The sequence below is a fragment of the Drosophila biarmipes genome, unplaced genomic scaffold (genome assembly GCF_025231255.1).
Source record: "Drosophila biarmipes strain raj3 unplaced genomic scaffold, RU_DBia_V1.1 ptg000023l, whole genome shotgun sequence".
Lineage (NCBI taxonomy): Eukaryota > Metazoa > Arthropoda > Insecta > Diptera > Drosophilidae > Drosophila > Drosophila biarmipes.
In genome coordinates, this window is record NW_026114540.1 from 159,792 (window position 1) to 231,880 (window position 72,089).

The 72,089-nt window shown below is 40.4% G+C and overlaps 1 protein-coding gene and 1 long non-coding RNA gene across 6 annotated transcripts; one reads left to right on the plus strand and one right to left on the minus strand.

The window, feature by feature from the left end:
- Positions 1 to 1,967: 1,967 nt before the first annotated feature.
- On the minus strand, positions 1,968 to 11,372 carry LOC108027345 (protein gustavus). Of its 2 annotated transcripts, none has more exons than XM_017098766.3 (3): positions 11,225 to 11,372; positions 6,453 to 7,342; positions 1,968 to 2,380 (listed from the first exon to the last, which is right to left on the minus strand). In XM_017098766.3, exons 1-3 carry the CDS (start codon positions 11,323 to 11,325, stop codon positions 2,241 to 2,243), a joined length of 1,131 nt encoding a protein of 376 aa, XP_016954255.3. In that variant the 5' UTR covers positions 11,326 to 11,372; the 3' UTR covers positions 1,968 to 2,240. The 2 variants fall into 2 exon arrangements, with proteins under 2 accessions (XP_016954255.3, XP_016954264.1); XM_017098775.3 differs by lacking the exon at positions 11,225 to 11,372 and adding an exon at positions 7,666 to 7,919.
- Positions 8,216 to 37,037, plus strand: LOC122818067 (uncharacterized). Of its 4 annotated transcripts, none has more exons than XR_006367567.2 (5): positions 8,216 to 8,469; positions 23,104 to 23,457; positions 23,519 to 23,935; positions 23,995 to 24,212; positions 24,271 to 24,861. It is a non-coding gene; the product is annotated as an uncharacterized LOC122818067 (long non-coding RNA). The 4 variants fall into 4 exon arrangements; XR_007765664.1 differs by lacking the exon at positions 24,271 to 24,861 and adding an exon at positions 36,695 to 37,037 and having other exon boundaries at positions 8,222 to 8,469; XR_007765666.1 differs by having other exon boundaries at positions 8,222 to 8,304.
- The last annotated feature ends 35,052 nt before the right edge of the window (positions 37,038 to 72,089 follow it).

Consider the following 72,089-nt stretch of genomic DNA (forward strand, 5'->3'; position numbering starts at 1 on the left):
ATATATCTCCTGAAACAAAGTACTCCTTAATAACATAATTCAATCAGAGCAGAATAGTTGACAACTTAAGAAACTTCCTTTTTAATGTATTATGTAAGTCAGTTAGTTTTACATAAGATTAAAGCATACCTTTTCTTCAGCACACAGTGGGCCAAGAGCTTAAAAGAAACAAACAAAATTAAAGTCCATAATTTTTTTTACAAAAATCCGAACATCTGATATACTTAATAATTATAAAATGTTCCTATCCTAATTTGTTCCTAGTCAGATTTCTTTTCTTTACTTCTAAAAAAAAATTTCAAATTATTTTCTGTTGGCAAAATACTCTTAATTCGAATTTGTGGCCACAGCCACTGTATGAACCAATGAATTTGGCAATGGCTAAATGAAGCATATGACACATGCAAGGATTCCATTTTGGCTGCAGGAGAGCCTCTTTACTATTTATAGAAGTAAACAACATTTTCGAGTTTCTCTCCAGCCCTCTGCGCTTCTGCTGCTGCTTTCTAGTGTGGAATAGTCATTCTTCCTTTTTTATTTTTAGCCAGTGTTACGTACGTGCTCCATATAGAAATATAGAAAGTCCGAGGAAGGGGTGCATTTGACTAACCACACGGAGGAAAACAAAGTCAAAAGAAATTGAAATTCGGCAACTTACTGGTGTCGCGTGGCCAGAACAACGGCCGATCGACCTACTGGTAACCATACAACGGTAGCTGGCAAAGTGCAACAGCCCTCCGTTGACTCCAAAGATATTAGATTCCGAGAGATAATAACCCTAGTTGGGAACGATTAGTTTATCCGATCCAAACTGGCAGCTAAATAAAAACTCTTCTAGGGTGTAAAAGACCTTAGGCGATTAAAAGAGGGGGAGAATCCATTCTGGTGTCTTGTTGACGGAAGCCGCCGGCTCCGAGGAAAGGCGACCTTTCCAGGGGCAGTCGTCCACGGAGTCCTCTCCTCCAGGATCAGCCACCAGAATCCAGCAGCCCTTCAGCAGGACATTAATAGCTCACAAGATTATCATGTGTCGGACTATCGTCGCCATTAAAATCCAAGATGGACGACATTCGACATACTGGGATGCTTGTAGCCGCAGTACTCAAAATCGTCATGCTTTCGAAGATTGTTAAGCTGTAGGAGACACCCGATCAGAGGCTTAGTGACCAACAGCATTATTCGAAAAAGTGGTGGTGCAATGTAAATGTGTCCATCGAATCAATCTAAGCTAAACTGAACTTCCGCATAACCAAAGGCAAATAGCCTCATATCACGCCATGTTCTGACCCCTATAACTCCGGAAAAACTCAAAACTGTTAAAATTTTGATTTTATTTTGTTATGTTAAAAAACACCGAAGCTATAATTTGTTTCATATTATTTTCCCACCCATTTTCGGATCTTTCCTTTATGATATAATTGTCCGCCTTTGATCAAATTTAATTTAAAAGTCCGAACCAATTAAAAAATGTCATTTCCAAGCGTAGGAGGTTATATGTTAAATAACACCAAAGATAAATTTTTTTTATGTTTTTCCCCTATAGTTCCTATGGGAGCTATAAGATATAATTGTCTGATCCGGCTGGTTCCGACTTATATACTACTTGCAAGAGATAGACTTTCGGAGTTTCAGCCCGATAGCTTTAAAACTGAGAGACTAGTTTGCGTAGAAACGGACAGACAGACGGACATGTCTAGATCGGCTCGTCTAGTGATGCTGATCAAGAATATATATACTTTATGGGGTCAGAAACGTCTCCTTCACTCCGTTGCAAACTTCCGACTGAAATCATTATATCAAGGGTATTACAATTGATAATCAAGAAGACGTAGCCCGCGAAATTTAAAAAGACACCAACTTGTTGGACACACTTCTTAAATAACTTAAGCCTTAGCTGCTAGTGTGCTAACCATAAGCAAGCTAATAGGTTACACTGTAAGTTAGCTTTATATAAATTAATAATAAAATAATGTTACGTGAAGAAACATGTTTCTCCAATTTATTGCAAAATGAGATGTCACATTGTATACATACTATTACTTTAATGCTTCTTAATATACAATAAACCTTTATAGGTAAAATAAAGTATTATAAAGAATTGTATACCTATGCTTCTCCTGTTAAAGGACAGACAAACTAACATTGATCTAATACTATTATAAGCTAACACAATTAGTTCTTACTGCTTTCATCACATGCAGAAAAAATTTCAATTGGTTTTTTCTTACAAATTAAAAATATTATCTACGGTTTTTATACAGTAAATATGTTTTCATTGATTGAGGAAGTTGCAGTTCTTGTATACGCTCCTCCATGTTCACCCGGCCAATTTTTTGTCTAATTGATCTTCGACAAAGATCCATTAAGGGCAAGGGCTCGGCTGAAATGAAAAAAAATTAACAAATCTTTATAAATGTTAAATAAATAATGTCTTTTGACCCAAAACTCAAGAAAAGTTATCCCCAGTGGACCGCGGTTAATTAAGAATTAATATTCAAGTGCCTTAGTGCGAAATGTCGCGGTTCTCTTGTAATTGCTTTAAAAATTTGCGTGTTTTACTATAAAAACGATGCAATAATAAGTAAAATGTTTTTTTTACAGCTCCTTATTAACCTTTTGAATTTTAAAGCTTTCTTGCCCTTTGCGTTTGTGCAGCGGCATGGTGTTTTTCCTATGAAGAAGCACAGTTCATACTGCAATTAGCCCGCCATATGACTATTTGAGATGATGATTAATAATGCTCGACAAAAACAAAAACATAGTTGCAATGCATGTTTAAAGTATGAATTGTTTTATTTTACCGCACTTTTATTTAATATTTAATACGCAAAGAAACCGCCCTGAAACGAACCTTCATCAGAAAATCTCACCAGCATTATTTCCTATTTAAGGAAGGCTTATTATGATCGTATTATGGCGTAGTCTCAAAAAGAATATTCCTTATTAAGGCCGGAAAAAGGAGAAGTACCAGGGATACCCGGCCTTTGCTTGGTTGAAAAGACACCTCAATCAAACTTTAAGAAATAGCCGTTGGTAAACAAAAGTTCATAAATATTTCTGGCAATTTTGAAGAATTAGGATTTGTTTCGAAATATTAAAAATGTGTTTTTTTATAATAAATGGAAAATTTATAATTTTTTTTAGGACATTAAAGTCCTAAGGAAAAAGTACTTTGTTTTAATAGCAAAACATTTCCAAAAAATCGAGGTCGATCAAATCCATCAATCAATTTAGATATGGTGGAAATACGTTCTCCAACGGTATCCAGAATTCCAAAAAAAAATTGTTTTTTAATCTAAACTAAACTCTCCCCCATTTCGGGAGAAAATGATCATCGATGGACCGCAATTCTTACGAATTTACATGATTTAAATGATTTTCTTGTAATCAAATTTCAAAATGTTTCGCTATACAATTAAAGATGAGTTAAAAAAAAACTTTATAACATAATTTATATATAAGTGTTACACGGAATTTCCATTACACTTTCTTAATTAATTTTGAGGTCTGCCATAGTTCTTTTGTAATTAAGGGTGGTTTTCTCAATCTATCTATAAAAATAGACTTGTCCCTGAAGTTTCTGAGATATTTTAATTTGTATCAACACCCAAAAATTAAGTGTCTGTGGAAGCACCTTAAAGATAGCATTCTTCAATATGGTAAAAATACGGAACGCTATGATGAGTATTTGTCGCGCTTTTTAAAAAGGCAGAACCTCCACACCGTGTGCCCTCATTTATCTTTGCAGCCCTGGCAAATATGTACAGCCCGAAGAGCAAGTCATGTGATGTCCTTTAAGTACAAATTAAACGATAAGTGCAAAGAATCAGAAGATTTTTATGAAAACTTTTTTGAAACCCTAAATATTTTTATAGAAACTCTTTTGAAAATTAATTTATTTTATATGAATTCATGTTAATGTAGTTGCTTTGATTAAAAATATGGAAAAAGCAAGACTTGTTCTTCCCTTGCAGACGCTATTACGGTAAGGTATTATTACGCAAACAGGTCTCAGTTTTATTTATCAGGTAGTATATAAGTCGGACCCAGCCAGATCGGACAATTATATATAAAAAATATATATATAAAATTTTCAAGGATTGTTGCTGGATTATTATATGTTAGAGCCGTTTGATTTTTAGTAAATTTAATTCGAAATTCTTAAAAGTCCATAAATATATATATACATTATATAAAATAAGTATATATATATATATATATATAATTCGAAATTCTTAAAAGTCCAAATATATATATATATATTTATTTATTTTAGGACTTTTAAGAATTATTAATTAAGAATTAAGAAAATAAATATAAAAATAAATAAAAAATATAAATATAAAAATATATATATATAAATATATATATATAAATATATATATATATATATATATATAAATATATATATATATATATATATTTATTTTAGGACTTTTAAGAATTTCGAATTATTTGCATGTAAATTCTTAAGAAATTGCAGTCCATCGAGGATAATTTTTTTTCGCGAATTTCCGGGGCGAGTTTCCTATTCTAAAGTATTACCTTTCTTGTAAACTAAATTTGGTTCAGCTTTAGATATCGTGAATACCAAATAAAAAAACAAGTTTTCGATAAAGGCAATTTTAAAAGTTTGTTATTAATCGCTCTACCTGGAATTAATTCTCAGTGCCTTAAATTTTTTCTGATATTTCATAAAAAGTAAATTCAATAAATGCAACAAGAAAATTCTTTTATTTTTAAAAGCGTCACGTACCCAATGTCTCGGTTAAACAATCATAATCTTTTTCAATTTATTAAAGATACATAGGTATATCGAGTGAATCCAAAAGTTCGAGCAACATTTAGCAAATCGGGTTCTTCGAACCGTTTTGACTGGGCAAAACAAATAAACTTTTATATGTCAATCATTAAATCATATAACTTTGGTTTGAATTGCATAGTGAAAATACGTATTGATGATAGACAAATATAGCTTATTTTTGATCACAGCAATGTTCAATGCAATAGAGGAAAGCGGCTGCAACGAACCTATTTGTCCATATCTATGGAGGAAATTTAATTTTAATGATGTTTTAAATAGCATACAAAACAAACAACATTATTCACTAGGCCGGGTCGAATATTGCAACATTGACAGAAAAACGTATGGTCTAATTGTATTAATCACTTCACGAAAATTCATAGGTAAAAATATAACAGAAAAGAACAGAAAGTCCTAGATGGCAAGAAAATTCTAATTTCGCATATATTAGATATAAGACCAAAAAATTAAGCTGGTTGCTTAAAGTTGTATGACATTCATAGAAAAGCCCGTTTCAGTTATTACACCGACTAAAATATTATCGAAATTTGTATACCCTTGCAGAGTGTATAATGATTTCATTCAGAAGTTTGCCACGCAGTAAAGGAGACGTTTCCGACCCCATAAAATATATTCTTGATCAGCAGCAGCTAGGCGAGCCGATCTAGCCATGTCCGTCTGTCCGTCCGTCTGGCCGTCTATCCATCCGTTTATACGCAAACTAGTCTCTCAGTTTTTAAGCTATCAGGCTGAAACATTCCCAAAAGTTCTTTCTATTGCAAGTAGTATATAAGTCGGAACCAGCTGGATCAGACAACTATATCTTATAGCTCCCATAGGAACTATCGGGGAAAAAATTTAAAAAAAAAGTATATCTTCGGAGTTTTTTAACATATAACCTTGTAAGCTCGAAAATAACATTTTTTAGTTAATTCTGAATTTCGAATAAAATTTTATCAAAATCGGACGACTATATCATATAGCTGCCATAGGAACGATCGACTAATTAGTGGTAAAATAATATAAACAAATTATATCTTTGGTGTTTTTTTTACATATTATATTAGAAGATTTCTAACTTGGAAATACCATTTTTTATATTTTTAAGAATTTTTAATTAAAATTAATAAAAAATCGGTCGACTCTAACATATAGCTGTCAACAAAACGGTCAGAGAAATATCAAATACATTTTTTACATCACTGAAGCCAGCAACAATCCTTAAAAATTTCACATGGTGTTACTGACGTTGATTATTTCTTATAACTGCAAGGGTATAAAAACTTCAGCTTGCCGAAGTTAACTTTCTTTCATGTTTTATGTAGTGAAACTTATGTTTCACAAAATATAAAATTGATTCAAGCTTATTTTCAGATGTATCTTACTTTAACAAATTTCTGTGTATAACAAAAGAAACAAAGGATGGATGAATATGGAAAGATTCGGATATTGATTAAGATAAAATAAAAGTATCAAATCTGTAAAATAAAAAAAATTAAGAGTATTTAGACGACTTCAGCGTTAATTTTCAAACGTGCGAATATAAAAGTTGTAATTTAGAAGGGGTGTGGAATTTTGGATATTGAAAATTTAATATATTTAATAAATTTTGAAAACTAGTTAAATAATACAATTTGTATGTACTTACGATCTAATCCACCAATATAGCGCATGGTTATTTCGCAGTGACCCCAAACCGCCGAAACAACTGGATATAATTTTTTTCCTCGCAACCCTCTAAATGCAATACCAAGATACTGCTGATCAACAATGAAGCTTAGTGTTCCTTCGTCCATATCTAAAGCTACTAAGAACTTGTCTGGAACTAAAAATGCTTCATCGTTTTTTAATATTGCTGGATATGTGACACCAGCACAGTTTTTTGAATCATGGTACAATTTATTTCTTCCTAAGTCCCAGCCCCAACTTTGTTCAGTTGATCCGACTAAGCTTTGATATCCAACTGAATGTAAGGGCGCATCTGCAGTAGAAACACCAACAACAGCGTGTGTTCCTCTTTGCCTTGTTGGCCAATAGATTTCCCAAATATGCAATCCTTTTGTGAGTCCGACTTTTCCACGTATACAGTCAGTACTTTGAGCGACTGGGTGCCTATGAAACGTCAACTTGTCATCTTCCTTCACAAAAATGTTTAACGACCTGTCTTCATGGTTCCATGAATGCTTCAGTTGAAGTTCTCGAGACGCTGGTGGCATATCAAGTAAAATATCGATTCGCGCTGGTTTGACAAAATCAGCTTGTAACTCCCTTGGTATTATTGGTTTAAAGGTAGACTGTGAATCATTTCGACTAACTGTTTTAACTCCACCACTAATTTTTTGACCCATGTTCATGCCACGGCAGCTTCTGGATCTTCTTTGGTCGATTGCAATTTTGTAAGATAATCGAAGACGTTCAAACTCCCTGGGTTCCAATCTTGACAACACAACTCTCGGCGATAGTGTGGATATAGATGAAACACTTTGAGGACGTCGCCTTTCACTGGACCTAATAGAAGGTGTCCGACCACCCTTATACCTGCAAAAGTTCAAATATAACGATTTTAAGATAATCTCAAAATGTAAACTCGTAATTACAAGCATATTAAATCATACATACACATATGGATACATGTACATATGCAGTTAACGTATGAAGTATACAACAGCAAATATGTGCATAAATATATACGGGGTGCCACATAAATAGCTTTCCGCTGGAGGTGGTTTTCATAAGTATTTATTTATTATTTTATTTATTATTTTAAAAACTATGTCGTCCAATTTCTAACTTACGTTAGACTTCTCTTAATTAAAAATAATGTTTTTCGTTAAATCGGCTGCTATTTCACGAACACTTACCTTTTCTTTCCTAATTCCATTTATAAAAGCAGAAAAATATAAATTGAACAAAATGGCGTCACCGAGGAATATTTAATTCCTTTTTTTAGTTAATTGCGAATTGACAAAGGTCATTATTCTTTAATGATTAAAGTTAACACGCAAGTATGTTAAAAATAAAGTTTGCAAATGTGTCTTAACTTGACTAATTAATGTTATTGTTAGATATTGCTAAAGGAAGTCCCAATTACGTTTACAAGCACAATACCACAAGATATAGTTAGCTCGCAAATAGGGTGCTTATGGCAATAAAGTTAAATATTTTCGTAGGCCCGGCACACGAAACAATTTTAACTTCATAAGATAAGTGCAACGGAATCGTAAGGCGGTGAAAGGCGGTAATATAAATTTTGGTTGGTTTTACCCGGTTTTGTAAATTATTTTTGCATAGGCAACTTAGGTGGGTAAAAAAATGCTCGTGGTTGGGTTTAATATATTTAGTATTTCTATCGTATGTCAACAACCTATCAGTAGAGAATTTTCGTCTATAAGTACAAAATCCATATATGTACTTTAGAAAAAAAACGCTTGTATACGCTTTATGGTTTAATGAATATCAAGTCGTGATATTTTGTGTGAATTTCAACACGAGCTAAATCAGTAATCACTCTTGTTCACTGAAGCAAATCACGAAAACCCAATAAATAAACACAGCTTGCAAAATTACTAAATATACATTTTGAAATACTGCATTGCTTTGTTAAATTGAAAAGTTCTTGGAATTAAAGCACAATTTTTATAGATGACGACTAAGCAATAAATCTAGTGAGTTCGAGAAGTTTCATATTTACTCCTGTTCCCTGAGCAATCATTAACGCCCCCGAGTGGGCTTACAGGTTCCTTACCGTCATTCAGACTGCGGATTGTGAAAAGTTCGCAAATAACCAAGAGTTTCATAACACGTGTAAGCGTTCAGCCAGTGCAACTTTAACTTTATCTTTCTTCGTCCCATATAGCGGTAAGCCCACGCTTTCGTCTCGTCGTCGGAGCCTAATTATAGTAAAATGGCATTAGCAGTATCACGACCTACCAAAGAATTCAAATTCATTTGTCAGAGCATGTAGTCTCAACCTCAAACATATCATTGTCGAATTTTTACACAATTGGTATACCACGACCACCCAATCATCTTTTCGCAATTTATTGCCGTAGCCCATTTACAATCAGGTTGATAACCTTTACCTCAAAGAATCGAAGTCAGTCACGAGTGCCCTACAATTTTGTTAGACTCGGAGTCAGAGGTTAATTTTATTACAGTTTATGTATAGCATGTACAGCTAACTTTGCAGTCCCGATGACTATTGGGCCTCGACTGAACTCCTTTAAAAAGGATTATTCGGCCAGAAGCAACTGCAATCGCTCCTAATTAGATTCCAAATGGTATTTCCTAGCAGACCCTAACTGTTTCAATCCTTAACGAATCGACTTGCTGATCGGCGCTGAGTTCTTTTTTGTCTTGAAGAAAATCCGCTTGCATGGTCTACATCATATTCCACTTTAATAGCTACGGAAAATTACGATTTGGATCCGACTCTTCGGAAATTACACTTGTCTACCCCTGATCAAATGTTGTGCGAGGAATCATTTGCAAATAACAACTCGCATGACTACGGGACAAATCATGTCTTTCTCTCGAATCCCCGTATAAAACACCGGGAAGACATGAGTTAAATGACAAAAAAAAGGATTCTATCAAATCACTCCCTGTATACCCCGCTTATAATAAATTATTTAGCTTTTGGTCATATAAAGGCTACACATAATAGGATACCCTAAGAGACTCTTTATTTTATGCGATATTAATATGTTTTCCGACCAGAAACCTCTTCGCATTCGACGCGTCGTGCAGAATCCCTTCTTTAATTTCGTTAAATGATAACGCGTGCTAGGGCGAACTATACAGCCAAAATTAAGACTCCAAAAACTCTCAAAATCGGCAAAAATTTATAGACATGTAGTATTTAATTGGGCACATGGAACTTTTAAGTTAATCATTTCGCGTAAATTCCCTCAAGACCCTCTACAAATTTGTCGTCTAGCCATCCCAACGTGCGGTACGGTCAAAGACCCCAATCGCCGACTTAGATCGAAGGCTCACCGTTTTTGTCTATGGACATAACCCACTTCACTTAGAACTTACATCCATTTCGTGGTCTCAAAAGATGTGTTGAGTGGCGCGGCCTTTATATCGCGGGACTGCATCAAAGGGTCAATTGCAAAAGAAATCAGAAAATCTTCAACAAGGAACAATTGTCATTAGGGGAAAAAAAGCAGCGAAAGCACAGCTCACATCGCTGTTAATTCACTAAAAAACACAAAATACTCAAATTACCAATTTACTATATTGAAGATTACTATGTTGAAGATGTAAAATGATTAAAAAGTTAAGAAATGTTTTTAATAAATCCAGTGTGTTTGCGAAGTTGCATATTCCCTCCTGCTCCCTGAGCAATAAACGCCAATCGGATAAGTGCAGCCGGAGACTTCAAACAGAGCAACTTTTTTAAAGTTGTAAAGTTTCCCAAGTTTAAAAAATATACAAAACTTAATTTTTCGGACAAATCTTGTGTTTACTTATTTACCAAATACTACTATTAGTTTCAGGCAGATCATAAATGTAGATTTTAATCAATATTGTCAAATATTCATATTTCTTTAATAACACGTGTTTTATGAAAAAAAGTACTTAAAAAATCCAAAAACGTATAGGCGAAAAACTGTAAGATATTAAAAATTGTTTAGGTAGTATCTTGACTTGTATTAGTTTTTATTTTATTAGATAACACTTTTAACTAAATACAAAGACATTTATTGACTTTTCTTATGTCACATCTTATTTAGTGTAAACCCTGTATCCCTACATAACACTTAGAAGGCGTTATCCCTTTTGGACCACAAGTTTGTTGGCAATATTACGTTGCCTCATCCAATTTTTAGGCTCGCAAATTCACCCGCCCTAATGTATGTACATACATACATGGGCTGCTACAGAAAATTCTTTAGCTCTATGACGTGTAAAATCTAACTTGATGAACAATGTTTATTGTACATATGTACATACTTATAAAAACTTATGATAATGACGATTTGAACTTTCTGTTGCATTCCCGCTAATACATATGTAGTATCAATATAATTTAACAAGACTTAGCGTTGATGTAATTTCTTTAGCACTACTGTTTACATGTATGAACATACATAGATACATAGTTACAACTGTACACAATGGAATGATTTATTGTTTTACAATTATAGCATGTTAACGTTAGAATTTAAACTACGTTTGTACAAAAAATTATCTTTAAAGAAACTGATAAAGATTATAGCCAATAAACATTATAATACAACCACATAGGCAGACTGAGTAATTATGTATTGTATATACAAACTTGTGCATGTATATATCATTAATATTTTTTTAATTCTAACATGTCTATGCATAAACATAAACAAATACATAAATATATATTTATATAAACCAACAAAAAAAAATGATGATATAAATACCTAGTAAACTTACATTACTTCTTTCTTGTTGATATTACCAGAATAAAAACAAAACACAAAGCAAAATATCACGGACAAAATGTTTGAATCGTACAACGTACATTTTACATACATCGGCGATGTTCTGATATGTAACGATTTTCGTCTTGAACGGTTAGCCCACAAACCTTTTCGCAGAGAAACGAATAACATTTTTAATGATATTATTATACCTCTCAGGGGCGCCACAGAAATCACTTGAGCAATACATCACGAAAAAGCTATACTTAAGCTTTTATTCGGTTTGTAGGCGTGGCTGCTTGCACTGCTTAGATAAGTAAAGTCATCAACACTTTTGCTGACACAGGATCTATACATTTTTAAAGTAAAATTAGGTCTGATTTAAGAAACATTTTTTACCCTCGCAGAGGGTATAATAATTTCAGTCAGAAGTTTGCAACGCAGTGAAGGAGATGTTTCCGACCCCATAAAGTATATATACATATTCTTGCAAAGTATAAATATTCAGCATCACAAGACGAGTCGATCTAGTCATGTCCGTCTGTTTGTCTGGCCGTCTGTCCGTCCGTATGTCTGTCCCTTTCTACGCAAACTAGTCTCTCAGTATTGAAGCTATCGGGCTGAAAATAATATGAAACAAATTATAGCTTTGGGGCTTTTTGACATATTATCTTATAATAATAAAAAATGGACTACTCAACATATAGATGTAATAAAAATGGTCTTAATATTACTGAACTCAGGAACAATCCTTAAAAATTTCACATGGTGTTACTGAAGTTGATTATTTCTTTTAACTGCAATGGTATCCAAACTTCGGCTTGCTAAAGTTGCATTTTGTCTAATTATTTTTGAACCGGTTTCTTTGACAGTGAGTTTTTCTTTAACTTGATTTGGCGAGTGATTTTCGATGAGCGCCGTTAGCTGCGTCCCAAAAAATAAAGGTCTGCGCACACTGGGGCGGTGCGGTGCGGCGCGGCTCCTCGCTGTTTTTCCCGCGTAGAGAAATTTAAAAGACCGCACACTGACGCGGCGCGTCTCGGTCTAAGAATTACGCCCGACATTGGGAGGCTTTCTACAGCTGCTACCTGCCTACAGCTGCCTTAGCCTTCTCCAGGCAATGTCTGTGCATTTTGGGCTTTAACTCCTGGGCTACGGAGTGGGGCTCCTTCCAAAAAAAGGCGAGGGGAAGGGCGCTACTGGAGAGCTTCGCTGCACTTAAAGTACTGCCGAACTCTGAAACAAAACCGACTTTTTCTAGAGCCTGCACCAGTTCCATCATTTACCTTACATTTTTGGGCGCTGTATTGGCGTTGGGCTCCAGCTGGGAGGTTAGTGACACCTACATGAGTAGTAACCACGCAGCAATAATTTGCACGACTTAGTCTACAAATGGCTCACCACGCGTTCCACCGTTTAAGGGTGTAAAATAGAAACGCTAGACCTGGAAATGGTGCAAATGTTGTTTGAGTACCTCTGTACAAGCGGATCAGCTAAAGAAAGGGCAAGCCGGCCTACAGATTACATCAAGGTTGCCGGTGATGCATCTATGCAGAGGATGGGGAAAACCAATCCATTGCGGAAGCCAGGAAAGAATGCCATAGAGCAAGACGCACATACCAACGCTCAAGAGGAAGACTCGAATTCAGGGCACTCCAAAAAAGAAGAGCCATGGAAAAAGCCATAAAAGAGAAAAATTGGCTATCTACCATCGATGCCGTCGGTTAACTGTACAATATCGCAGACAAAGCCATTCCATTGAGAGAAAAAGGTATTGCATGGCGGCATCATTGGATGATAAAAATGGCACCACACACTAAATTCATTGAGCAAACTAAATGTCCCAATGTACATAAAGCGAGTAATAGCGAGCTACTTCGAAGGCAGCCTGCTTTTGTACGAAACTGAATCCGGGCAATCAATTCAATGTCATATACGACGAGATCCTTAGGATCACTATACCCGAAGGGGCACTCATTGTTTTCGCGGATGACGTAGCCATAGTTGTTACGGCCAAGAAACTCCCAGACGCGGAAAGAATCTGCAACGAAGCTGGGAAACGAGAAAACGCATGGCCGCCTTGGCAGCGCATAAGACCGAAGCAGTCCGATAAGTGGCAGGCAAAAAGTAGAGAAGGCTACTATCAAAATTGGAGAAGCCACAATTAAATCTCGCCTAAGCCTTAAATACTTGGGTATGATCGCACTGGCTTTCTTTCAAAGAACATCTAACGTTCGCTAGTGTCAAGGCAGGTAGAACCGTGGCCGCAAGTTCACGAATTAGGGCAAACACTCGGGGACCGAGGCAACCAGGACGTAGATTACTCGTTAGCGTTGTCCCATCGACGCTGATGTACGCTGGTCCCATATGGGCCCGAGCCACAAAAAATGAATGTTATTTGCAGGATGGCGACCCTGTACTGAGATTGTGTGCCCTGGTGGTCTGCTGTACGTTCCGCACGGTATCCCATGACGCGGCGCTGGTCGTACCGATGATCCTGTTAGCAGTGGAGTCAGCGGATATCCGCGCAGGTAGCACAGGGGTCGCAACTGTCGAATCCCAACGGAAAAGGTGCAGACAACTTACCATTGCAAAGTGGCAGGAGAGGTGGGAAAATAGTAGAAACGGAAGATGGACGTAAAAGCTTCTTCCAGAGCTGCAGGAATGGCTGGGGCGGAAGCATGGACATGTGTTCTTTAAATACTATCTGAATAGATTTTAGCATGAACGTTATCCGACCTGCCCACTCTGCGAGTCGGATAATTTTTTGTCTCTCTGAGACTTGAAGGTGAACGACGAGATTTGGGCATAAGAGTTGGGAGGACGCCAGCCGTTTGTAACCTGGGGGAAATTATGCTTGAATCAGAAGTTAATTGGTCCGCTGTATGCAACATGGCCACAATAGTTCTCAAAAAACTGCGCATCACAGAATGACTGCAAAATTCCAATAGGATAGAATCCTAGAGAGCCCTAAAGGCATTCCGTCGGGGAAGAGGGGAGGGGCTGCAGTTTTTACTGGGTAAGAGTCCCAGACTTCAGAAAGCTTGCACAGCTCCGAGTTGGCTTTCAAGCCACCACTACCCAAAAAAAACGCTGCGTCCCACCGAGACGCGCTGCGTCAGTGTGTGGGCTTTCATTAAATTACATACAAACTTCTCTGTCGCGCCGCGCCGTGCCGCTCCAGAGAGCGCGCACCTTAAGAAATTTTATCTTTGGCTGTGTAGAGCCGCGAGAAGAACAAAATTTTAAATCGGAAGGCAAATTGTAAGAACTAAGCCAAAAACACTTTTAGGAGGTCAGTGCATATTAAAAAGGACGCCAAGATGTTGGCTCATATTATGGGACTTGACCCACAGACGCCACAATATGGCGAATCTGTCAACCTGGTAGCCTAGTCTGTTTTTCAGTTTTAAAGCTACCGCAATAAAACCTTCCCAAAACTCGTATTTATTTCGCAGATAGTTAGACTGTAGCGCCTGTATCTATAATGCTAAAAACAAAATCGTTTGGACCACGTCCGTCTGTCCGTCCGTCTGACCGTCTTTCCGTCTGTCTGTCCGTTTCTACGCGAACTAGTCCTTCAGCTATCGGGCTGTAACTTTCCCAAAAGTCTTCTTTCTATTGCAGGTACTGTATAAGTCGGAACCAGCCGGGTCGGACAACTATATCTTATAGCTCCAATAGGAACTATCGGGGAAACTATTAAAATAAATTATATCTTCGCTGTTTTTAAACATATAACCTTCTAAACTTGGAACTAACATTTTTTAATTAGTTCTGAATTTCGAATTAAATTTTATCAAAATCGGGTATATCATCTAGCTGCCATAGGAACGATCGGAAAATTAGTGGTAAAATAATATGAAAAAATTATATATTCGGTGTCTTTTAAGATATAACCTCCTACGCTTGGAAATAACATTTTTTAATTAGTTTTGAATTTCGAATTAAATTTTATCAAAATCGGACGACTATATAATATAGCTGCCATAGAAACGATCGAGAAATTAGTCGGAAAATATGAAAAAATTATATCTTTGATGTTTCTTACATATAACCTTCTAAGCTTGGAAATAACATTTTTTATATATTTAAGAATTTCAAATTGAATTTAATAAAAATCAAAATACTCTAACATATAGATGTCAAAAATGGTCTAAAAATAAGCATGAAATAATTTTTGTTTAATATCACTGAAGTCATCCACAATCCTTAAAAATGTTACATGGTGCTACTAAAGTTGATTATTTCTTATAACTGCAAGTGTATACAAACATTGTTTTTACTAAAACGGATTATTCATATCAATACCTATCGATTGACTTTAAAAAAATTTGCCACGCCTATTCTAACGCCCACAAAAAGCCAAAACGTTTAAATCAGTCTGCCGCCCACATTACCATATATTGAAATAGCTGGTAGGTGGTGCTTTTCAATATCGCTTTGCTGCTTATATATCTTCATTTCTCTTTTGCTCTTTTAACGGGTATCTGTTAGTCGAGGCATTCGACTATAGCATTCTAACGTGTTTTGACATATTGACTTCTACTCTTGGGTGATGTTCCCTTTTATTATTTCAAAATTTGTAATACACTTTTTAAAGAATGAGAAGACCATATCATATAGCTGCCATAGAAGCGATCGGGTAATTAATGTCAAAATAATACAAAATCGGGAAGCTCCCGACGTACCATGCTCTTAGGGAAACGACCTGCTGAAGTTGGTTTCCTTTCTTATATTAAAAATCAATTATAAAATAGGAGTTCCATTCACCTTTACTGTAATATTCATATTTGAGGTTTGAGATTAGCATAACCTCAAGGGTGGTCAAATAAAAAATATCTATTAGGAAATTTGTTTCGTCAAATTAATGTTGAATAGTTTTAGCCATCCCCTGCAAGCAAAAAGGCTATAATTCTATCGCCTGTCCTCCAGAAGTTACTTTGAAAGAAAGACGATAGTACACATTTTTCAAAAACAAAAAGGGTCGCGATTGCGAAGAAGTAACTTCTGAGACACTTCTGGACGATAGTTAGACGATAGCACACATTTTACAAAAACAAAAAGGGTCGCGATCTCGAAGAAGTATCTTCTGAGACACTTCTGGACGATAGATAGATGATACAAAAACAAAGTCACTGAGAAAAAAGAAGACACGATATTTGCCGTTACCCTTTTATTCTGAAAATTCCAGAGAAATAAGCACTCAAAGATTTTCCACCTAATTGTAAAAGGTAATTCCTCCAAATTTATTTTTATTTTAAATATAAAAAATGTTGCTTCTGTTTATTTTAAAAATGGAACGGAGCTGGACCGCGTCTACACGGGCAAAGGCCTTAAAAAAATTCAGAATTTTGCCGAACATGTATAAAACAAGTTTTTTATTCAAGAAAGGCCTTTCTGGTATCTTCTACAAGCATCTGGTATGTTACTTCTAAGTAAATTCCAGAAGCCACTTCGGCGATATCGCATTCGGATCGCTGAAGTCACTCCCGTCGGAAAGAAATGTGCCACTTCGGCGGAACTTCTCAGAGTCACTTCGGCGGCACTTCTAGAAGTTACTTCGGCGACACTTCCAGAAGTCACTTCGGCGATATCGCATTCGGATCGCAGAAGTCACTCCCGTCGTGAAGAAATGTGCCACTTCGGCGACCCTTCTTTGAGTCACTTAGGCGTGAAGTGGATATCAAAAGCACCGTTTTGCAGGGACAGTTCTATCAAATCCAACAGTCTTGTTTAGTAAAAACTTACTTAGGTAATTTTGGAATAACTTTCTACGGATTCTTTTTCCCAAACTAGCGTTCGAGAGTCTGTGACTCTTAACGTGATTCTGTTAAAAATGGTTTCACGTACCATTACAAACATTATATCTGCTCCGATTGCCTCTCTCCTCTAATATACCTCATTAAGTCCAAGAATCTCTTCTAATATCCCTTAACCACACGCAATAAAACAAAGAAAGGTAAATTCTCCCTTGCCTACACCCCATACACACATATTACACTTCTTAAAAAGTTACATAAAATCCTAACAATCTGACTTGCACTTTAAAATATCTAATTGAAACTCCCATCAACCCTCATCCAAACCCAACTAACATCAACACAAAAGAAAACTGTCTTGAAATAAAAAACGACGTGTTATCAAAAATGTTCTTTTCAAATTTCGCGGGCTACGTATTTTTGATTCCCTATAAATGAAACGTCCAGGTGAAATCTCTTCGGAAATTCAGAATTTTTCAATGACTTTCAAAAATTAAAATACACACTGATTTGTTTAAATTTTACTTCATTTTATTTAAATTGTATTATTTTTGCTATTCTGTTAAATTACAGTTATTGTTAGACAATTTTTTTGTTTTATTAATTTTTTGTAAAGGTCCGTTACCGCCTTCCTTAAACATTCGTCCGGGTAATCCAAATCCCTGTCCAACGCTCTAAAACAAAAATATGGGCACGTTTTTAAAGAAATGTGTTTCTCTAGTATATTTGTATATTTACCTTTTCAACTGTGTAAAATCGTTTGGGGGATTTTAAAACATTTCATCATCCCACCTTCGAGTAACGGAACCAGAATTTTCTAGTTTATGTTGTAAGACCTATAAAACATCTTAGAAAGGGACGTTCTTTAAACTTTACTTTATTATTTTCACTTTTAGAAAGAAAATATTTAAATCTTTGAATCTGAAATTTGATTAGCTGAGCACAATTCAAAAGACTTGCGTTGAATAACAGTATGCACGAAGTCTTCCCTTTACTGATTTCTTATACCCTTTCTTAAGCAAAACACATCCGACTAAGTAACGGTTCTGACTATGTTTTAAACATTTAAATAAAGTGTAACGGAATAAATTTATATAACAAAACAAAAAAATTGTTAAGTGGAACAATCATATAATTTAAGTACATTCAATTAAAACAATTTTACGGTGATTTCAAAATTTTAGTTTTATAAAACAATATTTATTTATTTTTTAATACAATAGTTATTTCAAATTACAAGGGCATTAACATACATGCTGCTGCTACGCAAAAAGTGCTTCCGCCAAAGTGCTAGCTGAACATAACGGAGGAAAACAAAAAAAAACAAGTAAGAACGCTATAGTCAAGTGCTTTGATTATCAGATACCCGTTACTCAACTTAATGGAGCAAAAGGGGAATGGATATATATAAGCAGCAAAGCGATATTTTAGGGCACCACCTACTGGCTATTTCAGTAGATGTTATGTGGTCGGCAGAAAAAAAAATTTTTATTTTTGTTTCTATCATAAAAGCTGTAGGCGGTACAGATTTTAACGGATTGTGGGCGTGGCACCCCGCTAAAACAAACCTTCGCCGCTCACGAGGAAGCCCAGGAATCTGCATGTTTGACTGTTCTAGCTTTTATAGTTTCCGTGATCCCAGCGTTCATACGAACAGACAGGACATGGCTCGATCGACTCGGCTAGTGATCCTGATCAAGAATATAATTTAATATATGTCAATATATTTAGATATTTAATAATTGTTATGTGGAGCGGAGCTGCCACAGAGAAACAAAGTTGAGTTGAGTTTAATTGTATTTATTACGACCGCTCGCTCGCTTCATAAAATCAGAACTGAATACAGGAGTATAAACTTAAAGCTAACAACAGGTTTTCTCACAGCGGCTACGCAAATATGCTGAGTTCGCCGTCTGTGCGGATGCAAACAGTCCAATGCTGGGTCAGCAAAGAATCCGATGCATGGTCGCCGACCTATTGTCCGCTAAACTTAGTTAACTACTCCACCTTCAAGATTTCTTTGCGTTAATGACTCGCTGGCAGGTAAGCAAAATACAGATCAGAGCACAGCATACCGCTACTGAGATAAGCGCTACCTGATAGGTTTGGGTGTTTGTAACGAACTGATTTCTTTGCTTTCTGCTCGCTACGGTATTGTAGTAGTCAGTAGATTGTGTGTGTTCGTCCCACCAAATTTATATAAACGTGACCGCCCAGTAGTTCAGTGAAAAAGCACAGAATTCACGGGTTCGGAGTGGGTTTATTGCGGGTATAACTGTAGTCGGCTTTATAATTTTCTTGTCTCGCAGTCTCCGACGGTGTGGGTTGTCTCGATGTTCGCTCGCCTCGTTGACACGGTGTTCCCGTTTTGTCGCTCCTTGAAGATCCTTGACCGCTGCTTGCTCCTGACGCGATTGGCTCGGTGACTGCTCGGCCACGATTCAGACTCGCTATAGGGTCAGCCGTGCGGGCTTAGGGAAGCGTCACCGTTCTCAGACTATTGTGAACAAACTGACGAGCTCTCCAGGATCACTCTTCTCGATACCCGACCGCCTTTCCCTTGCTCTGTCCCAGATGGTCCCACGGGCTTCCGCTTAGATCGTGCGGACAGTCAAAGCGGAACGCCAGGAAACTGCCTCGCTCTTCACTTCGCTTCTGTGCCTCGTGTAAACGAACGTTCCACCCTAGGCTCACCCTTCGCTTACTGTCCGTGCCGTTCCTGCGGGCTCGATTCTCCTTGCGTGCCTGTTGCGGTGTGGTGTCCTGCTTGCTGGTGGCGATGTCCTGCGAACTGCTCCTGACAGGGTGGCTGTACGTCGTGACTTCTGTGCAGGGCTCGTGGGCATACGCCGATCCGGGACTTCTCTCCCTTCTGGCTCGTGACTCTCGGGGCTCTGTTACGCCGCTCCGGGACTTCTCTCCCTTCTGGCTCGCTATTCTCGGGTTTCTGTTGCGCCGCTCCGGGACTTCTCTCCCTTCTGGCTCGCTACTCTCGGGGTTCTTTCGCGCCGCTCCGGGACTTCTCTCACTTCTGGCTGATGGCGGCAGGACCTGCTGAACTCCACTTGGCGCACTGGGCTCACGCCGGGATACGTCCGCGTAGTGCTTGGGCGAGGTACACGGGGCTCGACAGGCTTACCCCCGAGCTCACGATTTCAAGTCGCCGGCTTTTAGTGTTCTAAGTCTAGTAGACCCTCCAGGCGTAACGCCAGGACTGCGTTGGCAGGAATAAGCAGACCGCCTTGACTTAGCCGTGTGGTGCCTCCTTAGACCTCAGCCTCCTGTGTCTCAGATTCGGAGATTCCTAGTAATCCCAATCCCGAACGGCTCGACGTGACAATCTTGCTTCTTGTAGGCTCCCACTGCGCTGCTTCCGACGACTCGCCCTGGTGTGGCTGCCTCGCAGTTTGCTTGGTTGGTGCTCGTTCGACTGCTTGTCTTAACTCTTGATGATCGTACTCGACTGATGCTCTCGACTGACTGCTCGCTCTTCACTGACTGCTCTCGACTGAATGATCCCTCTTGCCTCCGCCCTGCGGGTTTATATAGGGCCATTGGGAACCGTTACTTCCCTTTTGCACACGGCCCGCCAAAACTCTTCACACCGGGTCCAAAGCCCATGGCTCCTGTTTGACCCTCTTGTTCTTGACGCACTGCTTCCCGCCGCCGTCCAGCCTGATGCTGCCGTCCCGCTGATCCCGGAGACGCATGCGGCATGTTTGTGTGCCGCACCGCTGCCGAGATGTCTTTCTCGGTCCAAAGTTCACGGCTGCGTCCAAAGTCCGGCGGCGTCCCGTTACTCCCTTTTGCACGCGGCACTCTCGCTTCGCCCGCCAAGTCTCCGCTCTCTCTTTCTCCATTCTTTTCTTTTCATTCCAAACTCTCTTGTTCTCCGAACCCTCTTGCTCTCCAAATTCCCTTGTCTCCAAACTCTCTTGCTCTCGAAACTCTCACGTTCTCCAAACTCTCACTTTCTCCAAACTCTCACGTTCTCCGTCCTCGATCTCCAAACTCTCTCGTTCTCCGTCCTCGATCTCCAAACTCTCTCGTTCTTCCTTCTCCGTCCTCGCTCTTCGCCTCGCCGCCACTACGAGAATTTGCCGCGTACCTGGTGAGCGGCCGGCCAGCTGCTGCTGGGATTTGTGTGGAGTTATTCAACTCCTCACATTCACCCTTACTTCGGGAAAGATTAAGAAAAAAATTCAGCGCTCCCACTCTCCGGCGTTCCCTTGTATATCCTAGCCCTTGAGTCATGACGCATCTCGTTCCGGTTCCCTCGGCGCGCCTTCGGCGCTCCCTCGGCGCTCCCTCGTCGCTCCCTCGACGTTCCCTCGACGCTTTCAATCTTGTTTCGTTTCCACAGCGCCGGCCGTTCTCCGCAATTTCAAATCTCCCGCGCCGACCCTTCATCTGTTTCCACTGGGCACCGATACTAATCGGCTATCGATATCCAGAGGGCCTGATCACGATATCGATATCGCAGGTGCGGCGTTGCCACTTGCTAGCCGCGATGTTCATCATCACCGATATTTCCATATTGCTCGTGCCCATCGATGGGGTAACGACATATCTCCGCGCGACATATCTCCGCAGAACAAACGTTTTAACGCGACTTAACTCCGCGCGGAGATATGTCGCCTTGTAACGTCATATCTCCGCGCGGAGATATGTCGTTTTTTGTTCAGCGGAGATGTGTCGTTTTAAAAGCGACATAACTCCGCGCGGAGATTTGACGTTTTGAAAACGACATTTCTTCGACGATTTATTAGAGACTCATCTTACACTTGAATGAATAATGTATTATGTATAATATATAATATATACGTACATATACATGCATATACGTTTGTTATTAACATATGTAACTATATGTATTTGAACTTACGTATGAACATACACATGTATAATTATGTCAACATAAATATATTTGTATACGCAGCAAAATAATATTCCCCATTGAGGGTTTTCGACGCTCAAATTGAACAGCAGAGACAGCGACCTTAACAGAAATCTGTTCAAATAACAAGCGCGCTATAACCACTTGGCTAGTTTCCAAGCACGATTACCGATATACGTTCTGATTTCGCCTCTTGTTGTTGAGTATAGCCTATTTCCACTGCCACTCAGATCTTTTACGTTCAAACCGACTTTTTTTCTTATGGGTTTTTACATTGGGCGAACGTAACATTCGACCTGAACGAAAAAAACCGAGGTTTTTTGGTGCAGTGGAAATAGGCGATACTATTATTGCTTAATCTGGTCACACCTGATGACAGCACTGATAAGTATGTACCCACTCATATGTATGAGTGGGAACGCGCCAGAATGGCAAAGTTCTTGGTATCCCATTTTTTGCTAGTATGTTAAGTACACTTTTAAAAAATTTGGGAAATTATATATATATGTATATATATATAAATATATATATATGCATTTGTAAAGCGAAGATCAGCGAGAATTTTTCGCATACGCCAATTCCGGTATTTCTATTATATTGAACAAATTTCTATAACACTAAATAAACATGGATTTTTTAGTGTCATAGAAATTTTTTTCAATGAATAATACTATAATAGAAATAACGGAATTAGCGTGTGCGAAAAATTTTCGTTGATCTTCGCTTGCAACGGCAATCAATCGATTCCGGGCTTTCAATAAGTGTGCGTTGTTGGTTTTATAAGAGCGAGTAAAATGGATTTGGACAATATCAAATTTGAGTTTTAAGGAAGGAAGCCGTGCTGGTTGCTCTCAATTATTATATAATCCAAGTGACCAACAAATTTACATAAAAAATAAACAATTAAAATCGAATGATATTGCACATCTGTGTTGTTCAAAGGATTGCAGAGCACGGGTTTATTTAAGTGCAGATAGGGCTCGCGTCTTTTCCAATCCTGAAAAATTAAATTATAGTGTCAAACCAATTCCGACGATACCAAAAAAATATTTAATGATGTTCTCGCGAGGTAAATACACATACATGCACGCATACATACAAGAGTTAGTATACATATATATGGTACATATGTATATTTATTCAAAAACATGACGGTGTGTGTGTATGTATTATTCAGAAATTGATATACATAATTTAATTTAATATTTTTTGTTTCGTTTTATAATAATTTAGAAAAACAAATGGAGAAGAGGAAATAAAAATAAACGCATTCTACAGCGAAAAAGACAACCCTTTCTTCCAAAATCTCCAATTACTCCCGAGGACGTGCGCGATGCTTTCAATGATGAAAATATCATGAACCGTTTTGGCATGACAAAAGGAAACTTTCCGAAAGTTTTTTTTAAGAAATTATATGCATCAAGTTCATTTGCCTATTGTGTATTTGCGTCTGACAAGGTCATCACTTTGATGCAAGCCAATATTGAGGAGCAGTATAGGCATTTTTTAATAGATGCTACATTTAAAGTTTGACCTTTCGGGGACTTTAAGCAACTGCTTCTTATTTATGTTAAACACATGCAAAAGGTGATTATTTTATTGTTTGTTTAATTTTATTTTTTCTTTGACATTATTATTTATTTCTTAGATAACACCGTTCCTATTTGTTTTGATGACTCGTAAAACAGAGTTTTGTTACCAACACCTCTTTACATATGTTGACTCAAATATTTGCTGTCTTAATGGTGCATCATTTATATCGGATTATGAGAAGGCGATGTGCAACGCTTTGAAAAATTTGCATCCAAATATGAATTTCTTTGCTTGCTGTTCCATTTTACCCAAGCATGTAAAAGAAATGCAATCAAAACTATTGGTTTTGGAGAAAATGCTTTGGTGCAATAAACATGCGTATGTGCTGTTTATGAAATTTCTATATTTACCTCTTTTACCGGAATGCAAGATTGTTGAATCATTTAGTCTTCTTAAAGCTCAAGCCACAGCCTTAGATAAGAAGATGTTTTCGCCCTTTTTAAAATATTTTAAGAAGCACTGGCTTAAGAAGGTAATTATTTCATCATTTTAAATGTATGCTCTTATTCATTCATCTTTTAATTTTAATAGGTGGACCTAAAAATATATCGGTATACAAACGATCCACAAGAACCACGGGCTCTGTTGAAGCATACAATTTAAACCTGGGCAATAAAATTCGAGCAAAGGGACACTTTTTTAAATTTGTGGAATGTATCATTGATGCGGAGTATGAAAAAAGTCGAGAATTCGCTCTTCTTTTTCAATATGGTGGGATAGGTAATTCAACACAACCAAAACCTATACGTGTAAGTATATACGAAATAAAATTAAAGCCATTAAAATATAATAAAAGTTTAATTTCAGGATCGCGCTCAAAAAATTATGGATGCAATGGATTTGTTTGACGAGGGAGAAATTGACATACAGGGTTTTTTGACACGAACTGTTTCGCTAAATGACCGTTTTAAAAAACAGGACCTGTTCGACAGTGTGCATATGGGCTCCAATTTGTCGGGAATGTCATCTGAAATGAAGGTATCATCATCGCTTTCGTCGAGTGACTCAAAATCTAGTCAAATATCCGATTCATCTATATTTCAAATGAATCCCTGCAATGTATGTCTCATCGAACCAAAATCGATTTTATTGCGCCCATATAATCATGTGAATATTTGTGCAGCATGTTTGGATCAAATTCTCGCTCATAATCAAGAACAGAACGATGATCCTAACGATCCTGACAGAGGTGAACCAAAATGTCCAACGTGTCAACAAGTTGTCAAAGAAGCTATCCATAATGTTTATATATTTAATTCAAAAATTAAAATAATAAACTAAGTTTCACGCACATTAAATAAATGTATGTAATATGGGCAATTCTCTGACAGAATTTGTGCGACCGTCTTTACAGTGAAAAAAACATAAACTAAACCAATTTGAAAATAAGTGAGTTATTCTTACTAATCTAGAGCTATGAGAATAACCTTTCCTTATTTTCAAAATGTGTATAGTTTATGTTTTTTTCAATGTAATGACGTTCACACAAATCCGGTCAGAGAATTGTTCATATGTATAATATATAAGTTGAACTGATTTATGTAAAAATTAATTAAAATAATACATATACTTAATAAAGACTTGTGGGAAACTGCGTTTTTTAAGGGATTGATATTATCGTTAAATTATTAAGATTTTCTATTCAACTTTCTGTATGAAATTAATTAAAAAAAAACATTAAATTTATTCTATTGGAAGATGAGTTGCTAATAAATCGGCGGAGATGTATTTTTTCATAGCGACATAACTTCGCGCGGAGCCCGGCTCCCTTCGAGAGCGGGAGCGGAGAGGACTCAGCATTCGCTTCGCAGCGGGTAAGTAAGCTGGAGTTTTGTCTTTGCCTCCGCCCTAACCCTTCCCCTTCGTTTCAGGTTGCTGCCATGTATGCCCCCTTCTTCGTTATGCTTTCAACCGCGTTCCCGCCCCCTCCGGTCCTTAGCTTCTGAGTGTTAAATTTTCAACATTTTATTTCACGGACTCATCTCGGTCTGCTCCACAAAAACCCTCATGCCCGCGAGCCCCAGCTTCACGCGATACGTGCGTCCGCCACTCCTGATCTGCAAGCTGCGCCTGCTGCCCAGGTTGCGAGCCTCGCGTACCGCCGGTTCCTCCGCGATTCCTGCGGGCCACTCCTGCTCCGGGACTCCAAGCCATCGCTGGCCTTCCGTCGCCGACATCGTCCGCGCCAACTTAGGACGCGCCGCCGATTCGGACACCACGGGCGCCGAATGTTGCTGCTTCAAACTTGGCCTTCCAGCTCCCGTCGGTTCCGGCCATTTCCACGGCCCCCTCTCCTGAGGCTCCGCCGCTTCCGCCTCGTTTCGCGTCGCTGCCGGTGTCGTTGGCCCAGTACCTGGAGTCGATGGCCGCGTACTCGGTGTCGGCGGGGTCCATACGTCCGGTCGTCCACGGGTCCTGGGATCCATCGGGCTCACCCGAGGTCCCGTCTCCTCCCAAATTCGGCGACCCCTCGTACCGGCACCCACGGTTCGGCGACATACCTCGGAGTGGGTGGGTGTGGGTTCCTCCCACAACTGCTGCTCCTCCTCCTCGGCCCGTCACAAACGGGCCTGCCATTCCGGGTCCTCCTCCATCTCTCGCAGTTGAGTTTCCTCCGTCTTCCGCCGCGCCTCCAGGTTCAGCCGAAACTCCAGCGTGGCGGCTGCCACCTGCTCCTCGTGGCTGCGGGGAGTCCGTCGCTCCGCAGGTGGCTCCTCGCTGGCCCACTCGACATGGGTTGTGCCGGTTGGGATGCGGCCGTCGGTGTCGCTGGTGGCCTTCTGAAGCCGCCACCTCCTCTGCTCCAACCGCGGATCCTCGACCAGCTCGACGTCGCTGTCGGAGCTGATCACCGGATCGGGCTTCCCTCGCCTCGAGATCAGCCGCGAGGTTCGGATAGGCCGTGTGGTTGACCACTCTTGCCCCGGGCAAGATCTCTCGGCCGGCTGGCGGGCAGCCATCGCTTTCCTTGCGTCGCTCCATGCTACTCGGGTGCTCATGGTGGTGTTCTCGCTAAATGACCGTCTGCCGCCGGCCGTTCCGTCCTCGACACCTCGGTTCTAAGCCTTACACTTTGCTCGGTACCGCTATTTCTCACAGCCTCCCTCCTTTTCCACTTCGTTTTTACGGTACAGCTCTCTGACCTGTACCTTCGGCGGACTATCGCTGGACATTTTCCTTTCAGTCATCATCGAGCGTTTGGACGTTCCGGTCTACTGTTTGTGTCTTTTCTGCCCTCCAGTTGGAACATTTTTTTTTTTCCCCCTCGAGATATTCCTTATTCCTGAGCATCCTTGAAAGTATCCTCGGGCTTTTTCCTTATGTCCTTCGGGTATCCTTGGAGGTATCCTTGGACCCCTTTCCTCGTGTCCTTCGGGTATCCTTGGAGCTCTCCTTGGACCCCATTCCTTGTGTCCTTCGGGTATCCTTGGAGCTATTCATTGGCCTGCTTTCCTTCTGTCCTTCGGGTATCCTTGGAGCTATCCTTGGACCCCTTTCCTTGTGTCCTTCGGGTATCCTTTGAAACTTTACTGTTGCCTTTTGTCTACCGTATCTGCTTGTAGCTGCTCGCTGGTGTTCTGTGTTTTTTGTTGTTTCAGCTCGCTCACGTGGATGGTCCTCTCTTTTTTGTGTTCACGTGCCGAATTTTGCACATTACTGCTGACGCAAAATCCGTGACCTGGTAAGGTCCGTCGTATCTGGGGGCCAACTTTGCTGCGAACCCCTCGGCCGCCTTGGACAAATGATGTTCCTTGGCCCACACGACGTCTCCCACCGCTGGTGTCCATTGTCTCCTCCTCAGGTTGTAATGCCTAGCCTGATCCTGGGAGGCTCTCTCCAGATTCCGCCTTACAATCTCAAAGATTTCCCCGAGTTTGTTTGCCTTCTCCCCTGGGGTCTCAGTGAGTCGTCCTGTTCCCAAGGTCTCTCTGTCGTATAAGGCGCTCGGCAGTCTCGGCTCTCTGCCTTGAGTAATAAACGCTGGCGTGTATCCTGGATTCTGAAACACTCGTGGATTCCGAAACACTCGTATTTACTGCCAGCATGATCTCAGGCCAATTCTCGTCCCAGTTTCTCTGATCCTGCCCTGTGAACTGCGCTATCATTGTCTTTAGGATCCTGTTTGCTCTTTCTGTCGGGTTCTCTTGCGGGGTATATGGAGCCGTGAGCTGTTGCTTGGCTCCCATCTCGGCCAGGAAACTCTTGAAGATTTTGCTGTTGAACTGTACTCCGTTGTCCGTTATGACTATCTTCGGGACCCCAAACCTTGCGATGATGCGCTCCCTGAACGCTTTCTTTAGGGACTCGGCCGTCGTGCTCCGCAGCGGCACCAATTCAGTCCACTTGGAGAGCCTGTCTATCAGCACCAGCAGCATTTGGTTGCCGTGTTTTGAACGCGGCAGGGGTCCGATGTAGTCTGCGCATACTGTAGCCCACGGTTCCTCTGGCACCTGCGTTAGCATTTTCCCAGCTGCCTGCATCTGATTCGGCTTGAATCTGATACATGTCTCGCACCTTCTTACGTGGGCTTGAGCGTCTCGGTGCATGCCTGGGCTGCCAGACGTGCTATTGTCCTTCTGCTTCCTACATGGTCAGCTGTTGTTGAGTCGTGGTTCTCTTTCAGCACCGCTTCTCGTAGAGCTCTCGGGACGCACATCTTCCACGTCGCGACATCCTCACTGCTTGCTCTGTGTGGAATGTTCCTGTACAAGGTGTCTCCCTCCATTACGTAGTCCGGGTACTTTTAGGTAGGTGGTGCTTTTCAATATCGCTTTGCTGCTTATATATCTTCATTTCTCTTTTGCTCTTTTAACGGGTATCTGTTAGTCGAGGCATTCGACTATAGCATTCTAACGTGTTTTGACATATTGACTTCTACTCTTGGGTGATGTTCCCTTTTATTATTTCAAAATTTGTAATACACTTTTTAAAGAATGAGAAGACCATATCATATAGCTGCCATAGAAGCGATCGGGTAATTAATGTCAAAATAATACAAAATCGGGAAGCTCCCGACGTACCATGCTCTTAGGGAAACGACCTGCTGAAGTTGGTTTCCTTTCTTATATTAAAAATCAATTATAAAATAGGAGTTCCATTCACCTTTACTGTAATATTCATATTTGAGGTTTGAGATTAGCATAACCTCAAGGGTGGTCAAATAAAAAATATCTATTAGGAAATTTGTTTCGTCAAATTAATGTTGAATAGTTTTAGCCATCCCCTGCAAGCAAAAAGGCTATAATTCTATCGCCTGTCCTCCAGAAGTTACTTTGAAAGAAAGACGATAGTACACATTTTTCAAAAACAAAAAGGGTCGCGATTGCGAAGAAGTAACTTCTGAGACACTTCTGGACGATAGTTAGACGATAGCACACATTTTACAAAAACAAAAAGGGTCGCGATCTCGAAGAAGTATCTTCTGAGACACTTCTGGACGATAGATAGATGATACAAAAACAAAGTCACTGAGAAAAAAGAAGACACGATATTTGCCGTTACCCTTTTATTCTGAAAATTCCAGAGAAATAAGCACTCAAAGATTTTCCACCTAATTGTAAAAGGTAATTCCTCCAAATTTATTTTTATTTTAAATATAAAAAATGTTGCTTCTGTTTATTTTAAAAATGGAACGGAGCTGGACCGCGTCTACACGGGCAAAGGCCTTAAAAAAATTCAGAATTTTGCCGAACATGTATAAAACAAGTTTTTTATTCAAGAAGGGCCTTTCTGGTATCTTCTACAAGCATCTGGTATGTCACTTCTAAGTAAATTCCAGAAGCCACTTCGGCGATATCGCATTCGGATCGCTGAAGTCACTCCCGTCGGAAAGAAATGTGCCACTTCGGCGGAACTTCTCAGAGTCACTTCGGCGGCACTTCTAGAAGTTACTTCGGCGACACTTCCAGAAGTCACTTCGGCGATATCGCATTCGGATCGCAGAAGTCACTCCCGTCGTGAAGAAATGTGCCACTTCGGCGACCCTTCTTGGAGTCACTTCGGCGTGAAGTGGATATCAAAAGCACCGTTTTGCAGGGACAGTTCTATCAAATCCAACAGTCTTGTTTAGTAAAAACTTACTTAGGTAATTTTGGAATAACTTTCTACGGATTCTTTTTCCCAAACTAGCGTTCGAGAGTCTGTGACTCTTAACGTGATTCTGTTAAAAATGGTTTCACGTACCATTACAAACATTATATCTGCTCCGATTGCCTCTCTCCTCTAATATACCTCATTAAGTCCAAGAATCTCTTCTAATATCCCTTAACCACACGCAATAAAACAAAGAAAGGTAAATTCTCCCTTGCCTACACCCCATACACACATATTACACTTCTTAAAAAGTTACATAAAATCCTAACAATCTGACTTGCACTTTAAAATATCTAATTGAAACTCCCATCAACCCTCATCCAAACCCAACTAACATCAACACAAAAGAAAACTGTCTTGAAATAAAAAACGACGTGTTATCAAAAATGTTCTTTTCAAATTTCGCGGGCTACGTATTTTTGATTCCCTATAAATGAAACGTCCAGGTGAAATCTCTTCGGAAATTCAGAATTTTTCAATGACTTTCAAAAATTAAAATACACACTGATTTGTTTAAATTTTACTTCATTTTATTTAAATTGTATTATTTTTGCTATTCTGTTAAATTACAGTTATTGTTAGACAATTTTTTTGTTTTATTAATTTTTTGTAAAGGTCCGTTACCGCCTTCCTTAAACATTCGTCCGGGTAATCCAAATCCCTGTCCAACGCTCTAAAACAAAAATATGGGCACGTTTTTAAAGAAATGTGTTTCTCTAGTATATTTTTATATTTACCTTTTCAACTGTGTAAAATCGTTTGGGGGATTTTAAAACATTTCATCATCCCACCTTCGAGTAACGGAACCAGAATTTTCTAGTTTATGTTGTAAGACCTATAAAACATCTTAGAAAGGGACGTTCTTTAAACTTTACTTTATTATTTTCACTTTTAGAAAGAAAATATTTAAATCTTTGAATCTGAAATTTGATTAGCTGAGCACAATTCAAAAGACTTGCGTTGAATAACAGTATGCACGAAGTCTTCCCTTTACTGATTTCTTATACCCTTTCTTAAGCAAAACACATCCGACTAAGTAACGGTTCTGACTATGTTTTAAACATTTAAATAAAGTGTAACGGAATAAATTTATATAACAAAACAAAAAAATTGTTAAGTGGAACAATCATATAATTTAAGTACATTCAATTAAAACAATTTTACGGTGATTTCAAAATTTTAGTTTTATAAAACAATATTTATTTATTTTTTAATACAATAGTTATTTCAAAATACAAGGGCATTAACATACATGCTGCTGCTACGCAAAAAGTGCTTCCGCCAAAGTGCTAGCTGAACATAACGGAGGAAAACAAAAAAAAACAAGTAAGAACGCTATAGTCAAGTGCTTTGATTATCAGATACCCGTTACTCAACTTAATGGAGCAAAAGGGGAATGGATATATATAAGCAGCAAAGCGATATTTTAGGGCACCACCTACTGGCTATTTCAGTAGATGTTATGTGGTCGGCAGAAAAAAAAATTTTTATTTTTGTTTCTATCATAAAAGCTGTAGGCGGTACAGATTTTAACGGATTGTGGGCGTGGCACCCCGCTAAAACAAACCTTCGCCGCTCACGAGGAAGCCCAGGAATCTGCATGTTTGACTGTTCTAGCTTTTATAGTTTCCGTGATCCCAGCGTTCATACGAACAGACAGGACATGGCTCGATCGACTCGGCTAGTGATCCTGATCAAGAATATAATTTAATATATGTCAATATATTTAGATATTTAATAATTGTTATGTGGAGCGGAGCTGCCACAGAGAAACAAAGTTGAGTTGAGTTTAATTGTATTTATTACGACCGCTCGCTCGCTTCATAAAATCAGAACTGAATACAGGAGTATAAACTTAAAGCTAACAACAGGTTTTCTCACAGCGGCTACGCAAATATGCTGGGTCAGCAAAGAATCCGATGCATGGTCGCCGACCTATTGTCCGCTAAACTTAGTTAACTACTCCACCTTCAAGATTTCTTTGCGTTAATGACTCGCTGGCAGGTAAGCAAAATACAGATCAGAGCACAGCATACCGCTACTGAGATAAGCGCTACCTGATAGGTTTGGGTGTTTGTAACGAACTGATTTCTTTGCTTTCTGCTCGCTACGGTATTGTAGTAGTCAGTAGATTGTGTGTGTTCGTCCCACCAAATTTATATAAACGTGACCGCCCAGTAGTTCAGTGAAAAAGCACAGAATTCACGGGTTCGGAGTGGGTTTATTGCGGGTATAACTGTAGTCGGCTTTATAATTTTCTTGTCTCGCAGTCTCCGACGGTGTGGGTTGTCTCGATGTTCGCTCGCCTCGTTGACACGGTGTTCCCGTTTTGTCGCTCCTTGAAGATCCTTGACCGCTGCTTGCTCCTGACGCGATTGGCTCGGTGACTGCTCGGCCACGATTCAGACTCGCTATAGGGTCAGCCGTGCGGGCTTAGGGAAGCGTCACCGTTCTCAGACTATTGTGAACAAACTGACGAGCTCTCCAGGATCACTCTTCTCGATACCCGACCGCCTTTCCCTTGCTCTGTCCCAGATGGTCCCACGGGCTTCCGCTTAGATCGTGCGGACAGTCAAAGCGGAACGCCAGGAAACTGCCTCGCTCTTCACTTCGCTTCTGTGCCTCGTGTAAACGAACGTTCCACCCTAGGCTCACCCTTCGCTTACTGTCCGTGCCGTTCCTGCGGGCTCGATTCTCCTTGCGTGCCTGTTGCGGTGTGGTGTCCTGCTTGCTGGTGGCGATGTCCTGCGAACTGCTCCTGACAGGGTGGCTGTACGTCGTGACTTCTGTGCAGGGCTCGTGGGCATACGCCGATCCGGGACTTCTCTCCCTTCTGGCTCGTGACTCTCGGGGCTCTGTTACGCCGCTCCGGGACTTCTCTCCCTTCTGGCTCGCTATTCTCGGGTTTCTGTTGCGCCGCTCCGGGACTTCTCTCCCTTCTGGCTCGCTACTCTCGGGGTTCTTTCGCGCCGCTCCGGGACTTCTCTCACTTCTGGCTGATGGCGGCAGGACCTGCTGAACTCCACTTGGCGCACTGGGCTCACGCCGGGATACGTCCGCGTAGTGCTTGGGCGAGGTACACGGGGCTCGACAGGCTTACCCCCGAGCTCACGATTTCAAGTCGCCGGCTTTTAGTGTTCTAAGTCTAGTAGACCCTCCAGGCGTAACGCCAGGACTGCGTTGGCAGGAATAAGCAGACCGCCTTGACTTAGCCGTGTGGTGCCTCCTTAGACCTCAGCCTCCTGTGTCTCAGATTCGGAGATTCCTAGTAATCCCAATCCCGAACGGCTCGACGTGACAATCTTGCTTCTTGTAGGCTCCCACTGCGCTGCTTCCGACGACTCGCCCTGGTGTGGCTGCCTCGCAGTTTGCTTGGTTGGTGCTCGTTCGACTGCTTGTCTTAACTCTTGATGATCGTACTCGACTGATGCTCTCGACTGACTGCTCGCTCTTCACTGACTGCTCTCGACTGAATGATCCCTCTTGCCTCCGCCCTGCGGGTTTATATAGGGCCATTGGGAACCGTTACTTCCCTTTTGCACACGGCCCGCCAAAACTCTTCACACCGGGTCCAAAGCCCATGGCTCCTGTTTGACCCTCTTGTTCTTGACGCACTGCTTCCCGCCGCCGTCCAGCCTGATGCTGCCGTCCCGCTGATCCCGGAGACGCATGCGGCATGTTTGTGTGCCGCACCGCTGCCGAGATGTCTTTCTCGGTCCAAAGTTCACGGCTGCGTCCAAAGTCCGGCGGCGTCCCGTTACTCCCTTTTGCACGCGGCACTCTCGCTTCGCCCGCCAAGTCTCCGCTCTCTCTTTCTCCATTCTTTTCTTTTCATTCCAAACTCTCTTGGTCTCCGAACCCTCTTGCTCTCCAAATTCCCTTGTCTCCAAACTCTCTTGCTCTCGAAACTCTCACGTTCTCCAAACTCTCACTTTCTCCAAACTCTCACGTTCTCCGTCCTCGATCTCCAAACTCTCTCGTTCTCCGTCCTCGATCTCCAAACTCTCTCGTTCTTCCTTCTCCGTCCTCGCTCTTCGCCTCGCCGCCACTACGAGAATTCGCCGCGTACCTGGTGAGCGGCCGGCCATCTGCTGCTGGGATTTGTGTGGAGTTATTCAACTCCTCACATTCACCCTTACTTCGGGAAAGATTAAGAAAAAAATTCAGCGCTCCCACTCTCCGGCGTTCCCTTGTATATCCTAGCCCTTGAGTCATGACGCATCTCGTTCCGGTTCCCTCGGCGCGCCTTCGGCGCTCCCTCGGCGCTCCCTCGTCGCTCCCTCGACGTTCCCTCGACGCTTTCAATCTTGTTTCGTTTCCACAGCGCCGGCCGTTCTCCGCAATTTCAAATCTCCCGCGCCGACCCTTCATCTGTTTCCACTGGGCACCGATACTAATCGGCTATCGATATCCAGAGGGCCTGCTCACGATATCGATATCGCAGGTGCGGCGTTGCCACTTGCTAGCCGCGATGTTCATCATCACCGATATTTCCATATTGCTCGTGCCCATCGATGGGGTAACGACATATCTCCGCGCGACATATCTCCGCAGAACAAACGTTTTAACGCGACTTAACTCCGCGCGGAGATATGTCGCCTTGTAACGTCATATCTCCGCGCGGAGATATGTCGTTTTTTGTTCAGCGGAGATGTGTCGTTTTAAAAGCGACATAACTCCGCGCGGAGATTTGACGTTTTGAAAACGACATTTCTTCGACGATTTATTAGAGACTCATCTTACACTTGAATGAATAATGTATTATGTATAATATATAATATATACGTACATATACATGCATATACGTTTGTTATTAACATATGTAACTATATGTATTTGAACTTACGTATGAACATACACATGTATAATTATGTCAACATAAATATATTTGTATACGCAGCGATTACCGATATACGTTCTGATTTCGCCTCTTGTTGTTGAGTATAGCCTATTTCCACTGCCACTCAGATCTTTTACGTTCAAACCGACTTTTTTTCTTATGGGTTTTTACATTGGGCGAACGTAACATTCGACCTGAACGAAAAAAACCGAGGTTTTTTGGTGCAGTGGAAATAGGCGATACTATTATTGCTTAATCTGGTCACACCTGATGACAGCACTGATAAGTATGTACCCACTCATATGTATGAGTGGGAACGCGCCAGAATGGCAAAGTTCTTGGTATCCCATTTTTTGCTAGTATGTTAAGTACACTTTTAAAAAATTTGGGAAATTATATATATATGTATATATATATAAATATATATATATGCATTTGCAAAGCGAAGATCAGCGAGAATTTTTCGCATACGCCAATTCCGGTATTTCTATTATATTGAACAAATTTCTATAACACTAAATAAACATGGATTTTTTAGTGTCATAGAAATTTTTTTCAATGAATAATACTATAATAGAAATAACGGAATTAGCGTGTGCGAAAAATTTTCGTTGATCTTCGCTTGCAACGGCAATCAATCGATTCCGGGCTTTCAATAAGTGTGCGTTGTTGGTTTTATAAGAGCGAGTAAAATGGATTTGGACAATATCAAATTTGAGTTTTAAGGAAGGAAGCCGTGCTGGTTGCTCTCAATTATTATATAATCCAAGTGACCAACAAATTTACATAAAAAATAAACAATTAAAATCGAATGATATTGCACATCTGTGTTGTTCAAAGGATTGCAGAGCACGGGTTTATTTAAGTGCAGATAGGGCTCACGTCTTTTCCAATCCTGAAAAATTAAATTATAGTGTCAAACCAATTCCGACGATACCAAAAAAATATTTAATGATGTTCTCGCGAGGTAAATACACATACATGCACGCATACATACAAGAGTTAGTATACATATATATGGTACATATGTATATTTATTCAAAAACATGACGGTGTGTGTGTATGTATTATTCAGAAATTGATATACATAATTTAATTTAATATTTTTTGTTTCGTTTTATAATAATTTAGAAAAACAAATGGAGAAGAGGAAATAAAAATAAACGCATTCTACAGCGAAAAAGACAACCCTTTCTTCCAAAATCTCCAATTACTCCCGAGGACGTGCGCGATGCTTTCAATGATGAAAATATCATGAACCGTTTTGGCATGACAAAAGGAAACTTTCCGAAAGTTTTTTTTAAGAAATTATATGCATCAAGTTCATTTGCCTATTGTGTATTTGCGTCTGACAAGGTCATCACTTTGATGCAAGCCATTATTGAGGAGCAGTATAGGCATTTTTTAATAGATGCTACATTTAAAGTTTGACCTTTCGGGGACTTTAAGCAACTGCTTCTTATTTATGTTAAACACATGCAAAAGGTGATTATTTTATTGTTTGTTTAATTTTATTTTTTCTTTGACATTATTATTTATTTCTTAGATAACACCGTTCCTATTTGTTTTGATGACTCGTAAAACAGAGTTTTGTTACCAACACCTTTTTACATATGTTGACTCAAATATTTGCTGTCTTAATGGTGCATCATTTATATCGGATTATGAGAAGGCGATGTGCAACGCTTTGAAAAATTTGCATCCAAATATGAATTTCTTTGCTTGCTGTTCCATTTTACCCAAGCATGTAAAAGAAATGCAATCAAAACTATTGGTTTTGGAGAAAATGCTTTGGTGCAATAAACATGCGTATGTGCTGTTTATGAAATTTCTATATTTACCTCTTTTACCGGAATGCAAGATTGTTGAATCATTTAGTCTTCTTAAAGCTCAAGCCACAGCCTTAGATAAGAAGATGTTTTCGCCCTTTTTAAAATATTTTAAGAAGCACTGGCTTGAGAAGGTAATTATTTCATCATTTTAAATGTATGCTCTTATTCATTCATCTTTTAATTTTAATAGGTGGACCTAAAAATATATCGGTTTACAAACGATCCACAAGAACCACGGGCTCTGTTGAAGCATACAATTTAAACCTGGGCAATAAAATTCGAGCAAAGGGACACTTTTTTAAATTTGTGGAATGTATCATTGATGCGGAGTATGAAAAAAGTCGAGAATTCGCTCTTCTTTTTCAATATGGTGGGATAGGTAATTCAACACAACCAAAACCTATACGTGTAAGTATATACGAAATAAAATTAAAGCCATTAAAATATAATAAAAGTTTAATTTCAGGATCGCGCTCAAAAAATTATGGATGCAATGGATTTGTTTGACAAGGGAGAAATTGACATACAGGGTTTTTTGACACGAACTGTTTCGCTAAATGACCGTTTTAAAAAACAGGACCTGTTCGACAGTGTGCATATGGGCTCCAATTTGTCGGGAATGTCATCTGAAATGAAGGTATCATCATCGCTTTCGTCGAGTGACTCAAAATCTAGTCAAATATCCGATTCATCTATATTTCAAATGAATCCCTGCAATGTATGTCTCATCGAACCAAAATCGATTTTATTGCGCCCATACAATAATGAGAATATTTGTGCAGCATGTTGGGATCAAATTCTCGCTCATAATCAAGAACAGAACGATGATCCTAACGATCCTGACAGAGGTGAACCAAAATGTCCAACGTGTCAACAAGTTGTCAAAGAAGCTATCCATAATGTTTATATATTTAATTCAAAAATTAAAATAATAAACTAAGTTTCATGCACATTTAATAAATGTATGTAATATGGGCAATTCTCTGACAGAATTTGTGCGACCGTCTTTACAGTGAAAAAAACATAAACTAAACCAATTTGAAAATAAGTGAGTTATTCTTACTAATCTAGAGCTATGAGAATAACCTTTCCTTATTTTCAAAATGTGTATAGTTTATGTTTTTTTCAATGTAATGACGTTCACACAAATCCGGTCAGAGAATTGTTCATATGTATAATATATAAGTTGAACTGATTTATGTAAAAATTAATTAAAATAATACATATACTTAATAAAGACTTGTGGGAAACTGCGTTTTTTAAGGGATTGATATTATCGTTAAATTATTAAGATTTTCTATTCAACTTTCTGTATGAAATTAATTAAAAAAAAACATTAAATTTATTCTATTGGAAGATGAGTTGCTAATAAATCGGCGGAGATGTATTTTTTCATAGCGACATAACTTCGCGCGGAGCCCGGCTCCCTTCGAGAGCGGGAGCGGAGAGGACTCAGCATTCGCTTCGCAGCGGGTAAGTAAGCTGGAGTTTTGTCTTTGCCTCCGCCCTAACCCTTCCCCTTCGTTTCAGGTTGCTGCCATGTATGCCCCCTTCTTCGTTATGCTTTCAACCGCGTTCCCGCCCCCTCCGGTTCTTAGCTTCTGAGTGTTAAATTTTCAACATTTTATTTCACGGACTCATCTCGGTCTGCTCCACAAAAACCCTCATGCCCGCGAGCCCCAGCTTCACGAGATACGTGCGTCCGCCACTCCTGATCTGCAAGCTGCGCCTGCTGCCCAGGTTGCGAGCCTCGCGTACCGCCGGTTCCTCCGCGATTCCTGCGGGCCACTCCTGCTCCGGGACTCCAAGCCATCGCTGGCCTTCCGTCGCCGACATCGTCCGCGCCAACTTAGGACGCGCCGCCGATTCGGACACCACGGGCGCCGAATGTTGCTGCTTCAAACTTGGCCTTCCAGCTCCCGTCGGTTCCGGCCATTTCCACGGCCCCCTCTCCTGAGGCTCCGCCGCTTCCGCCTCGTTTCGCGTCGCTGCCGGTGTCGTTGGCCCAGTACCTGGAGTCGATGGCCGCGTACTCGGTGTCGGCGGGGTCCATACGTCCGGTCGTCCACGGGTCCTGGGATCCATCGGGCTCACCCGAGGTCCCGTCTCCTCCCAAATTCGGCGACCCCTCGTACCGGCACCCACGGTTCGGCGACATACCTCGGAGTGGGTGGGTGTGGGTTCCTCCCACAACTGCTGCTCCTCCTCCTCGGCCCGTCACAAACGGGCCTGCCATTCCGGGTCCTCCTCCATCTCTCGCAGTTGAGTTTCCTCCGTCTTCCGCCGCGCCTCCAGGTTCAGCCGAAACTCCAGCGTGGCGGCTGCCACCTGCTCCTCGTGGCTGCGGGGAGTCCGTCGCTCCGCAGGTGGCTCCTCGCTGGCCCACTCGACATGGGTTGTGCCGGTTGGGATGCGGCCGTCGGTGTCGCTGGTGGCCTTCTGAAGCCGCCACCTCCTCTGCTCCAACCGCGGATCCTCGACCAGCTCGACGTCGCTGTCGGAGCTGATCACCGGATCGGGCTTCCCTCGCCTCGAGATCAGCCGCGAGGTTCGGATAGGCCGTGTGGTTGACCACTCTTGCCCCGGGCAAGATCTCTCGGCCGGCTGGCGGGCAGCCATCGCTTTCCTTGCGTCGCTCCATGCTACTCGGGTGCTCATGGTGGTGTTCTCGCTAAATGACCGTCTGCCGCCGGCCGTTCCGTCCTCGACACCTCGGTTCTAAGCCTTACACTTTGCTCGGTACCGCTATTTCTCACAGCCTCCCTCCTTTTCCACTTCGTTTTTACGGTACAGCTCTCTGACCTGTACCGTCTTCCCCCTTCCTTCGGCGGACTATCGCTGGACATTTTCCTTTCAGTCATCATCGAGCGTTTGGACGTTCCGGTCTACTGTTTGTGTCTTTTCTGCCCTCCAGTTGGAACATTTTTTTTTTCCCCCTCGAGATATTCCTTATTCCTGAGCATCCTTGAAAGTATCCTCGGGCTTTTTCCTTATGTCCTTCGGGTATCCTTGGAGGTATCCTTGGACCCCTTTCCTCGTGTCCTTCGGGTATCCTTGGAGCTCTCCTTGGACCCCATTCCTTGTGTCCTTCGGGTATCCTTGGAGCTATTCATTGGCCTGCTTTCCTTCTGTCCTTCGGGTATCCTTGGAGCTATCCTTGGACCCCTTTCCTTGTGTCCTTCGGGTATCCTTTGAAACTTTACTGTTGCCTTTTGTCTACCGTATCTGCTTGTAGCTGCTCGCTGGTGTTCTGTGTTTTTTGTTGTTTCAGCTCGCTCACGTGGATGGTCCTCTCTTTTTTGTGTTCACGTGCCGAATTTTGCACATTACTGCTGACGCAAAATCCGTGACCTGGTAAGGTCCGTCGTATCTGGGGGCCAACTTTGCTGCGAACCCCTCGGCCGCCTTGGACAAATGATGTTCCTTGGCCCACACGACGTCTCCCACCGCTGGTGTCCATTGTCTCCTCCTCAGGTTGTAATGCCTAGCCTGATCCTGGGAGGCTCTCTCCAGATTCCGCCTTACAATCTCAAAGATTTCCCCGAGTTTGTTTGCCTTCTCCCCTGGGGTCTCAGTGAGTCGTCCTGTTCCCAAGGTCTCTCTGTCGTATAAGGCGCTCGGCAGTCTCGGCTCTCTGCCTTGAGTAATAAACGCTGGCGTGTATCCTGGATTCTGAAACACTCGTGGATTCCGAAACACTCGTATTTACTGCCAGCATGATCTCAGGCCAATTCTCGTCCCAGTTTCTCTGATCCTGCCCTGTGAACTGCGCTATCATTGTCTTTAGGATCCTGTTTGCTCTTTCTGTCGGGTTCTCTTGCGGGGTATATGGAGCCGTGAGCTGTTGCTTGGCTCCCATCTCGGCCAGGAAACTCTTGAAGATTTTGCTGTTGAACTGTACTCCGTTGTCCGTTATGACTATCTTCGGGACCCCAAACCTTGCGATGATGCGCTCCCTGAACGCTTTCTTTAGGGACTCGGCCGTCGTGCTCCGCAGCGGCACCAATTCAGTCCACTTGGAGAACCTGTCTATCAGCACCAGCAGCATTTGGTTGCCGTGTTTTGAACGCGGCAGGGGTCCGATGTAGTCTGCGCATACTGTAGCCCACGGTTCCTCTGGCACCTGCGTTAGCATTTTCCCAGCTGCCTGCATCTGATTCGGCTTGAATCTGATACATGTCTCGCACCTTCTTACGTGGGCTTGAGCGTCTCGGTGCATGCCTGGGCTGCCAGACGTGCTATTGTCCTTCTGCTTCCTACATGGTCAGCTGTTGTTGAGTCGTGGTTCTCTTTCAGCACCGCTTCTCGTAGAGCTCTCGGGACGCACATCTTCCACGTCGCGACATCCTCACTGCCTGCTCTGTGTGGAATGTTCCTGTACAAGGTGTCTCCCTCCATTACGTAGTCCGGGTACTTTTGTGGCTGCGTCCTAATCTTTTCGCGCATGTCCTGAATCCAGCTGCATGCTGCGGAGGCTTCCGTCGCCGATGTCTCCTTGATCGCAGTGTTACTGGTAGTGGCTGCCTTGATAATGCGTCTGCCACCACATTGAGTTGTCCCTTCCTGTACGCTATTTCGAAGTCATACTGCTGCAACTCCAGGGCCCATCTGACGATCCTTCCTGAAGGGCTCTCGATGCTGTTGAGCCACTTCAGAGCCATGTGGTCGGTTACAACCTTGAAGTGGTACCCTTCCAAATATGGAATATGAGTAAGACATCGCCTTTTCGCCGCGTTCGGTTTCCTGGGTCAAAATGTCCCCAATACCGTTATCACTTGCGTCCGTTTGCAGGACAAATGGTTTTTCAAAATCCGGACACGCCAGTACGGGGTCTGCCACCAGCCTTGCCTTTACCTCTTTAAATGCCCACTGATGTTCTACACCCACTTGTTGCCCTTGCGCAGCAGATCGCTGAGAGGTTTAACTATTTTTGCGAAGTCAGGTACAAATCGCCGGTACCAAGATGCTACGCCCAGGTACTGTCGGAGCTCTCTAACTGTTGACGGCGGTTCTAGTTTGGCGATGTCGGCTACCTTTCCTGTATCCGTGCCTATTCCGTCGCTAGTCACCCTATGACCCAGATAAAGCAGCTCCTCTTTGAAAAATTGACATTTTTCTGGGTTCAACCTCAGATTTGCGTCTTTCAGCCACCGGAATACCTCTTTCAACTTTGCCTTGTGCTCTTCTAGCGTGTGCTCGATCATTATAATATCATCCTGGTACGCAAATGCGTGCGGCGACATCTCGCGACCGATCTGGTCGCAAATGCCGGATGGAGTCCAAACGGCATTACTCTCCACTGGAATAAGCCCTTTCCCGGCACTTTGAACGCAGTGTGCTGCCTGCTGCTTTCTTTCAGCGGGATTTGCCATTAACCGTCCTTCAGGTCCAAACTGCTTATGTACCGTGCCTCTCTCAGCTGGTTGAGGATATAACTTATTCGAGGCATCGGGTTGGCATCCTTTATCGACTTGGCGTTGATCTGTCTAAAGTCGACGCACAGTCTCCACTTGCCCGTCTTCTTCCTAACCATCACGATGGGATAGCTGTATGGTCTGGTTGAGTGCCTTATGCATCCCATTTGAAGTAGCTCGTCAACCTTCGCATTGATCTCCCCTTGAACTTTCGGGTTCTTGGGGTAGTATCGCTGCTTTATTGGTTTTCTCGTCCTTCATCGTTATTTGGTGCTCTGCCATGTGCGACGTTCCTGTCATGGTTTTAAAACTGGATAGCTCTGCCTCCAGGATCTTCGCCGTGTCGTCATATTCGGTTTCCTGTTGTGCGACTGCTATCGATAGCCTCTCCTCGAGCCGTCCTTTGTGTCGGTTCCTGGCCGGTATTATCACCTCGTGTCCAACACACCTTATCTCGGTTCCGACCTGAGTTAGAAAGTTCCATCCTAACACCACTACCCCTGATAGTATGTGCAGGATCATGGTCAGTCGCTTGTTCCCGAATGCGATTTCCACCTCCAGCTGTTCATTGATCCCACCGCATTTTCCGTCTGCCAACCTTACTTGCCGCCGTGTCCTCGTTATCCTCCAGAGGGCAGCCAGGTTGTCCGCCAGTTCCTTGCTTATAAAGCTCGGTGTTGCCCCGGTGTCGATCGTAGCCTTGTACGTGCCTCCCCCAATCGTCACCGCTGCGGACAACTGCTGCTTCTCCTCGATTAGCTCGCCCATTAGGTTGGAGAGGTAGCATCTTGCGACCCCCGCTCGCCTCTCTGCGGCTGAGATCGCTGGGCATTTCCCGCCTGCTGGCAGCACTCGATGCCCCTGACACCTACCCTCCCGCACACCCAGTAGAACAACAGGCGTTGGAGTCGGCATCCAGTGCATAGTGTCCGTGGCCGCCGCACCTTCGGCAGGCCTCATGGGATCTGCGATGTGTGTCGTTCCCCGCGGCCTCTGTGTTGTGTTAGGTGGTCTCCACATAGTGTTCGCTGGTTGCATCTGTTGCTGCTGTGGTGGCGTCCATTGGCCTCCTCGTGGTGCTCCTGTTGCCTGCTGTCGTGGGACTCATTGCGGCGGTGAAAATTGGTCATTCCGTGTCTCCTGGCTATCTGTCTCATCGCATCTTTTGCACGTGACCTGCGTTGGTGGTGACGACTTTGCCTTTGAGAACTTGTTTTCTTGGGCGAACGCTTCCCGCTCCTTTTCCAGTTTTTCGTATTCATCGGCTAATAGCATCAACGTGTCCAGGTCCGGCACTTTGTACGCCCTTAGGAAGATCCTTAGGCTTGGGGTGTAATTTTTCTTTATGATCTTTAAGGTGTCTCTCGCAGAATAGTTTAGTGGCCTCGACATCGTCTGCATGTCGATCATGTAGTCTTTAAATGACTCACTGAAACCCTGCTTTCGTTGCCTGACCTGATCCGACAGCCTTGTAAAGAAATCTCTCGGCAGAAAGTAAAGATGGAAGCTCTCAATGAACTCCGCCCAGATTTCAATTTGTGCCAGGAACTCGGACGGTTTCTCCGCCCCGTCGAACCTGAATGACCACTCGCGGACTTGTTTAGCGACCCTTGCATAATCCTCCTGGCTGTGTCTACAGGTCAGCACCTTTGTCTTCCTGTCCTGGCTTGACTCTCACCTGTGAGCCTCCCTTTGCATGTTGTCGACGCTCAAGCTTGCTACTAGGTTATCCCCTTCAGCGTTAGTTAGCGTGATACTCGGGCCGGTTAGTTGTGGGTCGTTCTCTGTCTCGGAGTAATACTCCGACAATGTCCTCCTTATGTCCTCTAATCTGCCGTCCAGGGCGACATTAGGCCTTTGTGCGACCTGGGCGAAGTCCTCCTTCTTAAGGCGGTAAATCCACTTCTTTCCCATTGTGTTTATTTTGCTTTCACCGCTGGGACAATCACGGTTTTGGCACCAGATGTAACGAACTGATTTCTTTGCTTTCTGCTCGCTACGGTATTTGTGCGGCTAGCTCAGTAGATTGTGTGTGTTCGTCCTACCAAATTTATATAAACGTGACCGCCCAGTAGTTCAGTGAAAAAGCACAGAATTCACGGGTTCGGAGTGGGTTTATTGGGGTATAACTGTAGTCGGCTTTATAATTTGCTTGTCTCGCTGTCTCCGACGGTGTAGGTTGTCTCGATGTTCGCTCGCCTCGTTGACACGGTGTTCCCGTTTTGTCGCTCCTTGAAGATCCTTGACCGCTGCTTGCTCCTGACGCGATTGGCTCGGTGACTGCTCGGCCACGATTCAGACTCGCTATGGGGTCAGCCGTGCGGGCTTAGGGAAGCGTCACCGTTCTCAGACTAGGGTGAACAAACTGACGAGCTCTCCAGAATCACTCCTCTCGATACCCGACCGCCTTTCCCTTGCTCTGTCCCAGATGGTCCCACGGGCTTCTGCTTAGATCGTGCGGACAGTCAAAGCGGAACGCCAGGATGCTGCCTCGCTCTTCACTTCGCTTCTGTGCCTCGTGTAAACGAACGTTCCACCCTAGCCTCACCCTTCGCTTACTATCCGTGCCGTTCCTGCGGGCTCGATTCTCCTTGCATGCCTGTTGCGGTGTGGTGTCCTGCTTGCTGGTGGCGATGTCCTGCGAACTGCTCCTGACAGGGTGGCTGTACGTCTTGACTTCTGTGCTGGGTTCGTGGGCATACACCGATCCGGGACTTCTCTCCCTTCTGGCTCGTGACTCTCGGGGCTCTGTTACGCCGCTCCGGGACTTCTCTCCCTTCTGGCTCGCTATTCTCGGGTTTCTGTTGCGCCGCTCCGGGATTTCTCTCCCTTCTGGCTCGCTACTCTCGGGGTTCTTTCGCGCCGCTCCGGGACTTCTCTCTCTTCTGGCTGAGTTAAGACAAAGTCCATGGCTCCTGTTTGACCCTCTTGTCCTTGACGCACTGCTTTCCGCCGCCGTCCAGCCTGATGCTGCCGTCCCGCTGATCCCGGTGACGCATGCGGCATGTTTGTGTGCCGCACCGCTGCCGAGATGTGGCAACTTATTTCTCGGTCCAAAGTTCACGGCCGCGTCCAAAGTCCGGCGGCGTCCCGTTACTCCCTTTTGCACACGGCACTCTCGCTTAGCCCGCCAAGTCTCTGCTCTCCAAATTACATCCTCTCCAAACTCTCTTGCTCTCCAAACTCTCACGTTCTCCAAACTCTCACTTTCTCCAAGCTCTCACGTTCTCCAACTCTCACGTTCTCCGTCCTCGATCTCCAAACTCTCTCGTTCTCCGTCCTCGCTCTTCGCCGCGCCGCCACTACGCGAATTCGCCGCGTACCTGGTGAGCGGCCGGCCATCTGCTGCTGTGATTTGTGTGGAGTTATTCAACTCCTCACATATTGTTGACCTCTTCTCCCACTTTCTGGATGAACCTCAAGTTACGTTCATTGAGGCGATGAAGGTAAGGGAGGCTCAAAATCTCGTGGATGCCGGTTATGTTCAACAAAGGTGAGCTTGCCACTTCCGGGTTCCTTATCCGGATGTTGTCGTGATTGATGAACATGGTTCCGTTAATCACAACACGATCGTTGAATGTTATGAGATACGTGCCAAGTAAGGAAACATCCGGGCCATTGTCAACTCGAACCTGCGCTAAACAGGCATTAATTATGATATTGCCTTTCTTCACTTGAGTGACCGGGTGCAAGTCGCTCGGTTGGCTATCGCAATGCGCAACACCTCCTGCGTGAAGATCTCTGGCGCATGAGCCACTCACAGATAGCTGACAGAATGTGGCACCAGGTGTCGACTTCAGCCAATGCAATGGCGAGCATTATATTTTGCAATTCCATCATTAACATTTTATTACGAGCAAGAAGAGTTTCATATAAATGTTCGGTGTTAATTTCTGATTTTTTTGCCACATTCAGAATTTGGTTAACTGTAACTGTTAGTTGATTAATTTGATTTTGGACTTTGTTATTTATTTCTATCTGTCTGTTATTCGAATTTACTAACTGAGATTCCGTAAATTTAATTCTTTCCAAATCATTAGCATCTGGAGTTTCCGCTACAACCTTAAGTATAGACCCTAAGAAGTCTAGACTTCTTGCCACTCTGTGGTGCACTCCTAATGAGTCCAGTAGGTCCCGAAGGTGATCGATGTCCGCATTCAGAAGCATCTTCATGTGCAATCGTTGAAACAAGTCGCTCATGCCAGCGGTCTCTTCCACAACTCGTCTGAATTCCGAAAGATTAGAAGAGTGGGTGACTCGTGCGTATTCCTCCCATACTAGAATGCGGCCCTCCACAACTGGAATGTACTTGGCTTGAGAAAAGTCGGTAATGTGCGCCGACGCCAAGGATAGGGAAAGGAGGATGGCGAAATGAGGCTTCCCACCAACAAAAGGAATGTCTTAAATGATAAATCTTAGGCTCGAAGATGGATCTTATAACTAATGCCAAGTGGCTATAAAGGTTTTGCTTAATAATGAAAAATTAATAAAAATTACGGCAGTTGCCTGAAGATGTTACTTTAGGTTGTCCTTGTGGACCACCCTCCCCTTAATGAGGACCGTGGTCCCCAGGTCCGCTTCAACATATTAGCGTTAGCTTGTTGCCAAGTCTCCTGTTGGACTTCACAAGAACTTTGTCGCCAACTTCGAAAACCCTGTTCTGTCGCGAAGCGTTTTCCCTGGTCCTAAGCACGTTTTGGGCGCTTTTAATTTTGTTACAAACATCTCGCTGCATGACTTCATCCTCACCCTGTATAACGTCAGCTGGCCTCTTATTGATGACCGAGTGGATTGATTTGTTATACTTTGTGGTGGCTAACTGGATCACCTCCACGGTGTCACTTATGCCTTTATTGATTTTCAGACATCTTGCCAGCTCAAGAAGAGTGCTGTGAAAGCGCTCCACTTGACCATTTGAGACGCTGTGCAGAGGTGGTGCATTTGCAATGGCAACACCGAAGTGATCACTTAGCATAGTTAAAATCGTTTGCGAATTTAGTGATGGTTCATTGTCACAGTAAATTGTCCTCGCATTCGAGAAGAAATTCATGAGCTGTAGTAAGGCTGTTAATAAATCCTCGATTGTTCTGGAAGCAACCGGTTGTACTACGGCAAACTTTGAGAACTTGTCTGTGCAGGTGAGAAAGTATTTTTTATCCCTGGAAAAAATGTTTATGTGTAACATTTCTCCCACATGAGAAGGGATCGGTGTTTCGCCTAACTCTTGCTTCCTCGGGTGCCTGTCATTTTTAGCCTTAGCGCACGTTTTGCAGTTAGCGACAATGCCGTTAGCTAACTTAGTCATTTTTGGGAAGTAGTACTCAGTGAGCACCGGCTTCACATTTTCTTGGGCTGCTCTATGGGCCCTATTACGTTCGGCCGTAAGGATTTCTCTTCTTCTTTTATCGGCCGCAAAAATATCCGTGACCCTATTCTTGCAGTGGCAAAACTTGGTGGCTGGGAATGCCCGGACCAGATCGTCTTGAATCAATGCAAGTGTGTGTAGATCGCAATGTATTGCATTCACACCTTTGGGGACTATTGTGCCTGCGAGTTCATCGAGTAATGTCTGCTCGTGAGGAAAGCTAATTACATTTCGTCTCTTGTTTCCATAGAGTACGAAACTGCGTTTTACCAAGAAGCGCGCCTCTTCTAGAACAATTTGGTTCTGGTTGTTTTTATGGCGTGAGTTAGTACTATCTCACTGTGAATTGTCGCTACGCAAGACTCAGCATCTTGCGTTTCCATGGAGTTCAGTTGCTGTCTTGATGGCGCATCAGCAACTAAATTTTTTGCGCCGGCTTCGTCTATGCGCGCCTTCCACCTTTTGATTTTGGAATTGGGATTTGCTTCCGATTCCGAGAACGTTAACGGCTGGTGGTCGGTGTAGATATTTATGCCCTTTACTGCATATAGGTAATACCGTAATTTTCCAAGTGCCCAAACAATGGCCAAAAGTTCCCTTTCATTGGTGGCGTAGTGGGAAATCATTGTGATAGGTCGAACCTCTTGAGAGAGCACCACACCAATTCCATAGGCTGCGGCATCCGTCGTTAGATCGAATGCCTTTTTGTAGTCCGGATATCTTAGCATGACATCTTCAGACGATAATATGTTGCGCAATTTATAAAAAGCCTGCTGCTGTGCTTCAGAAAACTGCACTGGAATATTTATGGATCTGTACCTGGATACACTTACATTTTCTCCTTTCAGGATTTCTGAGATAGGTCTGGCAATCGTTGCGAAGTCTTTTATAAAGCACCTACAGTAACTTGCAAGACCTAGGAATGACCTTACCTCAAATACATTCTTTGGCTCGGGGAACTCCTTTATAGCCTTTACTTTTTCCGGGGGTGTTGTGGTGCCACTACTGGTGACGATAAACCCAAGGAAATTTACACTTTTCTTAAAAAAGCGTGATTTTTTGGTGGATACTCTCATGTTTGCATCGTATAGGCTCTTAAGAACCCAATCCACATGCCTAAGATGAGAGTTTTCATCCTCCGAAAAAATTATGACATCGTCTACGTAGACGTAGCAGAACTTGCCGATTTGCTCTCGCAGAATATCGTCAATAGTTCTTTGAAAATACTGGCGGCATTTTTCAGGCCAAATGGGAGCCTTTGAAATTCGTATTTTCCCCCGTTTTCGGAAAAGGAAGTTTTCTCGCGGTCTTTCTCTGCGAGAATAATTTGATGATAGCCGGATTTTAGATCCATCGTCGAAAAGTACTTGGCTTTGCCAAGGTTACCAAGTATCATCGAGATATTCGGCATGGGATACCTGTCGGCAATTGTCCTCTAGTTTAGCTTGCGAAAGTCTATGACCAGTCGCAAATTTCTATTGCCCGCCTCATCAATACCCTTCTTATCTACGACCCATATCGGGTTATTGTAAGGAGAGACCGACTTTTGGATTATACCATTTTTTAGCAGGTCTCGGACCTCCCTATTGACGAAGTCCGCTGCTCCCATGGGGTACGGGTATAACTTAGCATAAATTCAATCTTCGCTCTCTGTTGTGATGGTGGCTACCACGGTTGTAGGGTAAAGCTTCGTCAGGGTCTGCGAAAGGTTTTCTACTACTTTTGAGCATTTCCAAGAACGCATTTTTTACCAAGGGCGGTGCATCTGAGCAATCCACGTTAGTGAAGTTGACATCAGAGCATTTTTGGAACGAAATATTCTCAACCTCTGTGCCCCATTTGACCTGACCAGAAGCTAAGCAAAGAGATGCCCCTGCCTGTTTTAACAGGTCGTGGCCGATTATCCCATCAAAGGACGACAAGTCTGGTAGTATAAAGAACGTGGCCTTTATATTAAATAGTGAGACGAAGCATTTTTTTGTTATCATAGTCCCGCCATGAATTGACGGATTGAAAACGGTGATTCCACTGGGCGGAAACCTCTTAACACCTTGTGGGGCCGGATAAAGTTTTCGGACGCCCCGGTGTCGATGAGGAACTTCATCTATATCCCCGCTACTCTTCGTCTGATGAAAGGTAGCAGGGATTTGGCAGGGATTGATGGCGTCGGAATCGTAATCGCAACTGACGTCATCGTCGATCGCTCGCTCCGCGCTGGCGGCAGTGAGGTCATAGGTCTGTGGGCCACTTTCCACACTTTGCGTGGTATGATGAAGGCTCTGCTGCTTCTTCGGGCCACCTGACCGCTCGGACGAAGCAGGTCTTCTCTTTTGGGAGGCCTGCGCGTGAGTGGGTGGAATTATTTTCGAAAGGGACGGATCAACCTCCATAGGTTCCGTCTTAAAGACGTTACTATTGCGGTGCTTATAGGCGTTTTGGTCTGAGTGGACCTGTGCCTTATATTGTTGTTTACTATAATGGGGATTTTTGCCGCTGAGAACCTGGGCGTCTGCTTCCTGAGGTGCCCTTCCTGCTGGCCCTTTTCCAACCGGCCTACGGTCCTTATCCTCTTGGCTTTTAGCGAAAGTAGCCGCAAAGGCATATCTCTCATGATTAGATTCGACTTCTTGTGCCAAAGCCAGGGCCGACGGTAAATCTTTTGGCTTTGCTGCGAAAAGTACGTCTGTTAGGTTTCGTTTGAGACCCGATATAAAGACCCTCAACGCATCGTCACGGAATTTTTCACGCAGGATTTTTGCCATACCTGTATCATAGGACATATTAACCTTATTGGTCAGCAAGGTGAGCTTCTTCTCGACCTCGTCATAATACTGAAACAAGTTTAAGCCCCCTTGTCTTAGGGTGTCAAATTCTTGTTCGATGACGTGCATCGGACGTTTGTCACTGTAAGTGAAATCAAGGCGAATTATTATCGCATAAAAATTCAGTACAGTGCCGAATGATGAAAGGACCGCATCGGCGGGGCCCCTGATTTTGCTTCTTGTAATTATTACAGCCTGATAATGGCGAGAACTGCCATTGTGCCGTCTGAATATTTCATAAGCAGCAACGGCCGCTTGTCTCCAAGAGACCTATGCTTCTTGAGCTCCCGAGAATTCCGGGAGACATTTGACGGCATCTAGAGGCTCATCACAACGGACCTGATATACAATCTGTATGGCTTCATACACCCTTATTTCTGGGGCCGGAGCTGGGGTCGGTGCGACGCGCACAGCTTCTACTCGAGCGGCGAGCACATCAATTATTTGCCGTAGCTCTGGTTCCTTACGCTCGTTCTGGGCGGCCTACTCTGCTAGTGCTTTGCCGACGGCAGTTTCAATGATGGCTTTAAGCTGTTCTGGGTCCATGGCTGTGGCCTTGGGACGTTCTATGATTGCTAAATTTGCAAGCGAAGCTAAAATATCTCCTTCACCCCCAGATTCCGAATCGCAAGAATAATGTTTTCCGCTTCTATAGCAATTGAATGCGTCATTCATGAGTAGTCAGACGGTCAGACTGACACATAAGAGCAACAGTTTGCATGGGCAGACCCAATAAAAGGGAACAAAAATAAACGAACCTGTCGCAGGTTTCGTATTACCGCACGGAGGCAGCGAAATAACAACCAAAGAAGGAAATAACAAAACCAAAAAATGTTTACGTTGCATTTAATGATTAAATTCATTTTTACTTGCACTTTTATAGCTGAAATTATTTGAGTTGTATGTTCATTTTTTACGATTTCCGAAAGTCTTTCCAAAAGAAAACAAAACGTATTTCCCTTAGAAGTGGCGTAAAAAATCACATTGAGAAATCGGTTCAATAATTATTTGTAAGTGTTAGGGAAAAAAGTTGTCCTAATGCAAAATATTAATGAGGTAATTCAATTAACTCGACTAACTGTAATTTGTTTTTTATTTTTGACCACTACAGATATAAAATCTATGTAACTTTAAGATTCCACTCACATTATTATTGCAATTTTTCCTTCCTTAAAAATTTCCTGGTAAATAAAATTTTCGCCGCTGGTCCACCGCCGTTGTCCTTTCCGAAGTTCAGGATTTAGGATTTTACGATGTGGAGCGGAGCTGCCACAGGGAAACAAAGTTGAGTTGAGTTTAATTGTACTTATTACGAGGAGGAACCGCTCGCTCGCTTCATAAAATCAGAACTCACAGCGGCTACGCAAATATGCTGAGTTGGCCGTCTGTGCTGATGCAAACAGTCCAATGCTGGGTCAGCAAAGAATCCGATGCATGGTCGCGGACTTATTGTCCGGTTAACTTAGTTAACTTATATACACTTAATGGGGTCGTATATACGAAGAATTGAAAATCTACAGTAATTATTCGATTTGTTCGAGAATTGCAAACCAAGACTTTGTAAAAATCAACTGATGTGGAAGAAAAAGTGGTGGTATTGGGGACGGTGGGGATAATAACCCTCCGCTACCAACCAAGTTGTATTCTCAATACGCGTCAAATTATACCTCAACTGTCAAAATCGGATGCTCCGTTCAAAAGTAATATGCAAAACAAGATTTTCGGGGTCCTCTCAAATTGAAAATTTTATTTTGCTTGTCAGTTTGTACCAAAACGTTATTTTAGAGTCCTGAATATTGTAGACGATGAGAAACATTAGCTCAATATAAGAAACATTAGTTTTAAGACTTCTCAAAGAACAAGCATGTTCGGCGAGAAAACAGCTATAAACAGCTAAAATTTATATACCAGTAACATGTGAAGTATTGAAGCTACCACTAAACTAAATTATTTTTTATTTACATTTTTTTAAACCTTTTTTCTGATTTCTCAAAACGGGTCTTACGATTTCAAGTAAAATGTTAAGTTTTACAGCCCTTGAGATTCCGCAACTTTTGGCATATGATACGTTCTTGTAAAAATTGTCATTTCAAAGTTATTAATCATCTAAATTTGCTACATGCGCAGTTTAGAGCATCCTACACTGCCTGAGCATGCGAATACAAACATCATTTGAAGGTCATGGAAATTTAAGATGATGTTAAACAGCTTAATATAAGAAACACTTTTGGAAAAACTAGCTAGTTGAGCGAGAAAGGAGCCATAAATAGCTAAGTCTTGCTCAGCAGTAACTTATGAACTACTAAAGCTGCATATTATTAGAAAGGTATTTTGAAATGTGTACGCCTTTGTAACATGATTTGTTTAAATCAGAGCTTGCAAATAACTGTCGACCGTTTCTCGTTTTCTGTCAATAAGTGTCTCTTTCTGACTCTTTACGAAAAGACTCTGAGAGCAACCGTTTCATGGGTTCTTGAATGTGCTTGCTGGCGCTCAGAGCGAATCCGATTTTTTCTATTCTGTTTTGTTTCGGTTGTTCCAAGACCGTTTTGTCGTTTTCAGTGAAGCAAAAAGTCTTTTGCCTATGTATTGGTATACATTTACACGCATAGGCAAGCAAATAGTTAAACGTTTAATTAAATAAAACTAAAAACAACATTGTCAGAAACTTTTTTTGCGTTTGTTTTGCAGACAAAACATAATAATTGCAACAACAATGAAAGTAAATGGGAAGACCGTTTGCATTGAGTTTTTCGTTCAATCGGTCTTTTGCTGACTCTCTTTGTGCGAGCGTTTCTCGTTTCGCTCTTCACGCACTGCTCATTAAACGACCGAAATAAAAAGGGCTCAACGAAAAGCGCTCAACAGAAAACAGAATTGAAGACAGCAAAAGTCTCTTGTTCAGAGCGAGAGCGAGAGAGTATGAACTCTACGGCTGTGCTCGCAACGAGAGCGCAAGAAAAAAAACGGTCGACAGTTATTTACAAGCTCTGGTTTAAATATAAAAAAAAACGTTTTCATATCGAACAAAAACACCTCCTAACGAGGTAAAAATATAGTGACGACCGGACCTTCAACAATCAAAAGATCAACTTCTATGATGAAAATGTAATATATGATTGACTAAATAAATACACTTTCTATATTTTTTAACATAAGACAAAGAAAAAGAGGGTGATCTTTGAAGATCTACCTCTCTTTTTTGCCGGACCGCTTTCGTCGGCACTCTTCTACGCTGCACCGAATTTTTTGCTAATATCGACACCAGCGTACAGTTTTAGGAAGAAAAAAAAACAAAAAAGCTTTTAACGCTCTCACATGTCTCTACTGCGGAACTGAAGGGTTATTACTAATATGTTTTTGTTTTTTTTTTTATGTTGGCACACTCTTTCCTACCATCTGTAGCAAGTTTCAAATGTATATCATTCGTTGTTTGATTGTTACAGGCGTAAAGGTTATATGTAAGTGTTATGCGTGCTCTGCGATTTTTGCTATCGAAAAATATGGATCAAGGGACTTGTATAAAATATTGTGTAAAAATGAACACTGGAAAAACTGGCTGTTAAATTCAAAATTCGAAACTAATTAAAAAATGTTATTTTCAAGCTTAGAAGGTTATATGATAGCTGTAAGAAATAATCGTCAGATGCGGCTGGTTCCGACTTATATACTATCTGAAAAGGAAGGAAGTCTTTTGGGAAAGTTTTAGCCAAATAACTTTAAGACAAGTTTGCGTAGAAACTGGCGGCTAGTCTCCTCCACTAAGTTACACAATTCTGACAATTCTGACAGAAATCATAACATAAAAATTTCGTTTTTTCATAAGGTTAGAATAAATACAATAAGTCGACCAACAAATCAATAAAAACAATATAAAGGTCACGAACACAAGTTACAAACTCCTCTGAATGGTATTGCAAAAACGGCAGTCCCTTATTTTTACTTTTAATGTTTAAGAATAATAGGCGATTTACCTGAGCTGTAACCTCGTTAAAATAAAAACGGTATTTCACAGCTGATATATTAATAGTTTTACCCTCTGTTAAACTTTTCTGTTAGTTACATTTGAGATTGTTATCCTATTACATTCTGATAAATAAAATCAATTTCAAACCACTTTTTCAAATTTCTCGAAGTGCGAAGAAATTAAAAAAACGGTATCCTCATAACCTGTTGATTGCTTTCAATCCTGTTTGTGAGTTTAGTGAAACGCATAAAGATCTTGTTTTGTCCAGTTGACTACTATGACGACTCTTCTAGTAATACTGATCTGATACATACGAGGTGTGTTCAAAAAGTAAGGTGACTTTTCAAATTTCGCGGGCAACATATTTTCGATTATCGATTTTTTGTTTTGTTATGTTGTTACACTCTTCCCTAACATCTGTACAAAGTTTCAATTGAATCCCCTTTTTTGTTTAGTTGTGAGAGGCGTAAAGGTAACAAGTTATTTTGCGTGCTCAGCGATTTTTTGCTATCGAAAAATATGGATCAAAGGATTTGCATCAAATTTTGTGTAAAAAATAAATTTAAGTGCTCCGAAACACTTGAAATGTTAACAGTGGCATACGGTGAAACTGTCCTGAGTAAAAAAATGTTTACAAGTGGTAAAAAGTCTTCCAAGGTGGCCGGGAAGATGCCAATGACGAGCCTCGCTCTGGACGCCCAAGCACGTCAACAACTGATGAAAAAGTACAAGCAGTGAAGAAAATTGTTTGGGAAAATCGTCGAATCACTATCAGAGAAGTTGCTGAAGATGTCGGTATATCGCTTGGCTCGTGCCATGAAATTTTTTCAAACGTTTTGGGCATGAGTCGTGTGTCAGCGAAGAGCCCAGGTGAGCCAAGACCGAAAAAAGCACGCCAAGTTCGATCAAATGTCAAAGTTTTGATCGCTGTATTCTTCGATTACCATGGCGTGGTGCATCAAGAGTTCTTACCATATGGTCGTATGGTCAATAAACAGTAATATCTGGAAGTTATGAGCCGTTTGCGAGAAGCAAAACGAAAGAAACGTCCAGAATTGTGGAAAAACAATTCATCGCTTTTGCATCACGACAATGCCCCTGCTCACTCATCTTTGCTTGTGAAAGATTTTTTGGCCAAAAACAACACCACAATAATGACTCAGCCACCAGATTCATCTGATTTGTCCCCATGTGACTTTTTCTTGTTCCCAAAACTAAAGAGATCTATGAAAGGACGGAGATTTGCAACGATTGAAGAGATAAAGACTGCATCGCTGGAAGAGCTCAAGGCAATACCGAAAAGTGCTTATGGGAAGTGCTTTGAGGATTGGAAAAACCGTTGGCATAAGTGTATTGTATCTGAGGGGGATTCAGATTGTATCTGAAGGGGACAACATTAATATTGATAAATAAATTATTAGGTTTTTTTTGAAAATACAAAGTCACCTTACTTTTTGAACACACCTTGTATGTATACGGTTAACATAATTGGTAGAAAGTCGAAATGGATTATTAACTTAAAATTTCTGTATTTTCTTTTTAGTTTCCTAAAACGTTTTTTTGTATGCAATTCTAATTCTAAATATTTACTTTTGTTATTCTTATTGCATATCATAAAGAGCTTAGGTCATTTTATATATGCCTTTTATTTAATTATGACAGATTTTTATACCCTTGCAGAGGGTATAATGGTTTCAGTCAGAAGTTTGCAACGCAGTGAAGGAGACGTTTCCGACCCCATAAAGTATATATATTCTCAGTCGATCTAGCCATGTCCGTCTGTCCGTCTGTTTCTACGCAAACTAGTCTCTCAGTTTTGCAGCTATCGGGTTGAAACTTTCCCAAAAGTCTTCTTTCTATTGCAGGTAGTATAAAAGACGGAACCAGCCGGATCGGACAACTATATCTTATAGCTCCCATAGAAACTATCGGGGAAACAATTTTAAAAAAGGTTTTCTTCGGTGTTTTTTAACATATCACCTTCTAAGCTTGGAAAGAACATTTTTTAATTAGTTCTGAATTTCGAATTAAATTTTATCAAAATCAGACGACTATATTATATAGCTTCCATAGAAACGATCGGAAAATTAGTTGGAAAATTATGTCTTTGTTGTTTCTTAGCATATAACTTCCAACGCTTGGAACTATCATTTTTTAATTGGTTTTTAAATTCTAATTAAATTTTATAAAATTCGGACGACATATTACCTTCTAAGCATGGAAATAGCATTTTTTGAATTTTTAAAAATTTCGAATTCAATTGAATAAAAATCGGACTGCGCTAACAAGAAAATGATCCAAAGAAAAGCATTTTTATTTTTAATATCACTGAAGTCAGCAACAATCCTTAAAAATTTTACATGGTGTTACTAAAGTTGATTATTTGTTATATCTGCTAGGGTATACAAACTTGAGCTTGCCGAAGTTAACTTCCTTTCCTGTTTCAATCTATGTTTGCACATTTTGAAATCATTGTCATTTTAGCCATTGTATGTCATTTACACGATTAATACAAGCCTATTTTTAGAATACTATTAAAAATTACAATTGGTTATTTTAAAACCGGTCACAGTTTTTATTTTTCAATTTTAATATTAACATATTATATTTAATATAAATTGTAATTGTTTACGGACATTCTATACTCAGAGCACTTTAAGTCGTAATTTAGTCTTCAGGTTCAGGTTCTAAAAAAGTGGACACAATTTCATTTATTTTAAATATTAATATATATTTTAGCATTTGAGCGGTTATATGTGATTTATACGATTAAAATGATAATTTTTCCAGAATACTATAAAAAATTACGAGTGGTTACTTAGAAAGCGGTCATATATTTAAATAAACAGAGCCCTTTTAGTTGTAATTCCATCTTGATACGTTTAAAACAAGCCCAGTTCCATAATTACCTTTGCACAAGACCAACAGTTTCTAAGAAACTGGACACATTTGTATGTATAAAAAATGTCTATATGTCACATCTTGGAACCAGAGTCCTTTTGACCTTATATGAGCTTTTTACGATTAAATGGAGACTATTTCTACAATACTTGTAGAAATTCCGACCCCATGAAGTATATATATTATTGATCAGCGAGTTGATCTAGCCATATCCATGACGGCTGGCCGCCTGTCCGTCCGTTTCTTGGCAAACTAGTCTTTCAGTTTTAAAGCTATCGGGATGAAACTTTACCAAAAGTTATTTTTCTATTGCAAGTAGTATATAAGTCAGAACCAACCAGATCGGACAACTATATCTTATAGCTCCCATAGGAACTATCGGGGAAACAATTTAAAAAAAATTGTATATTCGGTGTTTTTTAACATATAACCTTCTAAGCTTGGAAAGAGAGCACTTTAAATCGTAATTTAGTCTTCAGGTTTAGGTTTTAAAAAAGTGGACACATTTTTAAATATTTTAAATATTTGTCGGAGAACTGACATTTTCAGTATTATTCATTTTAATTCGCGAAGCGAGTCCCGATCGCGGCAAGAGTTCAAATCGAAGTGTCTGTGCAACGAGAACGCTTCTCCCTGCGTGTTCACCTTCCCTCTCACTCAATTCCTTCTCGCTCTTGCGCAACCGGGCCACACTCGACGGTTATGCCAATTCAAACGATCTGGCAATTCCGTCTCGCTAATACTCCGCTCTCGCTCTCAAGAGAGAACTAATACTATGTATCCTAGGAAAAGGTCTCCTTCTATGAATTATGAAATCAGCTTTGATACCGCCAAATAAGACAACGGTTTCTATAATTTAAATAATTCCAAGAACTGCTACACGGCCTTCCTGACAGACACACGTCCTTCACTCATTTATTAACAGAGACATCAACTTAACTTTTTCGAATTATTCACTTTCAAGGGTACATTCAAAACATTCTTTCTTGATAACTTTTTGATCATGTCGTTTTTCACTTTTTTTTTCTTACTTTCCAATTGTACTTTCAAAAACTAACTCGTTCTCCTGATTCCCGCCATGCATCAACAGAGTATAATGGTGCGGCCTCACATAAGCTCCCGCCAAGCATCCACACAGGATCATGGTGCAGCATTACATAGACTCCCGCCGTACATCTACACAGGTTCGCGGTGCAGCCTTACATACAACATTCTTACAATTCATTTTGTCCACTTTGGGTCTGAACATCTTCAACAATTGCATTATCAAATTCTTCATCAATCTCTGCCAGTAATTCCATATTCGGACCCCAGGTGTTCATGTGGATACTTATATTGACGCTTACTTGTTAGCGACTTCAACATATATCGGTCACCCCCTAAAACTTCAATTATTTCAAAGGGACCCTTAAATTTCGATTCGTGTTTTGTTTGGTTTCTCTTTTCATTTCATATTAAAACATAGTCACCAACCTGGTGCTTTACAATTTCAGCCTTTGTTTTATCGAACCTTTTTTTTTACGATCAATATTTTTCTTGGCCAGCACCCTAACTTTATCCCTGTCTACTACTCCCTCATCTTCAGTGATGGGCAACACACCAAATGGTCTACCCTCCCTGCCGATCATCAACTCCAAGGGGCTTATTTTGGTCACTCGATTTGCTGTACTGTTCACGGCTAATTGAACTTCTAGTAGCGCGTCTTGCCAGGACCGTTGACTTGTTTCGACTGCAGTTAGCATACTTTTAAGTTTCCCCATAACTAGCTCAACCTGCCCGTTTGCTCGACTGGCACCTGCAGGAATTAAATGAAGATCAATCTTTTGCGAAGTACAAAACTCTCGAAACCATGAACTGGCGAAAGACCCACCCTGATCACCAATTACACGCATAGGCAAACCAAACAACGACACAACAGTTTTCATGGCATTTAAACAGTTTCCTGTGTCTAAGTTCAACGTATGATGCAAGTATACGAGTTTCGTAAAAGCATCTATAATAACAATTACGTATTCCTTTTGATCGTTCTTGCCGCTCAGCTTTCCTGTAATGTCGATGTGCAAGGTATGCCAGGGTATAGCAACTTTTGGAAATCAATGGAGCTCTGCCTGTATTTTTCCTTTTGGCGCCTTTGATAGTTTGCAAGTAATACAATTTTCCACAAAACGCCTTACATATTTTGACATATTGGCGAACCGATAGGGCGCATATACTTTGTCTAATGTCTTTTCCCAACCTAAGTACATTACAGCTTCGTGTACATGGTTTATTACAGCCCATCTGTAAGCTCTGGGTATTACGGGTAAGGAACGTGTTCTATCGTTTCGTTGAATTTTTCGATGAAGCATGCCCCTCCTCAACTCGTAATTTTTATGTAGTTCTTCAGGCAAACTCTCTTTTCAACTTCCTTTTCTAATTGTGTGTTCTTTTCAGCGGGAAGTGGATTACGGCTTAAAAAATCTGCATATACCATTCTCTCCCCTTTCCTATACTCAATGCGAAATTGGATGGCTTGCAAGTACCCCCACCACCGATGTACCCTAGGTGTCAATGTTGCATTAGAACGACTTGCCCTTAATGAATCGCAGTCTGTAAAGATGCTAAATTCTAGACCTTTTAGATAATGCCTAAAGTGCTTTACTGCATTTGCCAAGCCAATTCCTTGCATTTTTGGAAAGTTAATACAAACAATGGTTTTAACACTTCTGAGAATTTTGGAGGAGGTAGTTCTACAAGAGATTTTATTTTTCGACTCTTTGGTCGAATTTCTCCCGCACTAACTTCATAGCCTAAATAGTCAATTTGCTGAGTCAGGAACGTACACTTGTTTATATTAAAGGAGAAACCTGCTTCCATTAAGATTTGAAGAACTTGATCTAGCCTTTCCATTACCTGTTCTTTGGTATCTGCGGCTATCAAAACGTCATTCATTTAAACGATGACAAATGAATGGGCTAGCGCTCCCAACGCCTTCATTATGGCGCGTTGAAATACCGATGGCGCGTTTTTTAGCATAAACGGCATTGCGAGGAATTCATACTGCCCCTCGGGCGTTACAAATGCCGTACGTTCGATCGATTCAGGGCTAATTGGAATTTGATAAAAGCCACTTGCCATATCTAAACACGAAAAGAACATGGCTCCCCGGTTAAGAGCTATTTGATCAGAAATGAGTGGTAAAGGATATTTACCCGCCACGGTATTTCAGTTTAATTCCCTGTAGTCAACGCATAACCGATCTGTACCATTCTTCTTTTTTACCACCATCATCGGGCTAGCAAAGGGGGAACTACTCGGACGTATAACTTTGGCGGAAAACAATTCGTCTATCATTCGCCTCACACTGGCCTTTTCATCTTCACCTAGCCTATATGGGCGACGCTGAACAGTTTTATGCGGATCACTAAGACGTATACAAAGTAGACCTGTTGTTACTCGTGTATGTGGAATGCCTTCAATAAACGACTTAGAATATTTTCCCAATATTTCGGGTAATCTTTCTTTTTCTAACCCATTTAAATAATTATTGAAATTGAATCGATTTACCAAACTTAAATCGTACGACAGCGCTTGCACAATTTTCGATTTATAAATTTCGAATTTATTTGCTTCGATTACAACACCAAAGCCTTGACTTAAAATATCTCGTCCAATAAGAATATCAAAATTAAGAAACTTATCCAGTACAACATGAAGCATTATTTCACAAATTTTCACAAAATGTTTGTTAATATTAGCACTACAGAGAATCTGCGCTGAACTCCTTACAGGCTCACATCCAATACCCCTTAAAACCACTGAGTTAGATAGACGTTTTCCTTGTAACTTCGCCGCTACGCTTTTCTTTACAAGGGAACATTCAGCGCCTGAACCGAAACACAATGGAATGGACTCACCAAATTGTTTAAGAATGCCTTTAGGTTCAATGACCACTAAGTTCACACTTTTTCCAGCGTCAACTTCTTGTTGGTTGTGACGATTCTTTGGACAATCCGAAGCGTAATGTCCCAGCTCCCCGCACTTGAAGCATTTCCTGTTGTTGTGTGGAAGAGGCTTTTGTCCTGAAGCTACGCTGGTCCGGTTTCGGTCCTCACTTCGTTTCACTTCTTCACGCCGTTTTAGACAGTCGGCGATTTTAGCCCCAATTCGCCCACAGTGATGACACTTAACTTATCTTCATCTTTCTCCTATCGACTTCGTGGCCACCCACAGATTCGCTTCGCGTTGCATACACATGTGCCTTTAGTTGTTGTTGTAGATCGTTGCCGGTTTTAACGGTACCAGTAAACATCGATTTCAAAAGGCGACGATCCAAGTTGGAAAGGTGTGTCAAAACGATGGACACGACGAGTTTTTCTAATTCTATAGATTTGAATTTAGACATAAGAGACGTCACAAGGCGGCTACCGTATTCAGGAAAATTCTCTCCTGGGTTAAGACTCCTATTCAAAATGTTCATCAAAGTTGCCGGGGTCTCAATTCCGACAAATCGTTGCACGAGCAATTCCTGGAACTGCGGCCAGGTCATACCACTGAAACAAATTTGCGCTAATCACAGTGACGCACTTCCTAGCATAGCTTTGCTTAGGGCCATGACAAGAGCACTTCCTGTGAGCATGTACTCAGCGAAAATCAATTCGACGGTATTACACCACGCACTTTCAGGATCGAATTTTGGCAACATTATTGAAGTATTTTTCACTTCCGATACCGGCCCACTTGTTGTGTTCAGTTTTTTTCACAAGTTCCATACACGCACGATTCTGAGCCTCCAATGCAGCCATAACACTTGCACTGTCTTGGGGCAGGGCCGATCCCACTTCTGATATCGGAGAACTGACATTTTCAGTATTATTCATTTTAATTCGCGAAGCGAGTCCCGATCGCGGCAAGAGTTCAAATCGATTTGTCTGTGCAACGAGAACGCTTCTCCCTGCATGCTTATCTTCCCTCTCACTCAATTCATTTCTCGCTCTTGCGCAACCGGGCCACACTCGACGGTTATGCCAATTCAAACGATCTGGCAATTCCGTCTCGCTAATACTCCGCTCTCGCTCTCAAGAGAGAACTAATACTATGTATCCTAGGAAAAGGTCTCCTTCTAGGAATTATGAAATCAGTTTTGATACCCGCCAAATAAGACAACGGTTTCTACAATTTAAATAATTCCAAGACCTGCGACATATTAATATATATTTTAACGTTTGAGCGGGTGTATGTTTTATACGATTAAAACAAGCACTTTTCCAGAATACTATAAAAAGTTACGAGTGGTAACTTAGAAACCGGTCAAATATTTAAATAAATAGAGCCCTTTTAGTTGTAATTAAATCTAGAAACCAATGCCAAATTACCAGTGATTACTTGAAAACTGGTCATAGTTTAATAATACATTTTTAAATTATTTTAAGTTGCTGTTATGTACGTACATATTACACTCAGAGGCCTTAAAGTGGCCTCCCGACACTTTTAAAACAAGCCCAGTTCCTTAATTACCCCTGCACAAGACCAACAGTTTCTATGAAACTGGACACATTTGTATATTTTTTAAATGTCAATATATGTATGTTTTTACCCATTGAATTCAGAGTGCTTTTGACCATTATCTGAGCTTATTACGATTAAGTGGAGACTATTTCTACAATACTTGTAGAAATTCTGACCCCATAAAGTATATATATTATTGATCAGCGTCACTAGACGAGTTGATCTAGCCATGTCCGTCTGTCTGTCCGGAAACTAGTCTTTCAGTTTTAAAGCTATCGTGCTGAAACTTTACCAAAAGTAAAGATGGTATATAAGTCGGAACCAAATGGATCGGACAATTATACCTTAAAGCTCCCATAGAAACTATCGGGGAAAAAATTAAAAAAAATTATATCTTCGGTGTTTTTTAGCATATAACCTTCTAAGCTTGGAAATAATATATATATATATTATATGTATATATAACAATAATAATATGTTTTTTAACATATAACCTTCTAAGCTTGGAAATAACACTTTTAAATTATTTCGTAATTTCAAATTAAATTTTATCAAAATCGGACGACTATATAATATAGCTGCCATATGAACGATCGGAATATTAGTGGTAAATTAATATGAAACAAGAAATTAAGTTATATATTTGTATACCCTTGCAGTTAAAAAAAATAACCAATATTTTATTTAAATGAATTCGAAATTTTTAAAAAAATAAAAATTTATTTTCCCAATATTATAAGATAATATGTCAAAAAGCTCCAAAGCTATAATTTTTTTCATATTATTTCTTACCAATTATCCGATCGTTCCTATGACAGCTATATGATATACTCGTCCGATTTTAATAAAATTTAATTCGAAATTCAAAACCACATAAAAAATGTTATTTCCAAGCGTAGGAGGTTATAAGTTAAAAAACACCAAAGATATAATTTTTTAATATTATTTTACCACTAATTTTCTGATTGTTCCTATGGGGATATATGATATAGTCGTCCGATTTTGATAAAATTTAATTCGAAATTCAAACCAAATAAAAAATGTTATTTCCAAGCGTAGAAGGTTATAAGTTAAAAAACACCGAAGATATAATTTTTTAATATTATTTTACCACTAATTTTCCGATTGTTCCTATGGGAGCTATATGATATAGTCGTCCGATTTTGATAAAATTTAATTCGAAATTCAGAACTAATTAAAAAATGTTGAATCCAAGCTTAGAACGGTATATTTTAAAAAACACCGAAGATATAATTTTTTTTAATTTTTTCCCCGATAGTTCCTATGGGAGCTATAAGATATAATTGTCCGATCGTCTTATGACGCTGATCAAGAATATATATACTTTATGGGGTCGGAAACGTCTCCTTCACTGCGTTTCAAACTTCTGACTGAAATCATTATACCCTCTGCAAGGGTATAAAAAAACGTTATATCTCGTAAACTTTTTTCACATTCGATTTGATGAAAATTTTGACAATTATTCAAGGCATAAAAAGTATTTGGCTCTACATAGTTGATCTAATATCATCAATTTTAGGAAGTGGAAACTTATCAGACAAGAGTTTTTTTATTAATCTGACGATAGTCAATTATTAATCGCCATTTGTTGTTTTTCAAATGCGGAAATGACCTTTTGGGTACTAATAAAAGAACTATTATAAGGTAATACTTAAGATTCCACTCTTTTGTGGTTAATGAGCTTTTGGAATACCTTTCTCTAGATTCTCAATCAATTCTGTTGCTAGTCCGAATACATCGCTATATTGGGAACATAATCTGCTATATAAATACAATGCTGAATTTCCTGATGTGGAATGTATACACTGTGTCTTGCTGAATTTATTTACATTTTTTGGACATCTGACAGGCTTACGGAGTTGTTGCCAGAAAGTATGTTGTAGGAACATAAATCAGATATTTAGGGTTATTTGGTCAATTTATGAGCCAGTCTTCAGATGACTTGAAATCTAATTGACAGATGTATTTTTTATTAAAATTTATTATACTACATATTTAGAAGTTTTGGTTCAATAGAAGTGAGCCCTTTTGATTTGGTAACTCCTTGACTTATTCCTTTTTTATTTATTATATATTATTTTGGATATATTTAAAACAAATCTGAATTTTCATTCAATTTTAATATTTTTAACTTCTTATAGTTGACTCTATAATTATTATTATTATTAATATTATTATTGTTATTTTTCTGTCTTCTGTTGCGATTATAACTATTATTATAATTATTAATTTAATAAATGCTACCATTGCCCTCTCCGCGATAATTACCTCTTTTGTAGTAATTACATAGTTAACTTTGGCCTTTTTGGGCGAATAGAATGAAGTTCGCGTTGCCTGTCATTTCAGTACTGCATTATAAGTACTTTGTGATCGCTTCATTTATCCGTAATGGGTTCTTAGGCAATTTTTCCTTTTCGAGTAATTTTTTTTAAAAGTCGGATGTTTCACCATTTTTAGTTTCTTGCAATTTTTTTACTCTTAAGTCTGTCTGCCGCCCACATAACATCTATTGAAATAGCCGGTAGGTGGCGCCCAAAATATCGCTTTGCTATTTATAAAAATGTGCCACGCCCACAGTAAAGCCCACAAACGGTTTAAACGCTTAAATCTGTCTGCCGCCCACAAAACATCTACTGTAACGCACGGAGTGTAGGGAAGCGCACGCCAAGCTCAAACACAAAAAAAGAGCAAACGTTTAGGAAGCAGCAACGCTTGCACCACTCCAGCGATCAAAAAAGAGAACGAAGTGTAGTGGAGAACTCCACAGTGGAGAACTCCACTGCTGTCAGTGTGTGTGTATGTGTTTACGGCTGTCAGCTCGAAGCAGTGCTAACGGAGAGAACAAAGGACATCGACTATATAAGCCTGGCGTATATCGGTTTTTATTTTTTTATTTTTTTTATTTATTTATATCAAATTTTTTCACACGAATGCAAAAAGGTGAAAAATGGGCCAATGGTTTTGAATAATTTGTGTATGCATATGAAACAAGAAAGTATTCGCGTCGGATTTCGGAATTTTAGTTATGATGCATACTAATATAATATATAGCGGGTAAGTGTTGTAATTTTCTATTTTTTATGGACTGCGTTGAAGGCAGAAAATATGTATATAAATGTTTTAGGACACACAGTGCAGGATGTTTTATTGCACACTCTAAATTTTTCACCAAATTTGAATTTCTTGTGGAGATGTGTATATTTCACAAGTTCGGTTGTATGGACCAATTAGCTCTGATGCTAATTAAGAAAAAGGCAACAAGTTTTTATTTTAATTACCATTGTCGGAATAAATTGAATTTGATTTTAGACAAATCATATAGAAAGCCAAACGAATTGGAGTTTTCGATGGCTGACTGCTGACTGGCAATAAAAATAAATAAACTTTGTTCTTATCTTGTGGCTGGTGGCAAAGTGGGAAGTCGCGTAGATTGGGAAAGCAATCATGAAAAGAGAGGGACAGTGGGAGGGCGGAACATAAGAGAGAATTAGAGTGGCCCCTCTTGCAATCACTGGCGTTGCAAGAACGATAATCGGCCAGCGGAAGATCCTTTAACCTGTCGACGACCGTTTCTGAGAGCGATCGTATCGGGTTGCGGATGCAGACGTTTCGTTCAAAATTTAGGATTACCTCCAACATGGTCCTTTCATTGACCGAATCGCTACCGAGCTGATCTACTCGTCACCGACACTGGTTGTCGGCAATCGAAAAAGGGGCTAGGCAAATTCGCGCTTCTCCGCGCTCCGATTCCGGAACCTCTGACACCTTTTCAGAGGATAGTTTCCCCGGCAGACTCGGCATCGGTAAGACTGCATACGTAAAGGAAATCGAAAACCATTACTACGCCTTTTGCTACAAAGAACCGCGTGCGCTTTTCGGCTTGCTTCAGCAGACAATAAACTTGAATAAACTTCATGATCCGCGTCACTAGACGAGTCGATCTAGCCCGTCTTTCCGTCTGTCCGCCCGTCTGTCTGTCCGTTTCAACGCAAACTTGTCTCTCAGTTTGGAAGCTATCGGGCTGAAACTTAACCAAGAGTCTATGAGAGACAAGTTTGCGTAGAAACGAACGGACAGACGGACGAACAGACGAACATGGCTATATCGACTCGTCTAGTTACGCTAATCAAGAATATATATATTATATTGGGTCGGAAACGTCTCCTTTACTGCGTTGCAAACTTCTGACTGCAAGGGTGTAAACATCGTATTTTTTCATTGCCCAAGACTAAACGCTACAAAAAACAAGATAAAACGCCACAGTCGATGCCACCCGTTACTCAGCCAAAAAAGCGATAGAGATATGCAGCGAAGCGATTGTTCACAATTGCACGCTCCAAAGTCGCCCCCTATTGGTGATTCATTATTTCCTGATAACTTTTTGTTGGATGGTCCGATTCCGACCATTTTAGGCAATTAGATATTTATGATAATCAAAAAAATTGCAAATCAACTTTTTCTTTTGGGCGCTTTTTTTTGTTTGGGTGTTGGGAGTTGGCGTTAGAGTGGGCACAGGCCTTCAATAATCCACATGCCAAATCCCAACCACTTGCACTCTGTAGCAAAAGTCTTGCTTTGTTTTTTTTTGAATATTACTACATATTGGTATCTGTACAAACTAACTATCAAATATTGCCTGCCCTTTTACTCTCTGGGTCGCTACTGAACTCCAAATGTCGAACAATTCTATATTGACCAACCTGAGGTTGTGAACTTAAAAGTGTTAAAAGTGTAAAGAAGTTGAAATGAGGTGAAACTCACTTCATATCTATATTTAAATGTAAGTTTTACATGTTTTTTTTTTATTTTTACACGTTAAGTGGCTATTAAAAACACCGTTTTGCAGGAACAGTTCTATCAAATTCGACCACAAACATATGGTACAAACCACACCCTTCAAACCCAACTAACATCAACATAAAAGAAAACTGTCTTGAAATAAAAAAACGAAGTGTGTTCAAAAAGTGATTTTACAAATTTCGCGGGATACGTATTTTTGATTATGTTTGTTATGTTTTTGTTCTGTTATGTTGGTACACTCTTCCCGAACATCTGTACTAAGATTCAAGTAAAAATCATTCGTATTTGCGGTTTGGTTAGAGGAGTAATGGTTATATGTAAGGGTAATGCGCGATCGGCGATTTTTGCTATAGAAAAATATGAATCAAAGGACTTGCATCAAATATTGTGTAAAAATGAACAGTGGGAATTAAATTAAAAATTCAGAACTAAGTAAAAATGTTATTTCTTAGCTTAGAAGGTTATATGGTAGCTATAAGATATAGTTGTCAGATCCGTTGTCAAGAAGACGTATCACGCGAAATTTGAACATTTTTTTTTTCTAATTGATCTTCGAAGTCAAGATAAGTTATCCCCAGTGGACCGCGGTTAATTAAGAATTTATATTCAAGTGACTTAGTGCGAAATGACACGGTTCCCTTGTAATTGCTTACAAATTTTCGTCTTTTACTATAAAAACGAAGAATGTTTTTTTTCTTATGCAAAAATAATAAAAATGTGTTTTTTTTACAGTGCCTTATTACCCTTTTGAATTTTAAAGTTTTCTTGCCTTTTGCGTTTGTGCAGCGGCATGGTGTTTTTCCTATGAAGAAGCACAGTTCATACTGCAATAAGCCCTCCATATGACCATATGAGATGATGATTAATAATGCTCGACAAAAACAAAATCATAGTTGCAATGCATGTTTAAAGTATGAATTGTTTTATTTTAACGCTCTTTTACTTAATATTTAATACGTAAAGAATCCGTCCTAAAACGAAACTTCATCAGAAAATCTGGCCAGCATTATTTCCTATTTAAGGAAGGCTTATTATACTCGTATCATGGCTTAATCTCAAAAAGAATATTCCTTATTAAGGCCGGAAAAAGAGAAGTACCAGGGATACCCGGCCTTTGCTTGGTTGACACCTCAATCAAACTTTAAGAAATAGCCGTTGGTAAACAAAAGTTCATAAATATTTCTGGCGATTTTGAAGAATTAGGATTCGTTTCGAAATATTGAAAATGTGTTTTATTTTTATAATAAATGGAAAATTTATAATTTTTTTAGACCACAACAATAAAGTCCTAAGGAAAAAGTTCTTTGTTTTAATAGCAAAACATTTCCAAAAAATCGAGGTCGATCAAATCTATCAATAAATGGAGATATGATGGAAATACGTTCTCCAACTGTAGCCAGAATTTCAAGGAAAAACTGGTTTTCAATCTAAACTAAACTCTCCCCTATTTCGGGAGAAAATGATCATCGATGGACCGCAATTCTTACGAATTTACATGATTTAAATGATTTTCTTGTAATTAAATTTAAAAATGTTTCAAATGTTTCGCTATACAATTAAAGATGAGTTAAAAAACTTTATAACATAATTTATATATAAGTTTTACATGAACCCAAGGTCGTGTGAGCTTAGAGTTGACAGTGTACCAAAACTGAAAAAGGAGCGAAAATTCTACACTGTTCTATCATAAAGGACATACAGAAAACTACTTTTTTATTTATTTTAGTTTTACTCTATATTAAAGGACTAAATCCAGACGTAGGCTAAAAAAATTATCCTCGATGTAATTGAGGTTGGTTTTCTCAATCTATCTATAAAAATCGACTTGTCCCTAAAGTTTCTGAGACATTCAAATTTGTATAAACACCCAAAAATAGTGTCTGTGGAGGCACCTTAAAGATAGCATTCCGCAATATGGTAAAAATATGGAACACTATGATGGGTATTTGTCGCGCTTTTTTAAAAAAAAGCACAACCTTCACACCGTGTGCCCTCATTCATCTTTGCAGCCATGGCGGATATGTACAGCCCGAGGAGCAAGTCATATGATGTCGTTTAAGTACAAACTAAACAGTAAATGCAAAGAGTCTGAAGATTTTTTTGAAAACTTATTTAAAACCCTAATTATGTTTATAGGAATTCTTTTTAAAATTAATTTATTTTATATGAATTCATTAAAATGTAATTGCTTTGATTAAAAATATGAAAAAAGCAAAACTTGTTCTTCCCTTGCAGACATACGGTATTATTACGCAAACTGGTCTCTAAGTTTTATTTTGCAGGTTGTATATAAGTCGGACCCAGCCAGATCGGACAACTATTTCTTATATGTAGCTCCCATAGGAATTAAATGTAAAAAATTTTAACAAATTATATTGTTGTAGTTTTTTTTAATTAGTTCTGAATATATATACTTTATGGGGTCGAAAACGTCTCCTTCACTCCGTTGCAAACCTTCGACTGAAATCATTATACCCTCTGCAAGAATATAAAAAGTTTAAGGCAAATAATATTAAATAATTTGGAAATTCAAGATAGCACACCACATGTAGCACAAACACTCACACGACATCAAGCCTCTAAGGGGGATATATGCTAGGCGGTGCTATTGTCAAGTGGCGCTACAGGCTAGGCGGCACTATAGGCTAGGTGACGCTGTATGCTAGGTGGCAATATAGGCTTTTTTCTTATTCGAAGTTTTGAAAAAAATAAAATAAAAACATTTCTTCCCTTCTTTGCCAGCAGATCACGTCTGTGTTTTCTTCTACTTCGAATAGTTTAAAGCCGAAAGCTTCCACTGATTTTTTCCGCCATTGTTTTAGTTTCACTGTTTAACAAATTGATGTTCTGTAAGAGACTTACCTGGTGTTCACGCCAAAAGGGCGTGTAATTTATTGAGGCAGTGTAGAACAGAAGATTCTTCTTCTCGCCCTCCGCTTTCCCTCTCCAATTCTCTTCTAAGTCTTCTGTCCGCCCTAGAGCGCTTTATTTAAGCTAGGCTTAAGCATTTGTATTATCAAAGTTCAACAATAAACACCAACGCATGTCGCGCAACAACCCGAAAAGAGCCACCGTGTTTTTCAGTTTTTTTAAATGGAAGGGTGCGGTTTCGCTATATGGGTATGTGGGCGGCAGGCATATTAAAACATTATCGTCGTTTGAGGGCGTTGTAGTGGACATTGCAAACTTTATAATTTATAATACCGTTACTCAGCCAAAAAAACAATAGAGATATGCAGCGAAGCGACTGTTCACAATTGCATACCCCAATTTCATTATTTCCTGATAACTTTTTAATGGATGACCCGATTCCGATTATTTAAGGCATTAAGATATTTATGATAATCAAAATCTTTTTAAGTTTAAGCGCTAGACAGGGTTTAGAGTGGGCGTTAGAGTGGTCATAGCTCTTGCTGAAATAAACGTGCGCTGTCCCAGAACTTCAATAATCCACAGGCCAAATCCCAACATTATAGCTTTTATAGTTTCCGTGATCTCAGTGTTCATACGGATGGTGTCTGTCCGGAAGGAAATGACTAGGTCGACTGGGCTATTGACCCCAACATGAAGTCATTTTAAAATATTCGTTAAAAAAATGTTGCAATCTGTAGCAAAGGTCTTGCTTTGTTTTTCTTTTTTTTTGTTTTTGTACAAACTTACTATTAAACCTGAGGTTGTAAAAGATGAATTGCGACAAAAGTGCGAATGTGCACTTTAAGATTACATTCAAAAGGAAAAGAATATAATTACATACTCCACTGTGCAAAGAATAAGGTGAAACCAGGTGAAACTCATTTTATATCTATATTTAAATGTAAGTTTTTATTCTTAACTTGTACACTTAAATGGGCTTTTAATAACACTCTATGGCAGGGACAGCACCATTAAATCCAACAATTGATAACCACAAACATATAATAGAAACTACTCTCTTTCAATGCCATTCGTCGTTTTATAAAGACTTCGTTAAGTGCCCTTATTAGAATAATTTTAAACCGATTATTTTTTTTTAAAAGTAGCATTTGTGCGGCTGTGACACCAAACAGCTCTGTTAAAATGTTTGTTATATAACATTGAAGTTTGATGTTTTCCCCACACTATGACGTAATAAGATTTTAACATTAACGCCTTTGAAAAATTGATTAATGGCCACAAAAAGTGGTTAGCAGCCTATAGTGCAGAGATTGAACGTTATTTATTTATGGTCGAAGTAATTGTAGTGCTCCTTAAACAAATATAAGCAGGATTAAAAAAATATCACTTCTTGTAAATTTGAAGTCCCTTCATTAAAGGGCATTGGAAGCACTATTATATTGACCGCAGGTCAATAGTACAGTCTTTAGTACAAAAAAAAGATTCTCTTGTGAATCACCTTGTCAATAACTAGTGACAGATTGTCAGATTGCACGAGTGAATAACAAGTGACGCTCCATATAGAAAATTGTATGGGATGTCCGCTCTTTCACAAGTGAAAATTAAACTTTTTTGAAGTCACTTCGGAATTCATTTGTTCTTTATACTCATTTGGACAGAAAGAAAGGGAAATCTACGAACGAATGACAACACTGCTTTTACTCTGTGCCGACTTAATTGCTTACGTCGACAGCGGCATAGAGTTTTAGATCAGCATCACTAGACGAGTCGAGTTAGCCATGTCCGTTCGTTTCTACGAACACAAGTCCCTCAGTCTTAAAGGTAACCGGGCTGAAACTATATTTTATAGTTTCTGTGGGAATAATCAGAAAAAAATTTATATTTAAAGGTATATATCTTTGGGGTTTTTTAAGATACGCTTAGTTATAACATTTTTTAATTAGTTGTGAATTTCAAATTTAATTCAATTAAAATCGGATGACTATATCATATAGCCTATGGCAACCATCGGAAAATGGGTGGGAAAATAATATAAAACAAATAGTTTCGGTGTTTTTTGACATATTATCTTATACTATTGGGAATATAATTTTAATGTTTAAGAATTTCAAATTATATTTAATATCAGATTTCGGATCTAACATATAGCTGCCAAGAAACGGTCAAATAAATAATTAAATAATTGCTTTTAAAATTATAACCGCAAAAGT

Bases quoted from the DNA above. Each gene is read 5' to 3' on its own strand.
- LOC108027345 (XM_017098766.3), bottom strand. From the start codon at position 11,325: ATGTATGTAAAATGTACGTTGTACGATTCAAACATTTTGTCCGTGATA. The intron at 7,343-11,224 runs GTAAGTTTACTA...GAACTTTTGCAG, and splicing joins ATCAACAAGAAAGAAGTAAT to GTATAAGGGTGGTCGGACAC. The intron at 2,381-6,452 runs GTAAGTACATAC...TTTTCATTTCAG, and splicing joins CTATATTGGTGGATTAGATC to CCGAGCCCTTGCCCTTAATG.